The sequence below is a fragment of the Amaranthus tricolor genome, chromosome 3 (assembly GCF_026212465.1).
Source record: "Amaranthus tricolor cultivar Red isolate AtriRed21 chromosome 3, ASM2621246v1, whole genome shotgun sequence".
Lineage (NCBI taxonomy): Eukaryota > Viridiplantae > Streptophyta > Magnoliopsida > Caryophyllales > Amaranthaceae > Amaranthus > Amaranthus tricolor.
Window position 1 is genome coordinate 9,867,994 of NC_080049.1, and position 72,089 is coordinate 9,940,082.

Here is a 72,089-nt window from a genome sequence, read left to right on the forward strand (position 1 = left end):
CTTCTTTGTTACATTGGTTAAATTTTGGGTTGTGTTCACTAAGTTGGTAGTCGAACTTGGGGTCTTTAGTGATTGGTTTTATCATGAAGATGGGGTACATGACTTTAACTTCCGCAGCAAAGAAGTCGTTATGTATTATGATCTCGGTGACGGTTCTTTATTATCAACCTTGATTGGCTTTTGTGTACTGTGATTGTTTGTTTAGTGATCAGGTACTTGATGTTCAGAGAAACAATATATGTAGTTAGATTTTATTCAGAATGCACATACATGAAGATAGAGGTAAAGAAGGTAGGATGTTCTGACAGTTCTATTGAATTCTTTACTATGCTAGATTCATTAGCATAGGCACTTCCGGACGATGTTGGGGGAGCTTCTAGATGGAGGTGCATACGACCTCGAGGTGGAGCTTGCCTCGTGGATTCATGATGCAGGTGAAGCATTATGAGTGACTTGTGATGCTAGTTGAGCGTTATGAGTAGTTATACTTTGAGACAAGTATGTTATGGGTCTTGGTTGGAGTCTTATCGGGATGAATCTTGGTTGGAGACTTGTCGGTGTTAATGAGTCTTTGTTGGAGACTTTTTGGGAGTCTTGGTTGGACACTCGTTTGGATACGTAGCTTATGCATCGGTTGTGGGCTTGAGAATAGTTTTGTTTGACTATGGTTTGATTGGGTAGTTGTTGATTGCGGGTTCTAGTTAAGGTGGAGATTTTTGGGATGTTGTGACTTTAACCGAGTCTAAGATCGATTTAAGACGAGGGAAGGATCCACAAATTGCAAACGTTCTATTGTCTCGCGAGAAATAACGGAAAACTATTGGTTTAATGGAGGAGAAGGTCGGGGGTTGCGAGGAAAGTCGCAGATCACGAGCACTAAAGCAAAAGTTTCTGTTTTGTGAATTTTTGGTGTTGTGGGAAGGGAAATATGTCGTGGGTCGCGAGCTCGCGGGAAGAAGGAAAGGCGTAGGTCGCGACTTTGCTTTTTTGTCAGTTTTTTTAGTTTTATCGTGGGCTGCAAGTTTTGCCTTAGTAGTTTTTTATGGTTACTTTGTTTTTCTTAACCTAATTTCTTTATATTTAATGGTATAGTATATAAAGCCCTCTTGTAATTAGGGTCAGAGATGAAACACAAAGTAATGTAAAACTAAGAGATAAAAAGCTTGGAGAGCCATTGTTCGGGTTTCTCATGTTCATCTTGTAATCTCCCAATTTATAGTGAAAGTTTTATTTTCGTTGCCGGTGGATGTGGCTATCACGTTGATAGCATACCACGCTAATTTCTCGGTGTGATTTTCTTTATTGTTTGTTTGAATCTTTATTGCTTCCGTTCTTTTCGATCTTTGCTTCTGCTGTCGCACAACAATTTGAATCTCTTTCAACATATCGCCGATAGTATCCTACTAAACCAACGGAGCTTCTGACTTCTGTCACACTAGTGGGTGTTGGCTAATCAATGATGGTTCTTATCTTCTCGAGATCTACGGTTATGCCATTCTTTGAAATCACGTGACCTAACAAATCAGCTCAATCAAGCCAAAGTTCACTCTTATTCAGCTTCTAGTTGATGATTCTCTATCTAAGTTGTGCCAACACTCTTCTCAAATGCTTTTCATGCTCCATCTTGGATTTCAAATATACCAAAATATCATCAATGAATACCACCACAAATTTATCAAGGTAATTATGAAATGTTTGATTTATTAAGTCCATCAAAATTGTTAGGGCATTAGTTAACCCAATAGGCATTACCTTGAACTCATAACGTTCATAAATTCTTTGGAATGTTCTTCTCTATTATACTCAACTGTTGATATCCAAATCTCAAGTCAATCTTGGAGAATACCTCGGCACCCTTCAATTGATCAAACAGATCATCAATTCTAAGAAGTGGATACATGTTCTTGATGATGATCTAATTCAACTCTCGATAATCAATACAAAGCCTAAATGACTCATCTTTCTTTATCACAAGTGCTCTCCACGGTGAAACACTTGGTCGTATAAACTCCTTGTCCTGCAATTCTTTAAGTTAAGTTTGTCATTATCTTTAAATACAACTAAATTAACTGTATTATCCCCAACTGTTATACTTCTCTGAGCACACTCAATCACCGCCTTATTTTTCCCCAACTAATTTATTACTTATGTAACATCAAACTCACTTAAGGCAAATGTTATTAGGTCTACCTGAGCCTTCTTACCCTGGATCACTAATGAGCAATTTCTAAACTTTGTATCACATGATATTATTGACCCATCAAGTAAGTTTAAAATGTGTTTTATATGACATACATTTACAAACCATTTTAATGAACTAACAAATAATTTAAATATATATGATTTATCCACCCAAGAATCAAATAGGACTCAAGTTGGTTTTTCATGTACTAAGAAAATTCCTGAAAATTTTTTACCTTTAGGGACTAATGTGTTGGGCTTTCTAGCTGCTGTGTTAGCAAAACTGTGTTTCCCCTGAATGTTGTCATGCTTGACCTCTAGACGATCTAGGTTGTGTGTTTCGGCCTTGAAGTCCAAATGGTCTTCTTGGTTAACCCCTTGTCCCTTTTATAGATCATTTCTTTCTCTAGTGTGAATTCATACATATCTTGGAAAATGTTATATTTTCACATTAAATTTTGATATTTGAAGTAAAGACCATTAAAGGAATGAGTCTTCTTTATCTAATTAGTGACTACCAAGCTAGGAGCAAATCGGGTCAACTCGAGAAATTTGTTATCAAACTATTGTAGGGTTAAAGGGTAGAATCTATCCCTGAGCCTTGCCAAGAATACATCACAGCCCAATTAAGAGGAGGCTAGATTCTCCACCACCAGGATCGGTTTTTGCCGTCTATCTAAGGGCTTTCCACCATAACTTTAAAGGAATCCAACAACCTCAAGCTGCTTCTTAGTATAGTTGATCCAATCTTCAAATTTAAAAGGATCAGCTTCGCCATCATAGGCTGTAGCTAGGTTTATGTGCAGCTAATATCTTGTATGACTTTTGAGTTTCTCTGTTAGAAGGTCAAGTTAAGCCTAAGAACTCATATTTTCTCCAATTCTTTCTGGGTTTCTTTCTTAAGAAATAATTAAGGATTGTCTCATAACCATGCTCATGCATAACACTCTCTGTAGTGTCTCAATAGCCTCTACTCGTAGAGCATGATTTAATTACGACGTTTATTACAAGTGATAACTTAATCAGCTAATAACTTGTTGTTCGACCACACAATTCTTAATCATAACTTTACCTTATTACACTTAAGTAATTCTCATTCTTAGGCAACATAGCCTCAAACAATTTTTTTTTTCACATGTAACACCCTGATAATTTTCGGTTTAGTTTTCTTGTTTTAAAGATAATAAAAGTGGTAGATTATTTTCTTTTAAAATAATTTTACTTGATTAAAATTATTATATTATTCTTACAAAGTTTTATCCTTAATTAAAAAATGAAAAATCTATTTAGAATAATCTAACCTTTAATTGATTTTTCTACAATAATCCAAACTTTTGAATAATCATAAATAATTCGAAATTTTAATCACTTGCCCAAGAATATTGTTGCCCTAATAATAACCGGGTTTTAAAGGTTAATTGCTACACAAAATTAGATAAATGAAATAAAAAATCAAAAGTATTTAAAATTAAAAATTAAAATCAAAGTTATTAGGTTTCTTTGTATTCATGAAGGAATCCAAGTTTTTTTCATAATTTTCCTTGTAAGTTTCTTCATTAATCTCTTTAGTTTAGTTATTAATTGGTGATATTGTTTTAGTTTTACAAAATGTTTTATTTTATTGAAAGGGGTCCAAATATTTTTTTTAAGTGTTTTAGATGTGTAATTTGTAAAGTTATTTGTATAATTGTATTTGGAATTGTATGTTTGAAGAATAGTTTATTTAATTTTCATTTTAGCGGGAATGATATGTGATTTTGATTCGAGTCATTGTATGTAATTTTGAAGAATAGTTTTAGATGTGGAATTGTATTTGGAATTGATGTGTAATTTTGATTTAATTTGTGAGTTCGAAGGTGTTTGGATGTGTATGTATAGAGGTGTTGATGTGCTCGTTTTAGAGCACGTTTACCAGCCCAATTAGTGTCAAGTTTAACACCTCTAATTTTTGAAAATTATAAAATATTATTTATTAAAAGACATAAATATTATTTACGCCTTTTAATAAATAATTTTTAAATTATCAAAAATTAGGAGTGTTACAACTAGTATCAGAGCTAAAAATTTGTGCAGTCAAAATGATCTACAAAGATAAAAATAAATAAATAAATAAATAAATATGATATTGCGTGCGTATAGGACGGGGACTGGATGAAAATGTTATTTGTTTATTCATGAAATTTATGTGTGTTATTTCAAATGTAGATAAGTTGTAAAATATCTCCTCTTTATTCAGTTCCAAGCCAACTTAAGTTCAAGATAAATCAAGACACATCGATCGAGGACCACAGAAACTTCTAAGAGATTATTTGAGGTTTTACAAAAATCATAGGGATGAAATCTTTGCACAACCTTCTTACCAAGCCTTTGTTCTTTTAGAGAGTATGTCAAAAATCGAGTTCTGGGATGAGGCCATAAATTATTTTTATATTGAAATTGATGATAATTTCAGAAAGTTGAATTGGAAGAAAACGACTGATTGGTGGAAGAACATTCCTTGGAGTTACACTTTTGATACCACGGTAGAAGAACTTATTATGTTTTCAAAAATGAATCAAGTTGATTCAGAGGATAATTATTCGTTCCAAGGTAAAGAAGAGAGTGTAAATGGTCCGAAATGGGTGTCTAAGACTCTGTCGCTTTCCCTCTACTATACCCTAGTAGGTCCTGTGCTACCCAACCATTAAAGGTTGAGGATAGAGGATCTTGGACCTCTAATACACCTGGAGAACTAGCTAGGTTGGGATATAAGACTCATGGCTGCGGTGGATGGCTATATTATTAGAATAATCTTAACGTTCATTTCTTAAGGAAACTATGGGTTTTTTTTCTTTCTTTGAATGTGTGTTGTTTGTGAATGCTAATAAAAATGAAGGTCTTGAACTACAATAAAGGTGATTAAATTAATGTATGAATTGTGTTTATTCTAAACCTTAGATTTTTATTTTGTCAAGAATGACTCGCATTGAGACAAATGAGAATCAAACTCCGGATAATCAATCAGTTGGAACTCCATTTGAGATTAGAACCTTAATTGGAGGAAATAACCAGGAAAACAATGTTACTTTGCTCTTAGCTAGACTTTTAGAGGGACACCAGAGATTTCTTGAGGAGGGTCAGAAAAGTAAAACTTCTGATGATGATGACTTTAACTAGGTGTACAAGAGGATGACAGATTTCAAACTAGAGTTCTATGATGGTCTTGGATATCCATCTAAATTCAAAGATTGGGTCTCTAGCATGGAAAAGTTATTCGACATGGCAGCTTGTCCAGATAACTAGAAGGTGAAATTTGCTACCTACTATCTCAAGGGTGAAGCGGATCTTTGGTGGAAGACAGTTAAGAATGTTCGAGATCAACCTAATTTTGATTGGAAGAACCTACAAGTTTTGATGAGGAAATAATTTTATCCTGATAGAGTCCTCCGACAAAAGGAGAGAGAATTTCTAGATCTTCGACAAGGTGATAATATGACTGTTTGAGAGTATGTCACCAAATTTAATGAGCTCGCTCGATTTACACCAAGGCAAGTTGAGATAGACGCCATGAGAAAGGAGAGGTTCGAGGAAGGCTTGATCTTTAAGATTCAAGACAAAGTGATTGGGAACTTTTACTTTTGATGAATGTTATGATTTGGCGACACAAATTGAGAGAGTGCAAAAGAGAAGAGATGAGATGGTGGGAAATAAAAGGCGATTTGATCAACGAGATCAATAGCAGCAGCAACAAAACAAAACTAGTTTCAAGAGAATGAATTTTGGTGGTATTCAATACAATCAAGGTGGAAGTGAAATGAAACACAAAACTTCCCACGATTTTTGGTGTAAGAAATGCGGCAAGAAAGGGCATACATTCACTACTCCAAGCTGGAAAAGGGATTTATTATCTTTGTAGTAAATCTGATCATATCGATAAGGATTGCCCACAAAGGAAGACTGGTAGTGGAGGGAAGACGAATCAAATGAGTTGCTCTCAGTTTTTTTCTCAAGAGGGAAGCAACAAGATTGGAGGAATTGTGAACAATCAAGCTCCACCACAAGGCAAAGGACGAGTTTATTTGATGAATAAGGCTCAAGCTGAAGAAAATGGTAATGTGATTACTGGCTATTTCAATGTTTTGTCAATGCCTGCTTTTACTTTGTTCGATAATGGTGCGACTTATTCTTTAGTGTCCCGAGAGTTTTCAAAGAAATTGAAATTATATTTAACCATTAGTGATTGTGGGGGTAACAATAACTCTTCCAGAAGGAGAAACAATTAGGCGCAACTCGTACTTTCGTGACTATCCTATTATTATTATTGGTATGAAAATTTTCGCAGATCTAAATGTGATGGACCTTGGAGAATTTGACATCATTTTGGGGATGGATTAGCTAAAGAGGTATATGACTAGTTTCGATTGTGCACAACAGAAAGTGACAGTTAGAAACACAAGAAAGTAAAGAGTTTCTTATAGAGTAATTGAACTAAAGTCGGGCATTCGAATCATCTCAGCAATGAAAGCAGCTAAACATCTTAAAAGGGGTGGGGAAGGATACTTTTGCAATGTGATAGATATGAAGGCTTTAAAGCTAGAGTTGATGCAGATTCCTGTAGTCAATGAATTTCCAGATGTTTTTCCATATGAGCTACCTGGGACGCCTCCCGAAAGAGAGTTGGACTTCTCAATCGATTTAGTACCAGACAATGCTCCAATATCTAAAGCCCCATATCGTATGGCTCCAGCAGAATTAAAAGAGTTAAAGGGACCACTGGAAGAATTTTTATAAAAGGGGTAAATACGCCCAAGTATGTCACCATGGGGCGCTCGTGTACTTTTTATCAAGAAGGATGGGAGTGTGAGACTTTGTATTGATTAAAGAGAGTTGAACAAGATCACAATCAAAAATCGTTATCCGTTTCCAAGGATAGATGATCTTTTTGATCAATTAAGGGGAGTAGGTGTTTTCTCAAAAATCGACATAAGGTCAGGATATCACCAATTGAGGATTAAGAAAGAAGACATACCTAAGACAGCATTCCGCCAGATATGGTCACTATGAGTTCGTTGTGATGCCTTTTAGACTCACTAATGCCCCTGCAGCTTTTATGGACCTAATGAATAAGGACTTTAAGCTGTATCTAGATCGATTTGTGGTAGTTTTTATAAATGATATCATTGTTTACTTTAAGACGAAGGAGGAGCATACGGTGTATTTGAGAGAAGTGTGGAGTTTGTTAAGACATAATAAGTTGTATGTTAAGCTCAATAAATGTGAGTTTTGGTTGGATATAACTTCCTTTCTAGGCCATGTGGTGTCAAAAGAAGGTGTTGCAGTGGATCCCCAAAAAATCAAACCTATAGTGGAGTTCTTGAGACCAGCAACCCCTACGGAGGTGAGAAGTTTTCTTGGGTTGGTTGGGTACTACAGCAGGTTTGTGGCTAATTTTTCAAAAATAGACATGCGTTTGACCAATCTTATAAAGAAAACAACAAAGTTCCAATGGACAGAGGCGTGTAAAACAACTTTTCAGGAATTGAAGAAGAGGTTAACCAGTGCACCTTTGTTGGCCGTGTCGACGGAGAATGAAAATTTCATGGTGTATATAGATGCTTCCAAATAGGGGTTAGGGTGTGTTCTAATGCAAAATGACAGAGTGATTTCTTATGCATCTAGACAATTGAAGATTCATGAGAAAAATTATCCTACACATGACTTAGAGTTAGCAGCTATAGTGTTTGCTCTCAAAATTTGGAGGCATTATTTGTTTGGAGTGAAATTTCAGCCATTCACTGATCATAAGAATCTCAAGCATCTATATAATCAGAAAGACTTGAATATGCGCCAATGTTGGTGGATAGAATTCCTTAATGATTATGATATGGACTTAGACTATCATTCGGGAAAAGCCAATGTTGTACCAGATGTCTTAGGTCGCAAAACATTTCATGGCGAATGAGATATGGAGGAGATAAAGAGAAATAAACTAGGGATATTAAATGTCTTGAGTGTATAACCCTATTTAGTTTCTGAGATCATTGTGGCTGAACGTCAAGACGTAAATTTGGAAATCTTCAGAGAGATGTTAGTGAAGGGAGAGACAGAGGCATTCAAGGTGCATGACGATGGTAGTTTTAGATTTCAAGATCGCTTGTGTGTGCCCGCAAATGATAAGTTGAAGGAGAAAATTTTGAATGAGGCTCATAACTCTTGGCATTCGGTACACCCCGGTGAGACTAAGATGTATCAAGATCTAAAGTTATCTTTTTGGTGGAATAGGATGAAGAAGGAGGTAGCTCTTTATGTGGCCAAGTGTTTTACTTGTCAAAGGGTGAAGAATTTGCACCAACGACCTGCAGGATTGACACAACCTTTGGATGTTCTCGAGTGGAAATGGGAGTTAATATCTATGGACTTTGTGATGGGTCTTTTTACTACACAAAAGGGAATGAATGCAATATGGGTAGTGGTTGATCGCTTGGCTAAATCAGCTTATTTTCTACATCTAAAGAATACTTGGAAGTTAGGACCAGTTAGCCGATCTGTATATCAACGAGATTATTGGATTGCACGGAGTTCCTAAATCTATAGTTTCTGATAGGGACCCAAGATTCGAGGCACGATTTGGGAAGGGACTTCAAGAGGCTTTGGGTTTAAAATTAAAGTTTGCCACTGCATTTCATCCACAAAAAGATGGAAAAACAAACCGTACAATGAAGACATGTTGAGGGCGTGTGCCTTAGATTTTAAGAAGAGTTGGGATGAACATTTATCCTTGGTAGAGTTTTCGTATAATAATAGTTTCCACTCTAGTATTGGTATAGCTTTATGAGGCACTATACGGGAGGAAATGTCGTACTCCATTAACGTGGTGTAAGGTTGGTGAGAGATTGATTACAGGTTCTGAACGGATTCAGAAAATTGTTAACAAAATTCGATTAATTCAAGTTAGGATGAAAGCGACTCAAGATAGGTAAAAGATTTATGCTGATTGGAAGAAGCGACATAAGGAATATGAAGTTGGGGAGCATGTTTTTATTAAAGTTTCGCCAGCTAGGGGTGTGAAGAGATTTGGCTAAAATGGAAAGCTATGTTCAAATTTCATAGGGCCGTACGAGGTTTTGGAACGAATAAGATAAGTGGCTTATAAGATTGCCTTACCTTCAGACTTGGAACGGGTTCACAATGTGTTTTATGTCTCTATGTTGCAACCTTATATTCATGGCCCTTCCCATGTGATTCAGCATGAACCTTTACAACTACGAGATGATTTGACCTACGAGGAGAAACCGATAGAGATACTTGATAGGTGCAATAAGGTCTTAAGGAATAAGACATTGCCTTTGGTGAAGGTTTTGTGGGCCAACCATACTACGTCAGAGGCAACTTGGGAGTTAAGAGTCCGATACGAGAGTACGTTATCCTTACCTTTTGAGTCTTGAGGTGAGTTTTGGAGACAAAACTCCTATTAAGGTGGAGTAAGTGTAATATCTCGTTATTTAATGGTCTTTTACTATATGTGTATGCTAGATGATAATATTTTATGCCCTCTAACCAATTGATATTTAATAATCGTAGACCAAAATTACATGTTGAATATGGCTATGACCATATAAATAATATTAGTATAATGCGTCATATTATAATGGCTAACATGGGTAATAGCTCATTAGTTTTATTAGGATAATAATAATAATAATAATAATAATAATAATAATAATAATAATAATAAAACAAATGGGTAATGGCTAACATGCGTCATAGAAATAATAGAGTAATAAGTACTACTCTACTGCTGTGAATATGATGAATCTATACTAATAGAGTAGTCATTTTCAACCTATCCGTTCTAATTTCTATCTCCTTTTATCTTCTCTATCTATTCTTTCATTTTAGTCCAATTCACGTTTACCTGCAATTTGCTAATGATGAATCTAATTTCCCAATTAAACATAGAAGGAAAATTTCCCCCAAAAAATATTACATCTATCAATTTACATAGCAACGGTATAAATGGATTTTCAATCTATATAGAGCAATTATGTGGGGATTAAACAATTGAAGCAATCAAGCAAATAATCTGATAATTTACTTCTCCTCTTTCCTATTTTTTGATTTTTTGAATATATTTTTTTCTTTTTTCTTCGTTGATATGTTTTATTTTCTAAAATTTATTCAATTAAGATTAAGGTGAAGATAAATAAAAGTGGAATTAAATATAGCAAGGGAAGATCTAAAAGTTCAAAGCTTTGTGGGAAGATCGAAGATCTCATATGTTCAAAGCTTGGTAATTGTTTTGTCTCTTTTCAGTTAAATAGACTAAATACTCAGTTATTCTCGCCAAAAGCAGTTTCTAATTGCTTAATTGTGTACTAGATATCCTATTTTCTTTCATGTTACAGAATATTAATATTTTTTTCAAGAGGATTACAAATATGAAATTGGATATTGATAATCTATCAGGTACTATTGTTTCTTTTTAAATATCTTAAATTCTTGCTCTATTTTTATATGCTCTATTTTTAGGATATTTTGTGCAGTAAAATGTCTTGCTTCACATAACTTGGTTTTTAGAGGATCTAATGACAAGCTTTACCAAGATAGCAATGGTAATTTTTTTGGGTGTGGTTGAAATGATGGCTGAATTTGATGTTGTAATGCAAGATCATGTTAGACGTATTCAAAATCGTGAAATTCATCATCAATACCTAGGGCCAAAAATTCAAAATGAGTTTATTTTCCTCTTGGCTAATAATGTTAAAAATACTACTGTTAAGATCATTAAAGAGGCCAAATGTTTTTCTATCATTCTTGATTGTACCCTAGATATTAGTCATCAAGAACAAATGACTTTAATTGTGTGTTGTGTGAATATGTTAAATCTTATGATTGAGGAGTACTTTTTAGAATTTTTGAATGTTGATGATACTTTTGGTTTGGGGCTTTTTAATGTAATGCAAGATGTCTTGAAATCTCTAGATCTTGATATGGATGATATAAGGGGTCAAGGTTATGATAATGGCTCAAATATGAAAGGAAAACATCGAGGAGTTCAAAGTCGCTTTCTTGAAATAAATCCGAGAGCCTTATATATACCTTGTGCTTGTCATAGTTTGAATCTTGTTGTGAGTGATATGGCCCATTCTTGTGAAAAAGCTATCTCATTTTTTGGCATTATTCAATGCATCTATTCTTTATTTTCGGGTTCCACAAAAAGATGGAAATTTTTACTTAACAATATTCCTGGTTTGACCTTGAAGTCTTTGTGCAACACTCGGTGGGAAGATAGGATAAAAAGTGTTAAAGCAATTAGATTTCAAACTCCCCAAATAAGAAATTCTTTATTGAAATTATTTGAATCATGTGAGGATGCAAAAACAAAGAGTGAAGCTAAGAGTTTGGCTAATGCACTTAATAATTTTGAGTTTATTCATGGTATGGTGATTTTGTATGATATTTTATTTGTTGTGAATATCATAAGTAAAAAATTGCAATCCGAATCCATTTGCATAAACACTTGTATACAACAAGTAAGAGGCATATTGTTATCTTTTGAAAAGTATAGAGAAGAAGGTTTTGCTAATAGTTTAGAGATTGCTAAAAGTATTGCACTTGAAATGGGTGTAGAGCCCAATCATCCTACAAAACGTCATATTGTTAGAAAGAGACATTTTGATGAAATTGGCGATGATGCTGAAGTTCAATCGGCAGAAGAAAATATTTAGAATTAATTATTTTTTGGTTGTTGTGGACATAGCAATTTCTTCTTTAAAAACAAGATTTGACCAATTAAAGGCATTTGAAAATGTTTATGGATTTTTATTTGATTCTAATAGGTTGAAAGCAATGAATGATAAAAAAATTGAGAGATTCCTGTGTTAAGTTTCACTCCACATTCTCTCATGATGATTCGTCCGATGTTGATTTTAATGATTTTTATTCTGAATTAAAAGTGTTACAAGTGACTTTGCTAAATGAGTCAATGTCTACTATTAATATTCTTAAATTTGTAAAGTCTGCAGAATGTTACCCAAATGTCTTAATTGGTTATAGGATATTTTTAACTTTGCCCGTAACTATGGCATCAGCAGAAAGAAGTTTTTCAAAGTTAAAGCTTATTAAAACTTATTTAAGGTCATTAATGTCGCAAGAAAGGTTGAATGGTTTGGCAATATTATCCATTGAAACAAAATTATTAGTCAAAATTGATGCAGATGTTATTATTGATGATTTTGTTTCTCAAAATGTTCGTAGAAATCACATTTAGTGATTATTTTTGGTTGTCTTTGTAGGTGATAATAAGAAATTGTTTTACAAGGAGGAGATTTCTTTTTTATATATGCGGTCAATGAAGATTGAAGAAATTATTCTATTTTGATTTGAAGACGATATGTCTTATTTTATTTCTTTTCGAAAGTATTGTTCATTTTATCAAGTAATATATATACTTTTTTTTACTAATCAATATTTAAGAGTGTTATTTTATTGTGATTGTATACATTTATTTGTGAATACAAATTATAATTATAAAATAGTGTTTTTGCCCTTGACTGTGTAGGGTAGATCAACCCTTGGTGCACCTAAACGTAATATGTGTTTATATTGCTAAAGGAAATTACTTCCCTATGGTGTCTGATGGATCGGCCTTTTGGGAGGAGTCCATGAAAGGGAATGTGTTACTTTTGTGACATTATATACATGTATGTTATGGATAAAAAAATTTTTAAAGTGTGACAATTCAAGTTTTTTATACTATATCAGTATACTTTTATTTATATTAAATATAAAAGTATTTTACGATTTTGTAGATTTCGAATATAATTTTAAAGTCAAACGTTTTCTAAGTATAAATTGTTTGACACGTTAGAGTAACCATTCACTAAGTTGTGGCTCATATTTAGTAATTTGTTTTCCACAGGTAATGGTGAGCCATATTATGTGTCTAATGCATGAGAGGTGGGCGATGTAGATCAAACGAAAATTAATAAGACATTTTTTTTAATTTATATAATAATAAGACATTTTTATATTAGTTTAAATGATTTCTTTTGTTAAAGTTTTGACGCATTACACTCACCGAGTGTGGCGAACACCTCATATTTACTTTTCGCTGCTACTTAATAACAGTTACGTCTTTTAATAAATAATATTTTATAATTATTAAAAATTAGGGGTATTACACATGTCTCGTGGTTTTGTATTGATTTCATATACTTTACGCGTAATTTCACCTTGCTCCTTTCTTTGAAGTGTTTTGAGGATTATTTCAGGTGATTCCGGAGATTTCCAGGTCATGAGTTCGAGGCTTAGAAACTTACATCGGAGTTTAGACGTGTTCATCGAAGTTTTGACATACAATTCATGTCACTAATCCTAGGCAAAGTTCAGAGGCCTTTAGTAGCTGTAACAAACTTCAAAAGGGAGAAACAAGGCCCATTCAGCCGAATCATCCCTCTATTCAGTCGAATGGAGATGCAGCTATCAACATTTCGATGGCCTACTCACTGGAAATGGCGAATGAAGAACATTCGGTCAAACATCATCCATCGGCCAAATGAATGTGCCATTCGGGCGAATGGCCCCCAGTCACCATATTGTTCCAAAACTCTTTGTATATGCCGAATGAGCAAACATTCGGGCAAAGACAATCTAGTCGGGCGAATCAGGTCTCCATTCGGACGAATGGCCCTATTTCTGCGCGTGTTGTTTTCTTCTCAATCAAGAATTAGTGGCTAGTTTTAGGATTTCAAGGCACCTTTGTTTTTGAGGGTATATATATCCAATAACCCACATTATCTATTCCTCTTAACCCTAATACATTCCTAGTGTAGATTTACTCTTGCTTAAAAACTTTGTTTTAGTTCATCAAACCCTAGCTTTAGTAGTTTATGCCATAAAACTTTGTAGTTTAAAGATCTCTACTTTCTAGTATTGGATTTCAATCTTAGTTCATGAATCTTCACCATATCTCTTTGTAGTCTCAACATTGATTTGTAAGTATTAAACTTCCATTTACTCTTGAGTTCATTTATTGATTTTATTGTCTTGTTTGCATTTATTGCTTCCTTTCCTAGTCTTTATATATATCTCTTGTTCTTGTTGCTTTCATTTAATATTGACCATGTTATTGATTGTTAGTTCATTAACTACCTTTGTCTTGTGTTCATCCACCATGTGTAAGTAGTTCTTTTTGGGGGTTTGATTAGTGAAACCCTAAGAATGGCTACATTGTTTATTATTTGGGATTAGAGAAAAGATTACAATACCTAGTTCTTGAAACCCTATACGAATATTGCCACTTCTTTGGAGACATAGGGCGATTATAGGTCGTTCGTAGTGATTTGTGAATCACCAACTTCCTTTTGTTTTGAAATCACTTTCCTAGGGTGAAACTAATCTTAACCCCGTTTTAATCCCTTTGGTTTATATCATTATTCAATCTTGCTAGTTATTACTGTTTTTATAATTAGTTGTAAAACTCCTTCAACTACAAATAACTTTGTTATATTGAGATATAGAGACTTTTGTTATGTTTTTTCCTCGTGGTTCGATCCCCTACCCCACTATACTTGTGTGGTGCGTAGGTTGTTATAAATATTGTTTGATTAGGGTCTAGTATAAACGAAGTGCAAAACCCTATATCAAGTGTTCATTCGGGTCACCGAGTCGGTTTCAGGCAGGCGTTATTCGGTTTGATCGGATTTTGAATTGGTTAATTATATATTTATAAAATTTTATTTATAAAAATACATTTTACTCTACTAGACTAACTATAAGATAATATTCCGTCCTGTTCATTTTACTTGTCCTATTTGCTTTTTCACACTTTTTGAGGCAACATTTTGACTGTTAATATCTGTAACTATGCTTCATTAAAAATAATAAAAAAGTTGATATTAATAATTCTTGCATTGGGACGAATAAAAGAAGACTCTACCTGACTATATTTTAACTTATAAATTAAAAATAAATACAAATCAAAGGAGATTGATGAATCGTAAGGACAAGTAAAATGAATAGAAGGGAGTATAATAGATTATGAATCAATCATTCTTCAAAGATCAATAATCAAAACTTGAATTATCAAATTCAATAAAAAAATCAATGTGATACTTTACGAGAAATTAATAACTACAAATTTCTTTATCATTTTATAATTTTATATCACATTGATAAATGATGAGTTGTAATCTCTTTTATAGAGTTATAAAAGCATACTCATTGTTTGCATATATTATCCATCTTTTATATAAGTCATTATTTATATTTGGCTTAAATTATAATAGTAAAATTTATAATTTAAAAAATTTAATATAAAATTTCAATATTAAAATCTGTAAGAAGTCAAAAAATTTTAGAATTACAAATTTAACAAAAAATTTACAAAAGTTTGACTAAAACCGATTTGGATTAAGTCGGTTTTAGCCGAATTGAGTTGATTTCTTGTATAATTGCAGTCAGATATGACTCGGTTTGGTCATTGTTAGGTTCTAGTAATCTTGGTTATTAGTAGTATGAGTTATAAAAATCGGTCGCAGTTTAGATTTAGTTTTTCAATCTTTAGTTATCAATCGGTTTGGATACAATTTGTTGGTGTACTGTCGATTCAGTAAACCTAAAAAAATTTGGATTTTCGAGTCAAGTAACTTTTGGTTCCGATTCAGATTTATGGGTCGGGTCACATTTGAACAACTTAAAGTGTACTGTCGATTCAGATTTTCGAGTCAAGTAAACCTAAAAAATGACAACATATGCTACGGTTTTCTGGATGCCCGCAGCATATAAGCTATTTTCACAACAAATATTGCGGTTTTTTGCTTGCCCGCAGTAAATAGTCATTCCCAAAAAATTAAAAACCCGCGTTTTAACGTTCATTTGCTTAAACCCTCATATAAACTATTGTATTCCTAAAACCCACGGCTACCTACTGTCTTCTTCTTCAAGTTCCTCCATTTCTTCAAGTTCTCAAAAATCTCTGCAAAAACCTACGAAAATCTCAACAAAAATCTTTCAAGTTCTTCAAAATCCCACGACTGCTACTATGTTCTTCTCTTCAATTTCGTTCATCATCTTCCAAACCCCACGATTCCTACTGTACGTGTTCTTCAATAACCACCCATTGCACGAATTTCCTTCTCCATCTTTGTTTAAGTTCTTCAACCCGCCATTGTTGCTTTTCCTTCAAAAATCCACGAAATTAGGGCTAAGCTTGTTCTTCTTCAAGGTATAAATTTTTCAATCTTTGTTTAAGTTCTTCAAGAATAGCTTCATTGTGTTTTAATAAGGATTTAGTCTTTTTTTATACTAATTTTGATTTTGTTTTTCATTGTAGGTTACATAATCTTATTGTAGAAACAAAATTATCATATCTCATTACCAAGGTATGTATTTTATATTTGAATGTGAATAATTTACTTATGTATGTACTTGAATATTTGAATGTGAATAATTTTAATTAATTAGGATTTTTAGTGTAGATTGAATGTGAATAATTTACTTATGTATATATGTAGTTGTATATTTGAATGTGAATAATTTACTTATGGATGTAGTTGTATATTATTAGTTTCTTATTATTTTGATTTAAGTGTATTTGATTAAAGAAAATGGTTTTTTTTTTTTGGTTATATATGTTTTGTAATTAAAATATAAAGAATTTGATTACTTTAAATAATAGAAAGGTTTTATAGGGTTAAATAGGGTTAATTTGGGTTAATTATATATGTTAAAAGTTGTGCATTAATTTTGTTTTGAATTAATTAATCACACTAATTAGGATGACAAAAGATCATTCTTGGATGTATGGAAGCATTGAATCGTCAGAATTTATTGATGGCGTATTAGAATTTTGTAGTATTGCAGTTGAACATCAAGTTAGGACGGGGGGAGTTGGTTTTTATTGCCCATGTGTCACTTGTGGCAATGTATCAAAGGTAGATAGTGTTCATATCGTTAGGGAGCACATACTTCGACGTGGGTTTAGGCCTCAATATCATGTTTGGGTTTGGCATCGTGACGAGAGAGTTTACAAAGAGAAAAGTGTTGTCGAGGACGTCAATAATGTGGCTGATGTCAACGAGGATGTAGTAGATCATGTTGATGGGTATGAGACAGATGAAGAGAATGTCGATGAGGATGTGGATCGTGTTGATGAGATGATGGAGGGAGTCGAGGATGAGTTAGGAAAACGTCCTCGTGTTTTTGACTTGTTGACAGAGGCTTCTCAAAAGCCTTTGTACCTTGGATGTACAAAGTTCACCAAACTAACAGCAGTGTTGACAATTTTCAACATTAAGTTAAAGTTCAATTGGAGTGACGCTAGTTTCACAATGTTATTAGAAGTGTTAGGTGAGATGCTTCCTGAGGGAAATGAACTTCCAAAGTCGACGTATTATGCCAAAAAGCTCATGTGTCCTTTCGGCTTAGAGTACCAGAAGATTCATGCGTGTTTGAATGATTGTGTATTGTATCAGAATGAAAACGAGAACTTACAAGAGTGTCCTAGGTGTGGCTTATCGCGCTACAAGCGTAAAGGGGCTCGGGAAGCTAAAGGGCCCCCGGCTAAGGTATTGTGGTATTTTCCAATAATATCTAGATTCAAGCGCTTGTTTTCTATAAAGAAAGATGTGTTAAATTTGAGGTGGCATGCAGATAGTGTGAAAAAAGGTCACTTGCTCACACATCCATCAGATTCTCCGGAGTGGAAGAGTATTGATAGCTTGCATAAGAATTTTAGGGATGAGGTTCGTAATTTAAGGCTCGGACTGTGTACGGATGGAATGAACCCATTTGGCAATCTTAGTTCTCAACATAGTACTTGGCCAGCACTGTTAGTGATCTATAATTTGCCACCTTGTTGTGTATGAAGCATAAGTACATTATGCTTTCGCTTCTTATCTCGGGTCTTTTCAAACAACTTGGCAATGACATAGACGTATATCTTGCACCTCTCGTTGAGGATTTGAGAAAGATGTGGGATGAAGGCGTTTCCGTGTTTGATGCATATGTTAATGAGGCACCTTGCGTGCAATGCTTTTATGCACCGTTAATGATTTTCCAGCATATAGCAACTTATTGGGGTATAAGAACAAAGGTGATAGGGGATTAATGCAGTTGCATAATAAGACGTTTATTGATTGGTTTCATAATCGAGTAATAAGTGAAGAACTCAAGGGTGTATCTGAAAATGTTAAGTGGTTAGCTTTTGGTCCTCGTGATGATGTCAACAAATATGAGGGTTACGATGTCAATGGCTTCACATTTTGGACTGAGGGTTAAGATAAGAAGTCATCTTATCTACAGAATATGGCATCATCTACATTTTACGCGAGTGCCAAGGATCAAGCGCCGGTTGATGCTAAATTGGTATACTACGAGCGGGTACATGAAATATGGGAGCTTGACTACTCTACTTTCACTATTGCTCTTTTCAAATGTAAGTAGGTAGATAATAATCGATGATACATAAAAAATGACGAACCTTGTGGATTTACTCTTGTAGACTTAGCTCGTTTGCGTAATAGTGAGGAGCCATTCATACTAGCCACACACGCCAAGCAAGTATTCAACATTGTAGACCCGTCTGATAAAAAATGGTCTATTGTTGTACCGGGAAAAAGAAGTATCCTTGGTATAGGTGATGTTGAAGATGAGGAAGAATATAAAGCTTTTGAAGACTCCCCGCCCTTTATCAATCCAAAATCAGTGGATCAAGATGATGTAGATGGTTCTAGAATTTAACGAAGGCAATGAATCTTCTCCTTTAAGTTCCCCTCTAAGTCCTCCTTTAAGTTCCCCTCCAAGTGAAGATGTTAATATGGAAGTAGGTGGTTCAAGTAGTTGTGATGAACCATTGGATGATGAATGGGTGTATGATGTTGAACTTCTTCCTCATGACCCGGGATTGAGGAAAAACATAATGGATTATCCCCCTAATGAAAGAAATCTGGTTAGGAGAGCATATATTCTTAAAAAACCTTGCCAACCAAAAACACATGATTTCCCTCAAAGACATATCTCTGGTAGGTTACGCCGTTTTAGTTTGAATTGGTTCAAAAAATGGGATTGGCTTGAATATAGTGTTGAAATGGATGCCGCATTTTGTTTTGTTTGTTATTTGTTCAAGAGGGATGTTGAAATTAACAAGGGGGGTGATGCATTTGTTGTTGGAGGGTTTAGAGCGTGGAATAAACCTGAGAGGCTTGAGAAGCATGTTGGAGGAATTAAAAGTGCTCATAATATTGCTTATGAGAAATATGTGAATCTAAGAGATGCAAAGAAGACATCAATTGAATTTGTATTTGATAATGCGAGTGAGGTTCAAATGAATGAATATCATATTCGTTTGAATGCATCCTTAACTTGTTTGAGATTTCTTTTGGGCCAAGGTTTGGCATTCTGGGGACATGATGAAAGTGAGGAGTCATATAGTAGCGGTAACTTTCTTGAGCTTTTGAAGTGGTTGGGGGGGAAGGTTGAGGAAATAAGAAAATATACTTTCCAAAATGCACCCAAAAATTTTCAATTAACATCTCCCAAAATTCAAAAAGACATTATCACTTTTTGTGCAAAAGAGACTACTAAGCGCATAATAGAAGAGGTTGGTGATGGTTACTTTTCTATTTTGGCCAATGAATCAAGTGATGTGTCTCAAAAAGAACAACTAGCTCTTGTTTTGCGGTTTGTTAATAGGGAAAATGAATCAGTAGTGGAACGCTTTTTAGGCATTCTACATGTGGGTGATACTACCGCTTTGTCTCTTAAAAATGCCATTATGTCCTTGCTTATGGAACATTCATTGAGTCCTTCCATGATAAGAGGTCAAGGGTATGATGGGGCAAGTAACATGAGGGTTGAAATCAATGGCCTCAAGACTTGGATTATGAATGATACTCCAAGATCCTATTACATTCATTGTTTTGCTCATCAACTTCAACTAACTCTAGTTGCGGTTGCTAAAAAGAATGTTAAGTGTACTTGGCTTTTTAACGTACTTGCAAACTTGTTAAATGTGGTGGGAGCTTCTTGTAAGAGAAGAGACCTTATTCGAAAAAACGAAGCTCAAGTAGTGGCTCAAGCTTTGGAAGTGGGGGAAATTGAAAGTGGATCGGGTTTGAATTAAGAACGTGGTTTGAGTAGGCTGGGAGATACACGTTGGGGATCTCATTACAAGTGTCTAATAAGTATCATCAACTTGTTTCCTTCAATTGTTAAAGTGCTTGAAGAGATTGGAGAAAATGGCTCTCCGGATGATAAGCTCAAAGCTCAAGTTGTTTTAGGATCTTTGGAGTCCTTTGATTTTATTTTTATGGCTCATTTCATGTTGACTATTTTTGGCTACACTAATGATTTATGTGTTGCTTTACAAAGAAAGAAACAAGATATTGTGAATGCCATTAGCGTTGTTAAAAGTACAACAAATGTGTTGCAAAAGATGAGGGATCAAGGATGGGATAGTCTCTTAGACAAAGTCATTTTATTTTGTACTAAACACGAGATTTATGTTCCATCTATGGATGCTCAATATGTACCTCAAGGAAGATCAAGACGTTTTGCTAAACAAGCAACAAATCTACATCATTTTCAGGTTGCAATCTTTTTGGAAGTAATAGATTTGCATCTTCAAGAGATTGATAACCGTTTTAATGAGAAGAACATGGAGTTACTTACATGCATGGCTTCCCTGAGTCCTAAAGGTAACTTTTCATCTTTTGATAAAGAGAGGATACTTAAACTTGCTTCTTTATATCCCGAAGAGTTTTCATGCTATGATTTAACGGCTCTTGATCTTCAACTTGATGTCTTCTTGGATTCTATGCAAAATGATGAAAGATTTCATGATTTGCAAGATATCAATTCTCTTTCCATGATGCTTGTTAAAACAAGGAAACATGAGACTTTTCCTCTTATACATTTGCTAATCAAGTTGATGTTGATTCTTCCTGTTGCTACGGCAAGTGTAGAAAGAGTGTTTTCCGTAATGACGTTTGTCAAAAATAAGTTGAGAAATAGCATGGGTGATCAACTAGTGAATGATAGTTTGGTTACTTACATTGAGAAGTAAGTGTTTCTACAAGTTTCTGATGAAAAGATTATTGATCGCTTTAAAATTATGAAAACTCGAAGGATGAATTTGTAATTTTCATTTGAACGCTTGTATTTTTTTTTTATATTTTGGATTGTAAAACTTTTAACATCGGATTTGATATTGTAAATTGTAAATATTGTTTCTATTATGTTTTCTATTTTTCTTTAAAAACAAAATTATTCGGACGACGATCAGATTATCCGAACGACGTGACGTTCGGATTTTGACCCCCCAATTTGACATTCCTGGGTCCGCCACTGAACACACTAATGTTGCTGCCTATACAATAGGACCGCAGTAGCCCATAGCCGCTAGTAGGAATTCTGAGGATTTTTTTAAAAAAGTGAAGGTTGCTGGACCTAGAATTTGAACCCCAGTACCTATGGTTATAAAGAACACTTGCTACCCATTAAAGCACACCAATTCCTTGTTAGTTATTATACTTTTCTATACATATACTATTAAATACTAAGGGGGCCAAACCAAAATTACAAAGTAACATATATTTAAGCTGGATTTTTAAAAATATTTTGCTATTTTTAACACATTAAAATTTAAGCTCATTTGAGTTTCTTTCTTTAATCAAGCTTATTTTTTAAAGTTTGAAAAAAACATCATTTTGGGAATATGGTTGGATATATTAAAATTTAATTTTAATAATAAATTAGTTATGCAACTTACTTATAATTGAAATTGTAAATATTAGTACATTCAACAACATAACAATTTTTTTATAGACAAAATGTGTATATATATACTAAAATAAAAAATTTAATTTTAAAAAATAGAATCAGATATCTGGATATCCGATTTTGCAAATACCCCAATTTGAATTTGAATTATCCAATTTTCAAAAATTGAATATTTTATGGGATAATTTATCCAGTTTTTCAAACTAGATATTCCAGATTGAATAATTCGAATCAGATATTTTTGAACAACCCTATATATGTATTTTATCTTCTTAAATGCGTCATATAACAAATTCGATTAAATATTCACACGTAAATTAGATTAGTCAGGTGTTTAAAATTAGGAGTATTTATTAATTAAACCCCTATGACCTTTCTTTTACTAGAAAAACGTTTGGAAACCATTTATTAGTAAGGAAGTCATGTTTATGAGATTCAATACATCAAAAATCGTCTAAAAAATCACATTTCCTCTAATTTCTTAACCCTAATTCCCCGATTACTCAAATTTCCCAACCCCTAATTCCTTAATTTCTCAAAGTTTGACATTAAATTTCAAGCATGCAAGTTAAGGTATTGATCAACTTCAACCCATAATTTTCATGGTTTTATAAGAATTTCGTTTGGTTTAGCAAGCAACAAAAAGGTGAGCAACTTAATTTTCAAGAATTTAATTTGTTGGTAGTATGAATTTCCGGCTAATTTCGATTCTTTTGCTAGAATTTTTTGTTAATGAAATATTTATTGGTCAAATTTCGATTTGTTGCTGGCTCATTTCTAGTAGAAGAATTTGAAGAAGGAATCTTAATTTGATAGTAGAAAGAGAATTGGAAAAACTTGGGTTTGCATTTTGAGAAAAAGAATGTGATTTGGAGGGAAAATGGAAAAATTAGTGTTTATTTTTGGGGGAAAAATGGAAAACTAATAAAGAAAAGAGCTGAGTTAACTAAAGGGTACAACTAGCCATTATTAGACAATAGCATTAACCTTCCCGAATGTTTTTTTTAGTAAAAAAGATCATAGAGGTTTAATTGCGTAAACCTCAAAATTACCGCGTGGATTTTAAAAAAACTTTTGTTACTACATGGATAACCTAATACCTCAGGTTACTTTGTGAAATTTTTCTTTTTACTTTTTAAATAAAATAGTACTTCCTTTGTCTTGAAATACTTGTTACATTATGATTATAACTAATATCAATTATTCAAACTTAATTTATATATTGTGGCTAATCTGTAGAAAAAAATTATAGTTAAGTGAGATCTTGTTTGAATCGTCTAATCACATATTTTCATAATATTAACTTTTTATAGTTTTTAGATGTAAAAGAGTTCAATATATTAATGATCAAAATAACACATAACAAAATGTCAAATATAACAAGTACTCCATAATATAACAAGAATATAGAAGTATTTCTTAAGGAAGGGCATGTATAACATTGCACTCCTCTAGCTAGTAGGAGCTATTAAGGAAAAACCATAAGAAACTACTTAATCTATAGATCTATTTGCAAAAAATACCTTATGTATTTTTTTTTTTGCAAAAAACTACCTTGTGTGATATATTTTTCTACCAATGACTACCACTTAACAGAAAACGTTAATTGACCGTTAAGTTTGGGGGTTTGACCAATTTGAGAAGTTAAGTTGCCTATGTGACAATGTCTCATTAGTCCTCGTATTTTTAAATAATGAAAGATTAAAACACATAAATTAACAAAATAAAAATAAAAGATATTTGACGTCATTTTTACCAATCATAACGATTTTTTTAAAAAAACGGACGTCGCGATTATCCTTAAGGGGTTAATTCTTTCGAAAATCCAATCGAAACAAGTACTTCTTCGCATATTTTCTGATACATAAACCGAAAAAGATATTTAACGTCATTTTTACCCATCATAATAATATTTTTTCAAAAAACGGATGTCGTGATTATCCTTATGGGATAACTCTTTCGAAAATTCCATAAGAGTGTTCTGACTGGATTTCAGAAAGAGTTAGACCATATTACGACGTCGTTTTTTGGAAAATTCGTTATGATGGTAAAAATAACGTTAAATATCTTTTTCGGTTTACGAGTACGGAAATAGACGAATAAGTATTTGTTTCGACTGGATTTTCGGAAGAGTTTCCCCATAAGGATAAACGCGACATTCGGTTTTTGAAAAAAAATCGTTGTAATGGGTAAAAATGACGACAAATATATTTTTCGGTTTACGTATCGGAAAATAGGCGAATAAGTATTTGTTTCGACCGGATTTTCGAAAGAGTTATCCCATAAGAGTAATCGCGATGTCCGTTTTTAAAAAGAAATCGTTATGATGGGTAAAAATAACATCAAATATCTTGTATTTTTTTTGTTAATCAATGTGTTTTAATTTTAAATTATTTAAAAATACGGTCCTAATGAGATACTGTCACATAGACAACTTAACCTTTCAAATTGGTCAACCTCTCAAACTTAACGATCAATTAACGTTTTTCGTTAAATGTTAATCATTTATAGAGAAATATATCACATTAAATTGTTTTTTGAAAAAAATATAGGAAAAAATGTAAAAAAAGTACCTAATAAAAATACTTTTTTCAAAAAATTACCTAATATTTTTTTTTTCAAAATAGTACCTAATAAAAAAATTTCTTTTCAAAAGAGTACCAACTAACGGTTTGGGTAACGTTGACGGTTTATAATAGCGTTGACCAGCACATTTAGTTTATCATTTGCCTTTTTTTGCGAAATTTCAGCCACTTCATTTGCCTATTCAGAAACTTTCTCTCTCCTTCCATTCCCCATCTTCTTCCTGCTTGAAACCACCATTGGAGACGGTTGAAGCTTCGCCCAACTAGCCATTTTTTTGCAATTTAAAAGTTCTTCTTCCTTTAGTATTTCCTTACTCATCTTCACTCACTTTCCTCTGTGAAAATCTTAAAGTAAGTAATCTTTGCCCTAATTTTTTTATTCGAAAATTTGGAATAATCTTCTTGAATTTTACTCTTGTGCTTTAGGTTGTGTGACCTCATAAAACCTATTTGGGATAATTTTGTTGAATTTTGTTGAATTTTACACTTTTTGTTGAATTTTGTTCAAACCTATATTGTTGTTGAATTTCACTTTTTTTTGTTCGAAAATTTGGGATAATTTTGTTGGATTTGTGATTGGATTTTGATTTGTTTTTTAATTACTTTGTTTTAGGTTTTGTGACCTCATGAAACCTATTAAGATTAGGATTTACTTTGGGGTTTTTTTTGTGACAAAATGTAATACTACTGTGTATGATTGGAAGGGTTTTAGGATTAAGACATTAAAAGAAGAAGTTTGTTACATTGAAATTGCACATTTGATTAAGAATGATTGTGGTTTGGATGATATGGGAAGGATTTGGTATTAAAAAAAAAGGGGTATACTTTATTTGATGGGAGAAGTGAAATTAAAGATGATAAAGATATCCCTTCCTTTTTAGAATCCCTTGAAATTGATGGATGGTACCACTTGTATATTGTACATGGAGGGGATAATATGGGAAAAAAAATCCAAAGTCGACCAACTTTCCTCAAAACTCACCAAAAAAGCATCTACCTTATTCAAAGCACCTTCCTCTTCATCACTTACATCTAAAACACCTTCCTCTTCATCTCCAAAGCAAATTCCAATTAATGATGTACAAAGTAAGTCAAGTGATTTAGATGATAGTGATGATTCATCTTATGAGTTAGTTGATGAAGATGATGAGTGTGATGATAATTTATTCACTGAAAATGTGGATTTTGATTTAGATGTTGATGTGTGTAGTAAAGATGTACAAGATGAACTTGATACAGAGTTTAGGGAGGAAAGAGCAAGAGATGTTTATGTGTGCAATGAGGATGAAGAAAATGAATCCGAAGATGAACTTGAAGAATTGGATGAAAATAATGAAGCAAGAAGGAAATATCCTGTTTTCAACCCTAATATAGATTTTAAGGGCAATGTTACGTATCCTTGGGACTTAAGTTTCCTGATAACAAGGTATTTAGGAAGGCTCTTAGACATCATGCTATAGAAAATGGGTACAATTACTACTACTTACATAATAGTAGTAAGAGGATTATGGTTTATTGCTTTAACAAATGCTCATGTGTAAAGAAGAAAACAAAGTTTGTGAAATGTACTTGTAGTAGTGAAAACAAATGCAATTTTAAGGTGTATGCAGTGAAAATAAGAAATGAAGAGACATTCCAAATTAGGAGTTTGAATGTTGTGCACAATTGCGGCCATCAACATCAAAATAACAAGGTCTCAGCATTGTATTTGGCAGAGAGGTATTTAGAGGATTGGAGAGAAAATCCAAATTGGGACTTAAAGGCATTCATTAAGAGGGTGAATAGGGAGCTTCAGCGTGAGGTTGCGTATCAAAAGTGCTACAATACAAAGAGAATTGCAATGAGAATGATCTTTGGGGATGCTAATGAAGAATATGCCAAGGTGTGGGACTATGCTGAAGCTATTAGAAAATATTCATCAAGTAGCACTGCTGTGGTGACATACATTGTAGTTGAAAACCCACCTCCTAGATTTCAAAGGATGTACATTTGCTTACAACCGGTAAAGGAGGGTTTCATGGCTGGATGGAGACCTATCTTAGGTTTGGATGGTGCACATCTTAGAGGACCATACCCTGGAATTTTGTTGACAGCAGTGGGAAGGGATGGCAATAACAATATTTTCCCTGTGGCTTAGGCAGTAGTTGGGTGCAAGAAAGAGGTGATGCAGTCACCTTTATGAGTGATAGACAAAAGGTATTTCCTTTGACCTTTTATTTTGTTAAACAATGATTAGGTAGTGTTTTACATTTTTAATTCTATGAGTTTGATATATTTTGCTAGGGTTTGTTAGAGGCTTTTCATAATGTGGTTCCACAAGCAGAGATAAGGTATTGTTGTAGACACATATGGGCTAACTTCAAAAAGAATTTCACTGGGGAACTGTTTAGATTGTTGTTTTGGAATGCAGCTAAAGCTTCAACCAAGGTAATCATTAATTCCTACAACTTTAGGCTAACATTCCTACTGCTATATTTTGACTATGCTAATGTGCTTTGACAGCATTATTTCGATAACCAAATGAATGAGATCAACGCAATTTCAGTTGATGCATACGCTTACTTGGCTGCCATTCCAGCATGTCATTGGTCTAGACATGCCTTCCCAACAAGATGTAAGTCCAAAATGCTTTTAAATAATTGTTGTGAGTCTTTCAATAATGTTTTGAGGGAGGCAAGGGGAAAGCGAATCATTTCCCTAATGGAATGGATTAGAAGGTATGTTATGCAAAGGTGTGCAGCGAAGAGGGAAAGGTTGAATCAAATCAAGGGTTTAGTAATGCCCTTTATGATGAAAGTCATTGAAAATCAAGCTCAAAAGGTTCATAGCATGAGAGTCATTGCAGTTAATGTGATGAAGTTCAAAGTTGATAATGGTAATGACAGTTATGTAGTAAACTTAGAAGATAAAAATTGCCTTTGTAACAGATGGAGACTTACAGGAATTCCATGTAGGCATGCATTGGCATGTATAGTGAAAAGGAAATTGGATTTTGCCCCTTATGTGCATGAAGCATACTATGTGAGTACTTATGCAAAAACCTATGCTCCAACATTCTATGGAATGCCTGGTCACAGGCATTGGCCAACTTCTCAATTGGATAAGCCTCTTCCTTCACCTCTTAGAAATATGCCAGGAAGACCCACAAAAAACAAGCGAAAGCCCGAGTTTGATGAGGGTAGAGATGGAAAGAAGAAGAACAAGAATTTTGTTGAAAGGGACTTCAAGCAAAACAAGTGTGGGAACTATGGAGGACTTGGCCATTACAAGAAGACTTGCAAGAACCCATCCAAATCAAATGAGGCATCCACTAGTGCAGCACCAGTTAAAGGAGGAAGATCAAAAAAGCATCCTAGTATAACTTCACCAACTACATCATTACCCCTACAGCAACTCAAACCACAATCACAGCCAATTGTGGTCAACGAAGGATTAAACATGTTGCAAGGAGGAAGAAGCCGGACAAGTCTACACCAACACAAGGCAGTCAACAACAATCAAGCTATGTTAATGATGTAGTAGACCAAAGTAGTCAAGTTTGAAACATTTGTCATATTTTGTGTTTGTAATGAACTTCTAGGTTTATATTGGATGATGTATGAACTTTTTTATAGATGATGTTCTAAGAGTTATATATGATGTTGTGTTTGTATTGGATAATTATGTTGTGTTCTTGGTGCTCTTTTGAAAAGAAAATTTTTTTTAGGTACTTTTTTGAAAAAAAAAATTTATTAGGTATTCTTTTGAAAAGAAAAATTTTAATATGTATTCTTTTGAAAAGAAAAATTTTATTAGGTACTTTTTTGAAAAGAAAAATTTTATTAGATACTTTTTTGAAAAGAAAAATTTTATTAGGTACTCTTTTGAAAAGAAAAAATTTATTAGGTACTCTTTTTAAAGATGGGTAAAAAAGAAAACGGAAAACTTAACCCCAGCCGTTAGTTGGTACTCTTTTGAAAAGAAAATTTTTTATTAGGTACTGTTTTGAAAAAAAAAATTTATTAGATACTTTTTTGAAAAAAAAAATTTATTAAGTATTTTTTTTACATTTTTTGTAAAAATATATAAGATAATTTTTTGCAAATAGACCTATAAATTAGGTAAATAGAATTATTTTGATTTTGTAGTCCAACGATTAAAAAGTGTATAGAAAGGGGAGAAACAATCGCGTACAACTGAAGCAGAATAAAATATAAAATAATACTCTAGTTGAAAAGTCAAATGCCTTGCAAAATACTCCCAGAAATCTAGAAGAATTACTAATACTTCCTCAACAGCTGAGAAGCCAAAACAAAGATCAAGCATTTCCAAAATCTTATTCAAATTCGTCAATGGCGAACAGTAATTTACCTCGGAGAATTATCAAGGTTTCTCTTCTTCTCTCCTTTCATCTAGATTATCTCTGTTTTCTTGCTTTCTCTTTATTTGATCATTTCATTTTGAGAAAATTTCCTAGGGCTTCGGTTTCCTAATCATTTTTTTTTGTAATTTTTTTTTGCGCAGGAAACTCAGCGTCTTCTCAGTGAACCAGGTTTTCCTTTTCCTAAAGTGGAGGAATTGATTTTTTTTTTCTTTGAATTCTGTGTTTTTTGCTTAATTGTTCAATAATCCTTTACAATTAATTGTTCTTTTTGATGTATGGATTGGTGGAATATGATTGCAGCTCCGGGAATCAGTGCCTCGCCATCAGAAGATAATATGCGTTACTTCAATGTTATGATCCTTGGGCCTTCACAGTCTCCTTACGAAGGTAATTCTATTATCAATGCTCTATTATCCTTTAATTTTCTTCTCTAAGGGGGTGTCTAGTTTAACAGAAAACATTTTCTTGTCTTATGGAAAATGAGAATAATCACTGATTTTTCTCTGTTTGTTTTGGTGAACTGATAGTAGATATTGAGGTGTTGGATGGAAGGTTCGGAAAATTGATTTTCGTCCATGTAATAGGAAAATGTTTTCAAAGTGTAATTTTTTCATTTTTAATTCCCTTGTCAAACCAAATAATAGGAGATTTGGATAACAATTTATAGTTATTTGGACGGTAGTATTACTGTCATGAGACAAACGTTTCTTTAAAGCTTTTTGTTTGATTTAATACACTCTAAATCTTTGGTGCGATTTGGTAAGAACACTCATTTCGAGATGACTGGATTTGATTTGTGTTAGGCATTTATCATTGCTGTTGATACTGTCTTTAGAGGTCTTTGATCAAAGACATAAAGTTCATGTTGTTATGGCTATTTTGATTCTTATAGCCTTTACTTAAGGTTTACTTCTCTGTTCTTTGAATTACTATATTTGGATTCATTGCTTATTGAACTACGGTTAAAGGTAGACCTGGGAAAATTTGATCCGACCCGAAAATGAACCCGGGACCCGACCCGACAAAACCCGAACCCGACCGACCCGAAAGCGACTTAATCCAAAACATGACCGACCTGATAATTACCCGACCGAAAATGACTCGACCGGAAATCGACCCGTTTTGACAGATTTAATATCAATTTTTAGAGTAATTTCAATGTTAGAATTCATTTCAAATAAAATTTAAGTTTTCAAAGTATCTCAACATATTGAGTATATCACTTGAACCCTAAAACTCATCAATAGATCTCAAAAAACGTATTTAACGTCTTTTTAGCCATCGTAATTATTTTTCTTTAAAAACAGGACGTTATAATCATCTTAATTGAATACATGTATCTTGTTAAATCAGTCAAATGAGTTTTTAATTCTTCTACATTTCAATAAGCAAATCAATATAATTTATACGAACGTTTCGCACGTTTGAATGAGCTTTTCAAAAAACGAATGTCGCTACCCTAAATTATAAAACGCGTATCTTATAAGACGAAATAAGTACTTAGCTAGTTGTATATCTTTCCAACATGAAAATTGTGAAGATAATTTTAACGTCATTTTTAACTAACGTTACAATTATAATAAACAAAATAACTTTTATAAAGCGCGTATCTTACAAGTCTTTCAAAATAAGTATTAATTCCCCTATTTTTCTTGCACTTAAATGAACCTGACATACCAACTATTTTTTGAAAATCGTACATGTAATTTATCTAATGATTTTTTTTAGACATTTTAATGATTTTTTTATGTTGAATTAGTCGATTGGATATTCTAATGTTTTATGGTAACCCGTTGGGTCAATCCGAACCTACCCGAAACCCAGGGTGATTCGACCTGAAACTGAACTGATCCGAAACTGACCCGACCCGAAAATGACCCGACCGAAATTGATCCGACCCAAAACCCGACCGACCGACCGTTATCCCAGGTCTAGTTAAAGGTAAATGGGAAAAAGACAAAATAAACGAGTGAGATGAAGAGAGAATTTGTTGATGACATGAAGAAAGAGTGTGTAGATGAGATGAAAAGATAGAATTATAGTCCCGTTGCAAATTTTATAAATGTAGTAAAATAAGTGGTCTAGTTAGCTCCTAGTTTTTCTTGCTACAGTATCTAAAGATATTAACCTAATACGCATAATTTTACAAAAAACACGAGATAGTTATGTCAGCTGAACATTTTTAGGCACTAGAAACTAGAGGCTTTACATTTTTTCCCTTATGGCGTAAAATGACTGGATGTCTACAATGTTGAATCAATTTGGTAGCTATGAGTGTCCTGTTGTACACGTTCGTTCTCTTTAACTTTCTTCCAAAGTAACCAAGAAGGGAGTATCTTAGCAAGTGGAAAGGATTGTTTTTACAAGGGGGAATATAAAAGTGTTTATATTTTAACTTGTGATGCATTAGAAAATAAGGGACCACTTTGTGGAACATGTGAGGAAAGGGAAATTTTGAGAAAATGGACGATATATTTGGTAAAACAATTGTCAAAGGTAAAAGAATTTCGGGGGTAAATCTCTTGAACAATAAGAGATGGAGTGTGATTCCCTAATCAAAAAGTGCTTTTAGAATCTTCAATATTTTTTGATAGGTTGAAAATCTCTTGAATAATACATTTGTGTTGCTTTTATCATCATATGTCCAATTGAGAAGGTTATCTGATTTTTTTCAAGTGTTTTTAATCCATTAAGTCAATTTTTTCTTATTTTATGTTGTAGGGGGTGTCTTTAAGTTGGAATTATTTTTGCCCGAGGAATATCCAATGGCTGCTCCTAAGGTATGTCATCCTCACCGGTACAATCTTTTTATATCCTGATTTACCATTACTGGTTCTGGTTTCTTGCTTAATTGCACCATTATTACAATTTAAACCTCTGGCTAATTTAAAGTCTAATTTAAAGTCGGGGATGATACAATTAAATTGTTGAATCAGTGTCACACGCTTAGGTGGTTTTACCCACGAATCACGATTCGGTTCGCTCTGCCCGAATTGGAGTTCGTTCGCCGGTTGAATCGCCGATAGGAGTGAACCGGTTTCCGACTACCGTAACCGAGAAAAGAGGGTAGCATGAAGAAGAAATCAAGATAAAAAAGGATAAAAATCTTACTTGATGAATCAGATTATAAGATTGAAGAAGACAGACCATTTGAAGATAAAAAATTCCACCATTAAAGCCTCTTTTAAGCTTCTAGCCATTCCTTTTTTCTGGTTGGAAGAAGATATTGAAGGCACCCACTCTTTGGAAAATGTAACTATTTACTGTAATTACTAGGGTCTAGGTCCTTTGGAGAAATGTACTTTATAGAAAGGTTGGAAGAAGTATAAGGAAAAGTTTTGTTCTACTTTATAGAAGAAGTGTAAAAATTCTTAATGTACCAAAATAAAACCCACGAAATCAGAAATTGAAATCCAAAACAGAAGATGAAGATGTACCAAAACAGACCGACAAAATAACATTTAGTAATCAGATCTACAAAGATGAACCAAAATGAAATCAGAAGCCAAATATGGAACCACAAAACCATGAAATCAGATCCGAAAAGTTAACCAAAATGAAATCAGAAGCCAAATATGGAACCACAAAACCACAAAGATCACATCAAGCGTTTTTTTCATGATTTAAAACGAAGAATATGGCCAATTTGTTCATGAGGTAAAATGAACAAAACAAACAACAGGTTATGAGGGAGAGTGGAGAGAGAGATAGAGGGAGAGGAGCCGTTTCTTAATGAGGTGAAATGAACAAAAAATGGTCGATTACTTAGGGTTTATGAGGAGGAGTATATCAAAATAAATGGTTGAGATGTAAAGTTGATGAATTCATTAATGGTCAAGATTTTTTATGGGTTCTAGAACATTTAATGCAGGGAAAAATTAAGGGTTTGTGCCATTAATGCACTACTTCATTAAGTAAATTTGATCTGAATTCCTTCAAAAGGTAGGAAAAAAAAGTGTGTAATTATAAGTAGGTAGGTGGTAGTGGGTAAATTAAGTAATTAAAGGGATGAGGTATGATTGAAGGGGATATGTGGGGTAGGAATAAAGTAAGGGTAAAATAGAAAATTATGTAGATTATTTTTGCCAAAAATAGTAATGTTGCAAGTAGACCTGGGAAAACGGTCGGTTGGTCGGGTTTTGGGTCGGATCAATTTCGGTCGGGTCATTTTCGGGTCGGGTCAGTTTCGGATCGGGTCAGTTTCAGGTCGGATCACTCCGGGTTTCGGGTCGGTTCGGATTGATCCAACGGGTTACCATAAAACATCAGAATATCCAATCGACTAATTCAACATAAAAAAAAAAAAATCATTAAAATGTCTAAAATGCATCATACTACAAAAAAAAATATCCAAATGAATCAATTTAAAAGTATAAATAAGAACATGTTAAATAGCAAATTGTTCAAACACTTCATCTTCATTTAGATTTTCTTCTTCGCCTTCATCTTCTTTTTCATCTTCATCTTCTTTTTCATCTTCATCTTCATCTTCATCTTCTAAATCTTTGTTAGCTTCTTCATTACACATTGGTGGAAGATCAACCTCTAATCCATTTTCAAGTGGATCTATCAACATAAAACAAATTCACAAAATAAACTATAGTTTTAGTTTAACGAATTGAAGATTATATTATTTGCATTCAAAACTCAAATAATTGATAAATTTACCTTCTTTTACTTTATAACCAAATAGCCAACTACGACTAGTAATTAAAGCCTCAGCAGTATCCGGTTGAAGAGAAGCTCTATACTTAGTAAGCACTCTACCTCCTAAGATAAAAGCTGACTCGGATGCAACAGTAGTAATTGGAATGGCTAATAAATCCCTTGCCATACGCGCAACCTGTGCATGTCGAGTTTCATTTGTTTTCCACCATTGCAATACATCTAGTTCAAGATGATGATCAAGCCTAGACTCCTCAAGATAAATATCTAATTGTGACAAATTTGCACTAGTCCCTCCAGCAAAAGATGAAAATCCCTATTAAAGTACTAGTAATTAGAAGGTTAAAATAATAACAATACAATTATAAAAAACTTCAAAAAAAAAAAATACATACAGGAAGATCATCATCCACGACATGACTACTAGCTTCACGGTCATAGGGAGTATCATTCCTTACATACTCCGCAAATAAATCATAGAGTTTGTCTTTGACTTGGTTGGCTTTCCAGTATCCATTTTGAGGATCCAAGTGTTCAAAACAATATTTGATCAATTGAAATTTATAACGAGGATCCATCATGGCAGCAAAAGAAAGAACAACACTATAATTTTCCTAATATTTATCAAATTTATTTTTCATATTCTTTGCCATATCTTTTAAAAACTCATCTTCACTATCAGCATATTGTATCAACAAACATTCGATTCTCCACACACTTTTAAAGTACAAGTTGGCAGTTGGATAGTTTCTCCCCGAAAACTGTTTTGTTATATCATCAAAAGGTTTTTAAAGTGCAACAATTTTTTTAACCTTTGACCAATCATCATGTGTAGGAATATTAGGAAGGTCTTTGTCAATTCTTTTCAGGTTTTCATAACAAGGACAATAAATCAATGCCCTTTCAAGCATCCTATAGGTAGAATTCCATCTTATAGGACAATCCAACCACAACCTTTTAGAAATACTAATACCAATACCAATTGCACACTCCCTCAACTTTGCTTTTCGTACTTCAGAACCATTTATATACTTAACCTAGGTCTTTATTGTTTTTATTTCATCTCCAATGACCTTCAAACCATCTTGAACAATTAAGTTCAAAATATGAGCACCACAACGAACATGAAAATAATCACCATAAGCAAGCAATGGATTATACACACTTAGACTATGAGCAAGCAATTTTTGCATATTATCATTGTACGTAGCATTGTCTAATGTGATAGAGAACGCCTTTTGTTGAAGCTTCCATTCTTTTATAATTGCAATTAACCTCTCATGTATCATGTTGGCATTATGAGGAGGGGGGACATGACAAAAGGCAATAATCTTATTGTGTAACTTCCAATCATCATCAATATAATGTGCAGTTAATGAAAGATAACCCTCATCCACAATCGAATGCCACATATCAGTAGTTAAGCAAAATTTTGAAGACACCCCAATGCTCATTTGTTTCTTCAACTTAAGTTTTTCATTTTTATGGACTTCTAAGCAATACTTCTTAGCGGTTTTTCGACAAATAAATTTACAATCTTCATTTAAGAAGCTATGTTTAGCTCGATTTCCAGCATCTTCAGCAAATGTAAAGGAATAACTATGTCTTATAATTGCCCTAGCCACTAATTGCTTATACATGGAAGGGTCAAAATGTTTTAGATCACCCTTGTCTTTCTTACCCTTTTTTTGTTTGTTAATTTCAAAAGTAGCTCGTGCAAAGCAAGACTCACTATGACGCTTAAAATTTGTGGTTCCATTAGTAGAATGAGCAAGAATAGGACCTTGTTTGCAATATTTACAAAGAGCTCTTGGAATATTGTCCTCAAACATGTGACCATCAAAACAATCATAATCCTTCCAAACAGGAGAAGTCCATTTTCTTTTTTTACATTCGGACAGTGGCGCATTCATGTTGTTTGTAGCTGCTTGCTCTTCTACTCATAAAGACAAAGAAACAAGTTTGTATCAAGCTGATTACTCAATGACCGACTTAGCAAAATTAAACATTAGACTAATTTATAAAAAAACATTCAGTTAAACTAATTTATAAAAAAAAAAAACAAATTTATTCATAACTTACTCACACTTGGACATGAATTCGCACTACATGAAGAAGAGATTGAAAATCCCGGTGAAATAATTGGAGTTGAAGATGGAGTTGAGGATGAAGATGGTGAGAGTTGAGTATATCCTTGAATTATTGGAAGATTTGGCATTGAAAATGGAGATTTTGGAGGTCTTCGTTTTTGTTTTGACATGCTTATCAACAAACAAACAACATACAACGATGAAAATCTTTAATCACCAAAATCTTACAAAATTAAACATAGATGTCAAGGTTGAAAAAATCCCATTCAATAACTTAGGTATAATGGATTATATACTCTATACAAAGACCACTGTATTTTTGTAATGCTAGTACAAGTATAAAGAATGCTGTTGGATGATCTCTATATAATCTATACAAATTACAAATACAAAGCCTACTTCACTAACAAGCTTCCATAAACTACTAAACAAAAAATAAGCAGTTTTTGAAATAGCATTATTCCAGATCTTCTTCCACCTCCACCCTGTAGGTAGATATGGATTCTTCCATGTAGCACCTATAAAATAATATGAATGTAATTTTGTTGAGGAATTCAGAAAAAAATACTATACTTTATGATGATGATGTGGTTCTTGAGGCTCAAAAATTCGATTTTGGCAACTTGTATCACAAGGGTATGGACAATCTATCCTCTGAAAATGTATCAAACTTTAAACTTTAAAACAAAAATCCCTAAAGAATCACTAATACCTACCTCCCAAGTCCCAACCCAACTGAGACAGAAGACTAATTCAAAAACTTCAAATTGTAATTGATTCAAAAACTTTCGAAATATTTGAATTCAACCCTCAATTGGCATCACAAATCAGAATCAACAAGAATCAACAACAAAAACAAAGAATCAAAGGAAAGGGACTAAGGGAGTGAAGAGAAAGGAGATTCAAATCAGCAAGTAACTTACATTCGACAATGGCGGCAGCAAAATCGAGCGTGAGAACTTGAGGAAGATGAATGGCGGCAGCAAAATCGAGCGTGAGAACTTGAGGAAGAGGAATGGTGGCAGCAGCAGCACGCTAGTAGAGAAGTAGGGTTTGTTTGGTTTTTTTAACAGAGAAGAAGATGAAATGAGACAGAGAATGAGAGAAGTAAAGATGAAAACGAATTGACCAACTTAGGTTTTTTTAACAGGCACCAACCCATCGGGTCAGACCCGACCCGGACCCGACCGACCCGTTTTTTTACGGGTTCTTCGGGTTCGGTCATTTTTCGGGTTCGGGTCAAAATTTCCGGGTTTCAACCCAATTTTTTCGGGCGGGTTTCGGATCAATTTTCGGGTCGGATCAATTTTTCCCAGGTCTAGTTGCAAGTAATATAAAACATCCAAAAAAGGTAAGTGTTGCAAGTAAAATGGAACGGAGAAAGTATATAATACTTCCCCTCATATTTATTATTATCGTCTCATTATTATTGTATATATTCAATTGTAAATATTTCAAAATGTGTTTAGTCAAAAATTAAATAAAATTTTGATTTTAATTTAAACTAGCGAATCATCCACCTAAAAATCGAACCAAACATCCATAGCGAACGAACAACATATATGTAAACTAGCGAATCGCGAATCCGAATCCGTACAACAAGTCAAACCGAATCATGAATCGTATGACATTGTGCTGAATTAATAGCTGGCACAGTGTCACATGATTCGCCCATTACACCCACGAATCCCGATTGGATTTGATCGACCACATTCCCGGTTTTTTCGTGATTTAGATTAGTTGAATCACCGATCTAGAAAATCAAAAAGAAATGAAGAGGAAAAAAGGGATTGGGAGGAGAGGAAGATAGAATCTCATTTGTAAGTGCCCACGCCGTTAAAAAGCTTGAGTTCTAATTAGATTTGAAGATGAACCCAGAAAGTGCTGAAGGAAACAAAGAGGCGGCAGGAAATGTTTAGGGTTTCAAAATGGGAGTGGGCGCCTTGACTTTATATTTTGTTTAAAGGAATCAAATGAAGGATATGGGCCAAATGGACTGTGAGAATTAAATCAGTAAATGGACAAAATGTTTATTTTCTTTAGTTCTTTTCTTTTAATGAGATTAATAGAAAACTTAAATGACCAAACAACCCTTATTTTTTACTTTTTCTAGAACATTTTTATTAGCTCAATTTATTACTAAAACATTTTATTTGTACTTACCTTAGGTTTTTTCTCTTTTTCTGACTTTTCAAGTTACTCCCCTTTTTACTAGAAGTGGAGTATTTTATTATATTCATAATCTCCTCTCTTTTTTACTTTTCAAGCTATATTTAATTTTATATATCAATATATTTTAAATTGACACAATTTGTTAACATTAAATTATGTTTTATTTTATTGAGGTAATATGTTAACTAAAATGAGTCATGACCTTAAAAATCAACTTACTTATTACAATGCAGCAAACCAAAAATCTAAAATTTAGCAAATCGCGAACCGGAATCCGTACATCGAATCAAAGCAAACTGCAAATCATGTGACCTTGAGCTGGCTACCTTCCTTTTGTTTTTTTTTTTTGGTAGTTTTATGGTATCATTAATGTTGTTTAGACTGATTGAACTAACCAGTAAGATGAAGCAATCCTGCTTATATTCCACCTCAATTTTCAAATCTTGTTTATCTTGTTTGTTGCAAGGCACCTTGAGTGCATTTTCTTGTATAAAAGGTAACTTTCAGGCATTGTGATTCTTTTTCTGGCCAGTTTCTTTACCTCTTTCTATGTGTGACATTTACACAATCTCTCGTTCTATCCTTATTGGCTCCCTCATTCTCTCTCTTTCCCATCCCAAGAGTCGTTTTGTCTTGGATTTAACACCTTTTTTTTTTTTTTTTTTTTTTGCTTCTATGTTTTTATTGGTGAGTAGGGGGTGGGTGGGGGGGTTTGTACCTTCACATTTATAACACATGAAGCCTATTGTGAGTCTTGCTTAGCCTTGAACAAGTAATGATTTTTGTGTGGGTGGGGGGGAGTTCTTTTTCGTACCTTCACTTTTACATGACATCTATGGTGTCATGTGGTTTCTTATGTAAAAATGTTCATGACCTTTTATTTCTGTTATGTTTTTATATGATGTATCCTGATTCTTTTTGCTTGTGATCGTCTTATATTTAGAATAACATCAAAACGTCAATGTCTTTGCAATGTGACTGTTGAAAATTGAATTTGTTGATTTAATACATTTTTTAAAGATATCACGAGGGGTATCCTTGTTAAAAAAAGGAGGGATTAGAACAAAAAATAGCCTTGAACAAGTAATGAGTTGAGTTGTCACTCATTGAGCTATTGTGATGTTATGTGGGTTCTTTGGTGAAAATGACCATGACCTTTTTATTTCATATATGTTTTTATATTTAGTATCCTCAGTTCTTTTGCTTGCAATTTCCTTATAATTAGGATACCATCAAAATGTCAATGTCTTTGCAATGTGGCCGTTGAAAATTAAATTTGTTGATATAATAGAATTTTTTTAAGATATCATAGGGGTATCCTTGTTTAACCAATGAGTGATTGAACAAAAAATGACATGCTTCTGATACAATAATGAGTCTCCTATTATCAATTTATAGATTATACTATAGTCCTCTAAAAAATATATTATTGCAAAGAATTCAAAATTAAATAAGTCTAAAACACTTGGGATTGCAATGCTTGCTCTTGGAAACAATAACTATGTGAAAGTCCTTAGAAACTTAATTATCCTCTCCTAATTAGTTTACACCATCAACCAGTCAATTGTCTTTGGCTATTTTGATTTGCAGTTCACTTGTCCCTAATAAATTTTCATTTTACTATGGTGAATCAAACTTTTCTATTCGCAAAGAGAAGAAACCATAAATTTTACAAAGAATAGCTCAACGACTTTACTTTATTAAGTATCAAAGCAGAAGACACATGAGGGAGTAATGGGCCTTGGATCAAAAGAGATAGTTGCATGCACGAGGCATTCCTAGGGCTCGATTCACATCATACATGTCAGAAAAACTTTATTCAATTCGCTACTCCTGTAATTACTTGTTCTTATTTGAGGATTAAAAACACTAATCGATTGCTATTTGTTGGATATGATCCAATTTTGAGGGTCTATAGGAAATACAACTTCTCAACATGTAATACGAAATACCCATCATAGTGCTATGAGCTACTTGACACATTTGAAGTAGTGAATGCTGGTTGTATTCGATTCTTAATAGTTTATGTTGAAGTTTAGAAGTTTGAAATAAAGTCTCATGCCATTTTTCATTATTTCCTCGACTATGGTGAATATATTTGAAAAGATGGAGAGAAAATTTCATTAGAACTATAAGAGAAAAAAAGGGTTTAAAAAGGTTTCATTGGTTGATATGGAGCGATGTCGAGTTGAGTTGGAACAGGTCTTCCCTATTCCCGTTAAACTTTTTCTACATTAGATAGAGAAAAATATGTAAATACGATACGATATATATTTTATTGCGAGGAAAATGGAGTTTTTTGACCTTTATTTTGATCTACGCCTAACATAGGAGGTTACAAAGGAACTATGTTAACATTAACACTTTATGCTTACATAGTTAAAAGAGACAAAGTGGGTTAAAGGTAGAGCCAAAACGATAGTATGAGAAAAACATGAATATATTGTGGTCTTTGAGGCAAAATAGAAACCAAAATACAATTTATCTTAATATGAATGAACATAAAGCTAAGGATGTGATACAAGCATGCATGAAGAATGATAGGATCATAAGAATATAGAATGGGTATTGCAAAATATCTTGAACATAATAAGTGCCTATGCACCACAATTGGGGATTGAGGAATCAATTAAAATGAAAATTTGGCAGGCACTAGTTGATGTAGTTCAAAACTTACCATCGACCGAGAAGTTGTAAGTTGTATTTGTATATTGGGGGATATGAATTGGCATGTAGGGTTAAGTCTCAATGGTTATAAAATCGTCCATGGAGGTTTTGGCTATAGAAGTAGGAATCTAGGACAACTCATTTTGAATCTTGCACGTTCATACGAGTTGTTAATTGCCAACACATGATTTAAGAAGAGAGAGTCATTTGGTGACTTTTAGAACCCAGCCTAATTACTTCTTGACAAAGTACACATAAAGGTAGTTGCTTAATTTGGAAGATCATTCTAGGTTAGTGCGTGGTCACTGAACACAAATTTCTTATTCTATATGTTCGCTTACGACTTACAAGAAAAAAAGAACACTAATCTTATTCTGGATGGAGAATAAAAGTTGATAGTGTTCCAAGTTTTCGTCGAAAAGTTGTTTGGAAGATGACTTCGGATGTGGTTACCTAGGTAAAGATAAAAATTCACAATACTTGAATAATTAAGGATACAAAATAGTGGAATGAAGAGGTCAAAGCAGTGGATTAAGAAAAGATAGAATATTACCTTGTATGAGAAAAATGTAGAATTGTGGAAAATTCATTTGTATGTTAAAAAAATCATAATCAAGGAAAAAATAGCCATAAACAAGGCAAATTTATAGTCGTTTGAAAAGTTCATTAACAAACAAGTTTTAAAAGGAGAAAAAACTATATGTAAAATGACGAAGAGTAGACAAGCAAAAACAAAAGACTTAAGTATAGCAAATAAAGATGATAACATCGTAGGAGAGAATATTTTGATGTGTTATTTAATATAGACCTTTCATGGAGACTTGACCACCGCTCTCGAGAAAGGAAATCGAGAATTTATGCGTTAAATCAAGAAATTAATGAATGTGTGGGCTTTAAAGAAAATGAAGCTAAACATAGCAAAAGGATTAGATATTACCTATTGAGGTATAGAGATGCATGGGATCAATTGGAGTCGTTTGACTAATTGTTCTGTTCAATAAAATTTAAAGGATAAACAAGATACCCAACAGTACTCTAGTATCTATTTACAATAGCAAAAGGAAAAGTCCGAGATTGATCTGGCTTCCAAGGTATATACTGTAAAGCTATGGGAAAGAATGGTAAAATTACATATAAGGAGATGCCAACATATCAAAGAATCAAGTTGGGTTTATGTCCACAAGATTTACAATGGAAGAAATTTGGGTTTATGTCCATAAGTAAATACTATATTTAATAATTCTATTATATTTTGTTTTTTTACCTTATGGCTTTATTTAATACCTACTGATTTCAAAATTTTCTTTTAGCTTATTCTTTACATTTTTTTACCAATTACATTTAACTTTTGTAAGTATTATTATAAGTAATCGATCCTAAATTGTACCTCGATCTGGATTATATTAGTTCACGATCCAAGAAAACTCGACTTGGAATCTTATCGACCCGACCTTGGATTTTGAAAATTTGTGAATTTTGTTTCCAACTTCATTTCGCGGATCGATCATGGTGACATCGTGCACGATATGTATCTAGAAGTAAATATAAATGTTAGGACCAATGTTAGATTATTATATTTTTTAATATCTTCAAATTTAAAAGTCAAACAGTTGAAAATTTTTAATTTACATAAATTTTAACTGTAACACTAATGAATTTGCTATATGATAGTAGTATTAGTATCGAAATTCTCTTGCAAAAAAGGTATTAGTATCTAATTTCTTTAGGAAAAAGCATGGAATAATGAGTGGGGTATACTCTATGATAGTCATACTACTTTCTCCGGAGAAAGTGAAAAGTCCTATTCATTTCCCCCCAACTATATTTTTAAACATTTATTAAGAAACCCTTTCCCTTCTTCAATAACATGCTTGCTATTCTCTTAAAAATTGTCAAAAGAATTCAAATTTTATCCAAACGTTTCCCAATAAACCTTTCCTTTTCTCCTTCAGTATCATGCTTTCTTTTCTCTTGAAAAATGTAAACTTATATTCACACTTTTCTTAAGAAAATGATAGTCAAATTCATGCTATTTCAAGTTTTTAAGTTGTAGACGATTAATGAAAGTAAAACTATTAAAATATTCATGTTTTTGGATGGATGAGTATAGCATAAAACATAGATTAGCTTCAACTACTCAAATCTTTGAGCTTCAATGGAAAATGTGGCCATGTAAGTTTTCATTCTTTTGTTTTGTTTTTAATTTATTTTTTGTTGATTTTGTGTGGTATTTTGCACCATGTTTAGGCCAATGAATTCGAGAATCCAATCTAGGTGATTGAATGCAAGAATTTAGCGGACCCTTAATGAATATTGCATGAAATAATAGGATATGATCTGGTTAAACTTGGACAAGACTCAATTGACTTCACTCATATAAAAGCCTTTGTCCTCCTACTCTCTATCAAAGCTTTACTCACTTTGTTCTTATTTGAATGGGGTAAGGAAACACTCAGAAACTAGCCAACTTGGTGAGCTTGTTTAATACTTCACTACAGATAGTGACATCTTGTGACGAGAAATGTCACTATTTGTAGCAATTATTAAAAACTAGATGAAGTTTATGGTTATGGATAATAATCCAAATTAAGATGGTGGAATCATTAACGCTTGCTGGTTTACATGTGATCAAGAGCATAGCATGTTGATGAAGTGGTCAATTGTGCAGCGAGTTTTGAGTTGAGACGATGATGATCACGATCTACTACAAGTCTTGGCATGAAGACTCTCAATTTGACAATAGTCATAGGAGGACACAGATTAGTTGATAATAGAAACATAATTGTATTGGTAAGTTCTTGTTTTGAGTATGTTAAATTAATCCTAGGGTTGTTAGGAGTTAGTTAGGATTTAGTAAGAGCCATATCTGTTGTTTGTTATGTGTTCACACGTGGTCTTTAATGATTAAAAGCGTCATATGCATATATTACTTCTAGACACAAAGGATTAAGGGGACAAGATGTTGCTCTCCTATATAAGGAGGTCCTAGGCTCATTTGTATTTAGCTTTTGATGATTAATAATAAGTCTTCTAAAAGATTAGAATTCTAGAGAGAGGTGTTCTCGCTTTTTCTAACCTATGATTCTTTTTTTGTGAGTGATGCAAAGAGAGATCATTGCAAGATTCCACTAAGATCAAAGTGAGTGAAGCCTTCATTGAGAGCTGGAGGACGAGGGCTTTTTGATGAGTTAAGTCAATTGAGTATTGTCCAGGATTCGCCATAGCCTGATCATAGCCTTCCATTTTTATGCTATATTCATTAAGGGTCCACTAAAGTCTTGCATTCAATCACTTAAATTGGATTCTTGGATTCATTGGTCTAATCTTTGGGTCTTAACATGGTGCATATTTTGAGTTAAGGTAGTTTGTGGAACACAAATTGGTAACATCTAACAGACTAATAAGCAATAACTTGTCGGAAAATCGGAACGTAACTGCCAAGGTCCTAGATCGTGTTTCCCATCCGTTTCTAGTTGATCAGTTCGGCACAGAATTTGGAGGCACATTTTGTGTTTCACGCTCCACTGATTAGGATATGTGGAGGAGCAAAAGATTTTTGAATCACAATTGAATTTAACCAAGGTTGGCCCTAAGCCCTTTTATTTTTTTTCATAGATTAGATCAGTTCATCGTCCTAGGAACATGCTTTGCCGACAACATTGCTTTCGTAGATAGGCTTGCTGAGGCGGTAAACGCTAAGTTAGAACAATCGAGACAAGTGTTGGAGTAACAAGGGTTTAAATTGAGTCGGAGTAAGACAAAGTACATGAACTATCACTTAGCCCAAAAGAGATCAGTAGAAACTATAAAGTTGGAATAGAAAGAAATCACTCAAAAGTGGATGCTTCAAATACCGTCAATCTATACTCCTAAATAATAGAGATATCCAATAAGATGTGACCTATATATTCTAGTGTGTGTTGTATCATGGAGAGCAGCTACTGAAATATTATATGACCAAGGTATGCCCTAGAGCTGAAGGCTTAGTTTTAAGAAGCTTGAGGGGTATTGAGTCGCAAAATGTCCTTTTTTTGAGGCATAAGGCACAAGGCGAAGGCACGGGTTTTTTGATTACGAGGTGCACGTTTTCACTAAAAAGCCTCAAAAATTGTTTTAAAACATATTTAGTACTTAAAACAACATGAAATTCATATTATAATAACCTATAAGAATAACACTAATTTAGCACACAAATTCATACGATAACCTGATTAGTCGATAACATAGTTAACTTGCCAGATCTACACGGTCTGGAGATGCAAATGAATTTATTGATGAACTCGCTGTTCAAATGTATTGATGTCAGGACAAGTGATCATTATAATTATAGAACAAAGCCACAACCTTGATCAAACAACACAAGTGATCATTGTTCAAGAATTTTTTTTAATATAAGATGGATGGGTGGGTCAAAACTTGACAGATTATATTAAAAACATCAACAATGTTTTAGCTAACTTATGATTTTCATAACTATGGCCACTATGGGTCAATTAAATTCATTTAAATTTATACGGGGACTTCTATATTTTTATGTTTTTTAAGAAAATATATTTTATATGAAATCAACTTCTTTAAAAAAATTTATCCGAAATCAACTATTAATAATTCCACTATAAATTTACAATCTTAATTTGCCTTCAGTATGAATTTTTTCTAATTATAAGATTAGAAATGTGGTGGATACATAAATCATTGAAATTTTTTATGTCGAAATGATCTTTGTCATTGTGCTGTGTATGTAAATCATTGAAATTTTAAAAATATAACAGAGAAAGAATAAACAAATAAAACAAAGAAGATAAATCATTCAAGCCACAAAATCAACAAGGCCACATACAATGTAGAAGGATGGTCGAAACTTCAAGTAATGCTATCAACAAAAAAGTCAGTCCATCCAGATTCAACAGAGAAAGAATAAAAAAATTGGAGCAGGGGAGAAGATAGAGCAGCAGAGAAACAATTCAGCAACAATCTTTATTCTTTACTACAGCTGAGAAAGAACTAAAAAAATACAGAAGAAACAAATTAATAGTGAAGACAAGAGAAGAAAGGAGAAGAAAATTAAACTTTATCTGGTGGCCCGTGGTTGGGAAGGCTGTCGACGGCGCCTGATTGGCAGCTGGCGGCGAGCAGATGCTCGGCGAGAGCAGCAGAGATGGAGGATTGATTTTTGGAGATGGGAAAGGGGGATCAAATAAGATGGAAAGGTTTTGGAGCTCGCCTTTGTGCACCTAGCACCTAGGGGCGCTTTTTAAACACATTTTCAATGGGCAAGGTTTATCAGATTACCATTTGAACAACTTTATATATCAGGTAGTTTCGGTTTTGGTAAGGATCATAGTAGGAAGATAGGAGTAGCAGAAATGTGAATGATTCAAAGGAGGAGCTAACATTATTTGAGGGATATCAAAACGAAGATATAAAAATGGGTTAGGATTCACAAATATAGAGAAGTCAAAATTAAATCGTTTAAGATTGCACGTGTAGAGCCGGTAAGAAATATAGAATGTTGAAACTCTGGAGACCGAAAATGAGGGAGAGGAAGATCGAAAATGACGTGGAGGGATGGAGTGGAAAGGATATGAATGATATAGACTTTTATGTTGAGATGGTAGAAAATCAAAATGAATAGAGAAGAAAAATTTATGTGAATAGCCTACAATCTTTTGGGATTATGACTTTGACATCGTTGTTATAATATAATCTTCCTATCTGCCCTTTTTGCATGACAAAAGAAAAGTCTCTAGGAAAGTGCAAGTTTGTGAAACACTTTTCACCCTATGCATTAATCTTCTCGAGCAACTTTTTTTGGTGCAATGTAAATTATGAAGTAGATTACATAATGAAATAGGCAAAATTTTCCTAAAAGTTCTTTTGAATAAAATAATGAAGGTAAAGTTTTTATAATGAGGTTATGGTGTAGACAAATAGATGGTGCTAATGATGAAATTGTACTCTGAAGTAGGTACTAAAATACTCCCAAAGCCTTGCATATGATGTGTTCTACTCTTATTTACGGAGTGAGAGTACCTGTGACCTATAAAAGAATCTATATACGAATCCCTATACTAGTGCTCAAAAATAACTTGGGAATCCCTCATTCCCAAGTTATTTTTGAGCACTAGTATGACCCTCTTTTCACACAGCAGAAAGAAATCTATGAAGAAAGATTGAATTTCAAAATACCACTATATGTGCCGTTTCTGACATTTGGAAGTTGGTAGCTCTTTGTTTCCTCACTGTATCCCTTGCTTCTGCAATCATTTCTGTTTCCATGCTGTTTCAAGGTTTTATTTTATTTTTATTTTATATTTATTTTGTCGTCCACTTATTAAGAGTTGCCCAATTATTTTGGGATTGGAGGACACTATTTCTTAATGTTTCCCCACCCTTCTTTTTTCATGCACTTGGCTATTCTCCCTGCAGCACCCAAGTACTGCAGAATGATGGTTGAGAGGTAAAATTCTCGTGCAATACAAAGGTCATATTTGAACTGGAGGTTTGAGTGATTCTTAGGAGATCAATGACTGTGTACACTACAGGCCAATAATTCTGTGTTGAATTGAACTATGCTGTCCTTGCTTTTTTTCCTATACATCTGCTTTGTTTCCTATACATTCTGTGGTGTTTGGTGTATCTCATTTAATTCCTGTATCAGGTACGATTTCTCACCAAAATATACCATCCCAATATTGACAAGGTAAGGCGGCCTCTTTTATGTAGCTTTTATATATTTTTTTCTTTCTGAGATTTTCCTTACGAAAATTGATTCTTTCCGGCAGCTTGGGAGAATATGTCTTGATATTCTCAAAGACAAGTGGAGCCCTGCTCTCCAGATACGGACAGTACTCTTGAGGTAATCTTGTTTATAATTTTCTGAAGATACTGTAATAGTATCTCAAGCTCCCATATTCATCAAATTATACTGGTTTGGACATTATTTTCGCTTTCTACTGCCGTCAGATTTTCTTAAAGTGGAATGGGACTGCAATTTGTACTTTGTACTGCCACAATTGTCTGCATGTGGCGTTCTAAGTACTTGGGAAATTATTTTCTATGAATTTTTCACTCTAATGTGAGTTCTAAATTTATAACGCAAACGTGCATATGATGTAATATACATGCCGAACACGGTAGTAGCTGTATGCTTATGAAAGCTATGCGATTCAGATTTTAGGGAGGAAATGATAATAATTGAGGACTAATTTAACAAAAATAACTAACAATGTAAATTAAAAAAAAAAAAAAACATAGGCTGGTGGTAAACATCTCCATTAGCATGCATGAATCAGTTCATATTTCCTACCAAAGTCAATCCAATAAGAATTAGGTGAGACAAGTGTAATTCCTTAAACATACAGAGTTCTGTGTCACTAGATTGATTTGCTATTATTAAGCAGCAATAACTTCCCAACTATTTCCTCTTCACTCGGTGAGATATTATTACTCGCTCCTTAGGCTGTCAACCTACTAGCTAAGTAGTTAGACCCTAAATGACTTATTAGTCTCATTGGCATTGTGGCAACTGTCGAGGATAAGAATTTAACCAATTGATAGAACTAACTTAACTTATTAAGCTCTGATTCTGTCATGACTAGGAAATTTATTCACATCGTTTTACATATTTTTTGGTTCAGTTAAACTCTATTAAAGTTACTATTCTGATTGTAATTGAAGGAAGAATAATTAATAATAATTAACAAAATACGAATAACTGATAATAAAAACAGAATGATAAATTAAATAATTTGAGATGCTAATAAAGAAAACAAGAACATGATTTAAAAGTATAAAATAATTAATAGGAGAAATTTGTTGAAGTGAACTAGAGAATTTATCAAAGATGTAAACAATAATTAGACAATAAAGTACTACTACTAATACTACTACTACTTAACCTCTAGGTGGTACTCTCGAAAGGGAGGCTTAAAATTAATGAAAATATAACATTCTTATTTATATAGTAAAAGCAAATAAAAGAGTGTATAAAAGAAATAAAAGAAATTTTTTCCTTTTATAGTCTCGATTATAAGAGGTTTCTCGGGAGTTAATATGTTCTCTTACTTGCCAAAAAAAAGAAAAACAAATTGTAAAAGATGACAAAATACCTAAATATTACAAAATAAAAGAATGGAAAAGCCAAAGTGAAGAGGAGTCCTGTGTGTCCCAGCCGTGCTGGACGCCAGCGCATGAGGTTGTGTAGAAAAGCTAAGATCTCTAAATTTCATCTCTGACTTGAGTCTTTGCAAAATCATTTGTAGAAGGGAAAGTATAGCCTTTTGAAGTTGACTCTGCGTTTTAGAGATTTCCAATCAACTTTCCAGCTGCCCAATAGCTTCTCTAATTCTGCTATTCAAGTACTCCCTAACATCATTACAAATCATGCGTAAAGATGCCTAATCAATACCACATGCTCCAAATGTACCAACATTACGTTAACCAGACATTTTTGCTCGAGGGTATAAAACTGATATAAACTATACCAAAATAAGACTAAAGAATCTCCAAACTTGCTCAATTAAGAAAAGAAATGACTCCTAAAAGTGGTAGTAAGAAGCACTTAATAATCTTTGCGAACCCAGTTTTATGTAAAACTGGAGATGGTGTTTTCTATCAAGGGTCAATTGGATAACAACCTCTTTGGTTTTACAAGGGGAAGGTTGTATACATCCGAAACCTCCAAATCTCTCTAGGCGGTATCCAACTAATGTCATTGGGGTAATATAATGTCATCATCCGTCTTGCTTTACTCGTCATTATTTACCTTTTAGTACTCTCAAAATTGTTGTGAAGGCTCAAATTGAAATGAAAAAATATGCCACCAAATTGAAGTGTTACTAGTTAAGTTTTCTTCCTTTTATCATAAAGCTTTTTAGGGGAAATGTAGCAATTAAAAAACTCCGAGGTATTTTCCAATTTACATAAGCTGAGTTGTAAGTATGTGATGCTGTTACCATCATCTCGCACCTTTGTCACTGTTAATGTTTTCCTGTCACTTAGTATTATTATTCTGGTTATTTATTGTGGCAGTATGTCTGTTCTCTTTTATGACAGTATACAAGCACTGCTGAGTGCTCCAAATCCTGATGATCCTCTGTCTGAGAACATTGCTAAGCATTGGAAAACTAACGAGGCGGAAGCTGTTGAAACTGGTGAGTGATCAACTTATGTTAATTAAGAGTTTTTCTTCTCCAGAGAAGGGGAAATGGGGGTATACTGAATTTATTTTCTTCCGTAAATACTTCTAGCATTTTATCGTTGAGTTCTTGATGTTGCTATTTTTGGTTTTTTCGTAGCAAAAGAATGGACTAATCTATATGCCTGTGAGGCTTGATACTGATGCTATACCATTACCCTCTTCGAATAACTGTGTAATGTTTGTGTTCTGACTACATTCAAAACCAAGCTGCTGGTTGTGAAATGAATCAAGGGACAACTTAAGAGAAAATATGAAAAAATGGAGTATAAAATATCACAAAGTTTCTGTTGTTCACTTATATATATCCTTATGCTTGGAATTGTATTATTGTATTTATATGGGTTGCTTAAATTCCAAATGCCATCGAATTTCTGGAGTTCTCATTCTAATAGAAGGAATTCTTAATTTTCAGCATTTCCTAATTCGTATTCTTTGTTTTTTATGACGATTACGAATTTGATTGTAATGCAGCTAATCAGATTTGTACCAAAAGAAATTGCTCTTGAATCTTTGAGGCCACAATAATATTCCTTTTAAACATGTTCAAATGAACAAGGATTGTTTCAACTGCTGTAATATTAATCGCTAATTCTCGGACGCTCTCTTTGAAAAATGCATTCCTTAGGCCAGTTCAAAATTTTATTAGAAATTTTCTAAAACATAGGAAATATATATATATATATATATATATATATATATATATATATATATATATATATATATATATATATATATATATATATATATATATGCGCTACTAATTTCGTCTTCTTCAGTAGACATTTATGTTCATCATTCTTCACACATTTGTTGACCCTGGACCCCATCCCTATGTATGGGTATAAGAATTTTCCTAAAATGAAGTTGAAATATTTCAAATTTGTGAAATTGCTATGTATTAAAATAATCACTTAAAAATTATAATCTTAGAGTGATTACAATTTTTAAGGAAATTTTTTTTTATATTTTTAACGTGATTATTTATAAATTGAAAGTAATTAATTATACCATTTTTAAAGTGATTAATTAAAAAAAAAGCTACATATAAAGGTTCTAAGAGTAAAATGTTATCATACAAGACTTCGCTGAAACCACTAATACTTGAAAATAAATTCTCAAAATATATTATTTATAAAGTTTAAACAATTGAAACTGATTTTTAAAATAAAATAGAATCACTAGTGATAGTAGTGGATTTTGGATAATTTTGTGAATCTTCAATATATTTTCTAACAATTACAAAACCACGATTCTTGTTAGCATTTATTATTTTTGAAAACAACTATTGATAATAATGATTCTAGTTGTTTTAGCTTGGACTTTCAAATTTTTGTTCAAATTTTTAGAAAAACATAATAGCAAAATTAAGTGCTATTTTTATCAATTAATATTTAATTCATCGTAAAAAATATCAACAGTTTAAGAAATAAAACCAAAGCCATTTTCAAATGGGTGTGGATGATATTACTAATAATTAGTTTATTAGTTTTGGTAATTTAAAATTTTAGAACAATTATAAAAACATTTTAGAAAAAATTCATACGAAAAGACAAACATTATATACTACGCGTAGATAATTATGCAAAAACATGTCATTCATATAATTAATTCTACGACACCGTATTGATGTGTGCACTTTCTTATCTTTGAAGGTCTATTCATTTCATATGCTCCCTCCAAAATGAAACATATTAATCCTCAATGGAGTCAAGACTCATCAATATCTAATAGAAACTTGAATATTGTCTCAATTAAAAAGCAAATAAAAAATATTCAAAATTTAATTCTCATTTAATCATTCATTTCTTTTTTATCGGTCTACCCTCTATTTTTCAAAACTCAAGACTGAATATATTAGCCCTTATTATCTCAACGATCAATTGTGAGAGGCGCATTATTTAAAAAATACCAATGGTTTGCACAAAAATACATAAGCAATAGTCATGTTCACATTATTACTTTACAAAAAATATATACTAAATCTATAATCTATAAACTACTAATGAAGAAATAGGAGTGACATATGTAAACATGATTAAAACATGAATAAATCTGTAAATCAATATTATTTTTCAATATTATTTTCAATATTATTTTCAAATTACAGGAGAATTATATCCTGATATAGCAAAATTATTTTTCAAAATTATTTATCAGTTGTAGCACAATTGTAAATATATTTTTAAAAAAATAATTACATGAAGGGTAATATTTTTTCTCAAGATCTTTGAGATGAGATCAAATTTGTAATATTTTTTGACTCTTTATAAAAATTTCATAAAAGCATTCAATTATTCAAAAACATTAAGCTTTATTATATATAAATAAATTTTTTAAAAAAATACAAGATCTCATTTGATTATATTTTAGCTAAAAGAGGTCGAAAAGTGACATATTATTCGTTGAACAACCAATCGACACGGATAAAGTGATATACTCTCTAAAATACTAACAAATAACTTTCTTAATAATATTTAAAGTAAATAATCTTTAAAACAAATATTATACAAATATAAAATTAACTCTGAAACCTTTTTTTTCAATATCCGTACAAAACAAAGTCATTCCATAAAGTGTAATTGATATCAATTATATCCTCTGTTAAGTGTGTATGAACTAAATAAGATCTGATAGAATTTCAAGATGTGATGATAGTAAACATAGCTTATTCAATTTGTTTTTTTTTTCCTCATGTGGTGCGTTAAAGTTATTTCTCTTTTTGTATCTTTATAATTATAACCATATTAAATAAAATCCCGTGTAATTCACAGAGTTATTAATATTAAGATATAAAAATATTATAATTTTAAAAATTATTATTGTTGCATATTAAAATTTTCACGTTAAAAATGTTATAAATGATAAAATTATTATTATCATTATCATTATTATTATTTAAAAAATAATTATATAATACTAATTCGACGATAGACATGTTTTTCTCCTTTCTCTTGTATATATACTAACTTTCCTTTGAATTATTATTGAAATGTAATAAATAAAGCAATCAACTATTTTGATTATTCCATATGGCATATCCAAATCTTTGTAAAGAAATTTTTTTTGATATTTATAGATATTTCCAATGTAGCAAACCCTTCTAAGGATGCCAAATGTGATAAATCTTGTTTTTACCTTTTATTTGGGCATAATATTGATTAAGTATTTTTTGGTTTCCGTACAATTTCATTTCTTTTGGTTGGTTTTATGCCATTTTGTAGGGTAGTATGTTTGGTGCTTGTTTTTGTAGATTGATCACCTATTTCTGAGCCTTAAAGCATGCTAGAGAGACGCTGCATAATATCTCGGAGGCTTGGAAGCACGAATCAAAGCCGAGAAAGAAACGGGGCCAAGAGGTGAAAAGGAATCCAACCCAAGCAAAAATATTAAAATTTAGGTTCATTAGTTTCGCATTGAGTGGTCAAATGTTGAATTTGGATTCGAACACGCCACCACAAGAATGCATGCACAGCACCATACCAACTGAGCTCCCTGATCATCATGATAAACTGATAAACTTACAGACATCCTTTACTTATCCTTTCCTTCCCAGGCCTAATTTCAGACAATTAACCTTCAAGTCTCAAGATATTAATTTCGAGAGAAGGCAGCAGAAAACAGAAGCAACAACCTTTTCTTTAGCTCTTCACTTCTCTCTTCCCACTTTACTCTTAAAAACCCTAACTTTCTTTTCTTATTTTTTCTTACGTTAAATTTAATTTCTTCCGTCAACATTTTATTTTTATGGTTTAGTTTGGTTAGAGTTTGTTATTTTCATATTTTATTGATATTTATTTAAAGTCTCAAGCCATTTTTATAGAGCATTGGTGATGAATTTTTATGGGTATTTGTTATTTGTTCTTGAATCCTTCTCAAATTTTATAGGTAATTTCTAATCTCCTTTATCTTTAGTTTACCATTGTTTATTTATAAATTTTGGTTAGTTTATGGTTTTCTCTTACTTGTTCTTCTTTACTCATGTTGTCTTTGTTTCTATTTATGCTATTAATGTTTAAATAATTGGTTGTTATATGTTAATAATGGATTTGATGGTTATGATTAAGAGTAGTGAGTAGTTTTCTAGGTTTAGGGTTAACTCAACCCTTGTGATGGCTTGATTATAATGAGACTCTAGTTGATTTTGGGTTGATTAAAGGCTTAGATGGGGGTTATTCTACCCATCGGCTAAATATTGTTATGATTGCTTCCAGTATACCAACGAGGGTTGGATTTTGAGTAATCTAATTTTTGATCAATGGATGGAATCGGGTGTAAGGGATCAATGAGGATTGAACCTTGCATCCACTCTCTCATCTAAGGGCTTTATCCTTCACCTACGAGAGTGAGGATGGTGAAGAGCTTGGAGGCAATCCCAAGCCCGATCAAGGATCAGATTGTTTCACTTAGTGTGATTCGCTACTCTTTAATTACCCTTAAGAAACTAGTGTATCCCAAGCCCGACCCCTTTTTTATCATTGATTGTTAACACTTGTTTCTTTTTCATATCTTTTGTTATTGTTTATAACAACCCCTTTTATATCCGACTAATATGCAAAGAAAATTGCATACCCTTGCTCCTTGTGTTCACCTCTTTGTGCTACAACACCATGCACTTGCGGTAACTCACTCATTGAGATAAATTTAATATAGTTTTCACCATCAATAACTCATAAATTATCAATTAAGAATGCCAATTAATCATTAATAAGTCATTAACACCAAACAAAATCAAGCCTCAACAGTAATCTAGATAAAAAAAACAACTCTAAGGTAACAATTCTTTGAAAAGGTAAGAGCCTTAACTCCCACCATTGCTATTCATAAAATAGTTATTTTATGGTGAAGTGTCTCAATTTAATCATTAAAAAGCAGAAAAGTAGAAATTAGGGTCTAGAGATATATTTATTGGGTAGACTAAGGCCTAATTAAGCATTTTTGTGGAATACTTTTAGTTTCGTGTAGAATTGATAGAATCCTTTGATTCCAGTTGAATTTGAAGGACATGTTTTCTTTGTTAAGTTGTATTAGAAATACTATTCTATTAGTTTTTTATGCTTTTAATCATTAGTATAATATCCACAAGAATAAAGCTTGATATAATGTGAACTCCGTCAGAGGTCCAAGAGTCTGAGTCCGAGCAAAGTTTGAGTGTGCATAATCCGACTCCAAGTGGAGGTGGAATGAAAAATATAATCCGAGTTTTATCCGGAGCAAAATTAAAGGGTGAATAATCTGAGCCGAATTCGAGGCATTGTCATCCCTAACTTTAACCCTAAATTTGAAAAGTTATTGCAAATGATTAAAACTAAATGCTCTTAATTGTCTTAAAAAATACCAAGTCCAATATATTCATCGTTTAACTTGATATTATGACCTATGTGCTCACAAAAGTTTATAAAACTAACAGTTTTCTAATGGCTTGAAGAATCAATTAATGTAAAATCAAGTAGCAAAAAATATAGAATTTTCTAAAAAAAAAAGGGGGGTGAAGGAGAAAATAACACTTTGTTTTCACTCATTACCAATTTACAAATACGACCCTGAGACATTATTTATGGAGTACATGAATTATTGCTATTATTCTTTCTGCATTGAGTACCAACATTTACTCTCAAAGCATACATTGAAAAATTTATATAAAAAAGATCTCAAGTTATAAATGATGTCTACTATTATTCAAAGCGAAAGGTCACTGTGCAACTAATTGAAAATCTACACACTTCTTACTAACTTAGGCATCGAAGGTAGTCCTCAGAATTAATCTTCTTGTTCAGCTTACGTGTGTCATTCTTTGCAAAAGTATCGAAAGAAAAGGGTTTTAAAGCGATTACAAGCCTCATCAGCAATCCCTTCTTCAACCATTTTAAGCCCATTACAAAATATTTTTAGTAAAACTAATTGCGTTAAGCCTTTGACCGGAACAAAAGCCAAAAATTGTCAAACTAATAGAACTATAAAGTATCAAAGTAAAATTTTACCACATTAAAATGTCATAGCAAATTTTTTTTTTTTTTTCATTTTATTATTATAGGTCATTATTTAAAATGATAAAAAATAATACCTTTAAATAAAAAGATAACACCAAATCTTTAATAGAACCGTCCTAAAATAAGGATGTTATTTCATATGTGATCACTTTTAAAGTCTTCTAGGCCTAATCAGAAGGAACAACCACGATCCACTAGGAATTTTCTAAAATCTTCACTATGTTTTAAGCAATAATAATTTCATAAAACAATCTCTTAACTCTCTTTAGGCCCTTGAGTCCCTCTACCAACTCAATCTCTCTCACTAGCTTCAACTATGAAGCCCAAGCTTCGACTATGAAGCAAACGTTCATCAGTAGACTTTCTCAAGTCTAGTTTACAGGTTTCACTCAAAACCCTATTTCAATTACCTTTTTACAATCTCAAAACTTAAGGATAAAATCAATAAAATGCATAAGAGAACTTACTTAGCTAATTTATAGTAATTTCAAATGTAAGTCTCTTAGTTTAATACATTTCCAAACTTTGCTTTTTATATGAAAGTTAACACAGATTTAAGAAAATAAAACTACCCACTTTTCCTTGATCGTAAAATAAAGCAGGAATGTGTATTCATGTTGCTAAAATAAGGTTGCGGTTTTACTTAGAAGTTATTATTTGAAATAATCAAATACTTTACTAAAAACTATCCGCAGAGTGAAAATAGGGGAATTTAACTCCACTAAAGAAGGTGTGATATTTTTACCAAAAATAATTTAATTTAAATTATTTGCCAATTAACTATTATCTTAATATGCAACTTACTCACATTTCATCCATACAATCAACTAGAAATTAAAAAATACTCCATCATCAGAACTTCTGTGTTAAAATTAAACTCCACATTTAATTTGTGAGACATCGCACTGTCTCCAGGACATCAACTAGGAACAACAAAGCTTCAATCAATATTTCATCGTTTCTGTAAGCATAGTCCTTCACAATGTTCTTGACCAAGTCCGTTAGTACTATTATCAACATCCTACTCCGGACCTTGTAGTATTTAGATCCTACTCTGGATCTTTAAACTGTATGATCTCTTGAATATAAAACCACTTATATCAGTAAAGTTTAGTCATTATCAAAACATAAAGGGTCAACAAATTCTCCCTTTTTGATAATGACAAACTTAATAACAAACTTAAGTTCAAAGTTGAGATAAAATGGAGATCGAAATTTAACAATAATTTCATTAAAATTTACTAATTGTATTGTATGATTAACATTTACTAAGTGTATTGTATCACAAGTAACTGTATTATATATAAATTGAGAAGATAAAAGAACATAAGCAGAGAGCAATCAAGACCACTTTACAAGGTTATAACAGTAAGAAGAATTTAGAACCATAGACATATTTCAAGCTTACCTATTAAGTTTGCTACCAGTTATTCCCCTTTTGACATCTTTCAAAAAGGATGGGATCATCAAACCATGACACTAAGTAAAATATGTTGAGTCAAAGAATTGCAAGCAGTAGTCATAAAAAGCAGTACAAAGCAAATGCATACCATAATAAGCAAGGTTAAATTTACTGACCAAAATAAGAAGTGCAGTAATTGTTCAATACTGAAAAAAGGTACCCAGCAAATGATAAAACAAATGAGAAATTGTTTGTTATGCACAAAATACTAAAAATTTTCAATTGATTAGGAGCAAGAGCTATAATCTTCATCTATGTACTCCTCTTGGACCTCCACTATGTCAAGTTTGGCACCAAGACGTGCTTACATTTAACCTATGTGGTCATTAAGGGAAGCAACGAAGACACGAACTTCATCTTGAATTGCAATTTGCTGATTATGGTCTTGAAGCCTAAAACGATTTGATCAAGTGTAGCACTAGAAACTAATGGAGGTGTTGAGAAGGCAGCAAAACCCATTCCACATATGGAGGGTTCATGCTTTATCTGAGGGGAGACTTGATCCAATTATGCGTGGTGAATGAAGGATTCAACGCATGAAATCGGATTGACTCAAAACGAGGGATATTCCAAGACTGATGCACAGAACGCTTTGACATGAACTGGACTGCCAGGCTTCAAATCAACGCAATCCTAGGCTTCCTCCTTCGACCTACGATGGAGTTTTCAGTGTTCTTGGATAGGGAGGAGTGGTGTCTTGATGAACACACAAGAACACGCACAACCTTGAAGGGTAGACTGACCCTTGGTAACCCAATTACAAAGCAATTGAAATGAAAAATCACTTAATGAAATTTCAGAAATTATCATTCATAACTTGGCTTTTACAATGATCAAATCATCTATTTATAAGCCTAAGATACATGAGTAAAGCAAGGAATAATACACATAAGGCAACTACCAATAACTGTCATAATGCTCACGTGAAATACATGTGCTCATTTAAAACAAAACAGAACAAAACAAAACAGAAGCTGATCTAAACGCTGTCAGAATAGTTGCTGACTACGCGACCTTTAGCCCTGTTTCTTGTGCCCTTCCCATGACTATTAGGAGCACCCTTGGACCATAAAAGAAAGGCCCGTGTATGGAGATTCCATTTCTGCCCTTCACATCATCCCACGAACTCAGGTTTTGTCTGGGCGGCTCTGTCAAGGTAGCTTGGTCAGCAAGGTCGATCGGGTTCTGCTGAATGGCTGATACAGAAGCTAGTATAAAGGCTGCTGACTACACGACCTTGCACATGGATTTCAGAGAGTTGTGTGAGTTATTAATAGGATTCTTGGCCCTTAATGGCTAGGTCCATGTGCCAAGATTCCATTTCTACTGTAGCCCGGGTCCTGGATGCACAGGTTTGGTCTCCACGTGTCGTGCAAGGTGGGCTGTTCGCTGGTTGTGCTGCTGTGTTGTTCTGATATCAGAATCTGTTCTGTATGGTCTGTATGGGCTGTGTTCTGATCTGTATGGTCTCTTATTGTGTTGGTTTCTGTGGGTGCTCTTGCTTGTGTGCTTATTATTTATTACATGGTTTCCATCTTCATAGGTATCTTCAAGTGCTGAATCATGGGCTGAATTGTGCTTAGAAGGTGCACATGACTTGGAAGATGCATATGTACATGGTTCAATTACAATATGCTACACGTCCATCCTTCCATTTATTGTAAAGCTACCAAGATCTGAACCAATATGGTTCAATCCCTCCTTAGAAAAAGAATTGTCCTCAATTCTTGACTCTTTCCCGCAATGCTTACCATAACCCAGCATACCCAACATGTACAAAAAGAACTACACATACCCACAATGTGACACAATCATTCTGCCTGCTTAACATAGCAAATGGTGCTGCTAATCTGATGCTAATGATGCTGATCTTGCACACAATAGCTACTGAACTGTTGCTGATCAGAACTACTGTTATTCCGTTCTGTATTGAGTTGTGTTACTGCTGATGCCCATTATTCAACCAAAGTTTTATTACTCGTCATTTATTTACACTAACATGCTTGAATTAAATTAGGAATCAGGTTCCCCATGACCATCACACATGTAAGGAAGAATGCTCTTGCCCTTACTTGCATAATGAACCACACCCATATATTAAACAAGCTTACCAAGAAGATTAACTTGCTTGTATTACCAAGACTACATTCTGCTTGTTGCATTCTCCCCTTCTTAGAAAAAATTCTTCCTCGAATTTTCGTACGATGAACCTCAACAAATCTACTAACATGAACAAACTCCACAAAGTGTGTTTGTTTAACCACACGATCAATGTGAACAAACTTTTCCTCCGTAGCTTGCACAACATGTAAACTAGTCCTCAAACTTGAAGGATAATTCACCACTTTCAAGGGTTGCATCAAAGAACCAACATCCTCAACATTAGTTGTCTCGACAATTTCTTCAATATCATCAACAACCTCTACACAAGATGCCTCAACATCTCCTTTAAGATCATTAATCACCTCTACACAAGATGCTTCAACAATTTCTTCACTATTCTCCACAATGGACGGTTCTTGATTGTTATTAAAAGAAGAAAACAATGGTGTGCTTTGTGTATCAACATGCTTTGAAATGATTTCAAATCTAATCCTAACGGGATCAACATCAGGATTATACTCATGAACAATTACCATTTTAGAATCCCCATGTTGCTCTTGCAATTTTTGTTGAAATCTCAGCTTTTCTTGATGAAGATCAAGCTTCCTATTCAAGCTTTGCTTTTGACTCCTAACATTCACCAATTTTTCAAGACAAAGACACAATTGAGCCCAATCCCTTTGACGTAAACAGTCCACTTGCAATCTCTCAAGCCTTTCCTCCTTCATATTCAATGTTGTTAGTTAAAGATTTTCAAGTGCACATTCTAGTTTATCCAATGAATTATATATGTTCATGTTTACTTTCGTTGATTTCATATTCTAAGGCTCAAGAATCTCTCAAAATTGAAATATGAGAGTAAGGATAAGAATGAAAAAGAAATAAAAACAAAGAAATGAAGTTTGGAATTTTTGTGCACAAAACAGAAAGCAAACAGAACCAAACAGCCCAAATTCAGAAATCTGTATGAAAGGTTTGCTACTGAAGACCCGACCAAACCAACTCCAAGTATGATGAAACTTGGTGACAACACACCTCAAGATGTCTACAAACACCCCAAATTGGAAATACTCAAATACGTGGTATAGTTTGATCACAATTCAAAAATTCCTCCAAACATCCAATCTGAACTGTTTTTGTAACCTTTGGTCTAAAACACTTGCGCATCTTTTTTTCCACAACTCCAATGACTACACAAAAGACTGAAGAAACACTAGACTCAAAAATACCCAAAGTGAAAAAAAGAAACAATGAAAAAGACTCAAAAATGAAGGAGACACAACGAAAATACAGAAGACAAATACAAATGAGACTCCTGTACTTTGCAAAATAATAATGAAAATGGGTCAATCAAGAAACCTATGAAACGTAAGAAATAGTGCACAAATGATATGAGTTAATGAATTTAGGATAGGTATTGATAATTTCGTGAAAGATGAGAGCAAAATAAAAGAATCTTGATAGGTTTTCGAAGACAACTTACCAAGGTACCCGGATTTCATCAGTTTTGGGCAGTCTGTAAAGAAAAATTCATATCTCCTTAACAATCTTGATAGGTTTTCAAAGACAACTTACCAAGGTACCCGGATTTCATCAGTTTTGGGCAGTCTGTAAAGAAAAATTTATATCTCCTTAACCACAACACCAAATCCAATGATTCCAAAGCCAAAAGTTTCCCAACTCAATCCGAAATACCGTGTAAAAACAGTTTTCAAAAATCCCACAAAACATCCTCCAAAACGATCACGTTAGACCCCAAAAACTGACAGAATCTGAAATTTTTTCACACCTTTAATATCTTCGTATTTTGGCTATTCTTTTCATCAAAACCAATTGAATTATGCACCCCACAAGGACTTTGAGGCTCTGATACCAATTGATCCAATTATGCGTGGTGAATGAAGGATTCAACGCATGAAATCGGATTGACTCAAAATGAGGGATATTCCAAGACTGATGCACAGAACGCTTTGACATGAACTGGACTGCCAGGCTTCAAATCAACGCAATCCTAGGCTTCTTCCTTCGACCTACGATGGAGTTTTCAGTGTTCTTGGATAGAGAGGAGTGGTCTCTTGATGAACACACAAGAACACGCACAACCTTAAAGGGTAGACTGACCCTTGGTAACCCAATTGCAAAGCTCTGTCAAGGAGTGGTGTATAGAGATTCCATTTCTGCCCTTCACATCATCCCACGAACTCAGGTTTTGTCTGGGCGGCTCTGTCAAGGTAGCTTGGTCAGCAAGGTCGATCGGGTTCTGCTGAATTGGCTGATACAGAAGCTAGTATAAAGGCTACTGACTACACGACCTTGCACATGGATTTCAGAGAGTTGTGTAAGTTATTAATAGGGTTCTTGGCCCTTAATGGCTAGGTCCATGTGCCAAGATTCCATTTCTACTGTAGCCCGGGTCTTGGATGCACAGGTTTGGTCTCCACGTGTCGTGCAAGGTGGGTTGTTCGCTGGTTGTGCTGTTGTGTTGTTCTGATGTCAAAATCTGTTCTGTATGGTCTGTATGGGCTGTGTTCTGATCTGTATGGTCTCTTATTGTGTTGGTTTCTGTGGGATGCTCTTGTTTGTGATGCTTTTTATTTATTACATGGTTTCCATCTTCATAGGTATCTTCAAGTGCTGAATCATGGGCTGAATTGTGCTTAGAAGGTGCACATGACTTGGAAGATGCATATGTACATGGTTCAATTACAATATGCTACACGTCCATCCTTCCACTTATTGCAAAGCTACCAAGATCTGAACTAATATGGTTCAAGACTAGAGGTATATTGGCAGGTGGTGGTGTGGAGACAATAGAAGATGGTGGAGGAGATGGAGGAATCAGGGGTTGTGGGAAAGGAATGGTGGCAGATTTGAGGGAGGGAATGGGAACATCAACAGAGGTAGCAGGAGAGTTGTGAGAGCTAGATGTGGAGAAAGATTAGCAGATAACCCAATAACTTTTTTTTATAGTTGTAGTGCCCTTTGAAGCAATCCTCGAGCTTTTCCTTGGGGCACCTGAAACAGCCCAAACCAACGTAAACAGTATAATAATATTGTCCACAACACAGCAGAAGACTTATAGTGGTCTGGACTGAATCTGACCTGTGATTCGATGATCACAGCAACTAATATCAGAGTTATTTAAAACTTTTTACATAAATAAGTAAATAATATTTACAAAATATTATGAAATTATTACAATTTAATTTACGAATAAGTAATTTACAAAATGTATTTCAAAAGAAGCCTTCGCCTATACATGTAGGCATCCTCTCCACCGCAGAGCTAACCTGAAAATGGATCCATCCCCGTAAGGGATAGGCCCCATTGAAAACTGTCAACAATTGAATTGTTGAATAATCCAACAAACTATTATTTTTTTTATATACAAGTCGTTAACAGACATCTTTAATTAAATTCTTTTTGCTCAATTGGTAACTCTTTATAAAAGATTAATTTATCAAACCCAAACTCTTTTAAAAGACCGTTTGGTATCAACATAAATACGACTAAGAACCTTTGGTTCATAGTGAATCAAAACACGGCTATAACTTTACAAGTTAATAGTGAAATCAAAATACGAATATTATTTTACAAGTCAATTGCGAAACAACGACAACTGAAACATATGATTTCATTTGCGAAACAAACAAAACTTTATATACTAAACGTATTTATTCAAATCTCATATTAAAACAATGATATAACAACACTAAAAAACGTGGCAATATATGGACCGTCAGGAAGTAGGCATGATCTAAATCTTGAGAATACGGGTGATCGTCATCACCGAAAATACGGTTCTTGCAAGAATGAAATGGGATCGGGGGCTTGAGACCGATCCGAATAACCATTACCTATTATCAAGCTATAGGATTTCACAATAATCCGGATACAAATATTCGTTGTCAATTTCCAAAAATGGATATTTTTCAATGTCGAATATTTTATTATAAAACAAAACAAGAATTCACTTGATTTTCTTTGAAATCAACAATCATTACCTAAAATATAAATTAATTCATCATCAACCATCAACATATAAGAACTTGAGTTATGGAGTTTAACTAATTTTACACTAATCTTAAATTCCAATATTCAACTTATATCCTATCCAAATAATATCAACTAATCAAATACCCAATTGATACTTATGTTCCCAAATTTGATACTTGAACCAACACCCATAAGAATCAAATAAGAACCAAAACTCAACAATACCAATCAATAAAGAAAGAATAATAACCCTAAATTGATCCCAAATACCCAATAAATAACCTTAAACATTTGATTAAAAGAATACCTAATTTATTTCATAGCTTCTAATCCCACTTTATAAATCCCGTATTAGTACCATTTCAGGACACCTGTTAGTATTTTGGTCATAACTCTCTCATACGAACTCATTTTGGGGGGATTCAAGTGCCCACGCGACCGTAACTTAAAGCTCTACAAATCTCATGCGGAAATGAGAACCCAAAAATGACTACCTATCTTAAACACAGCCCAACAGATTTGGACATAAACTTGCTCAAATAAACTGAACTTTACTCTCAACTTTGAACATGAATCAACAACCATTTAAGAACTTAAAACTAGTTTAAAACATTCAATTTATACTTAAATAGATTAGTTTGTGAGTTACCATTGAGCAAGATTAATTCCACACAAAATTTCAGAAAATCAAAACCAAGATCCACTTTAGCTAGTAAGTTCTTCAATGGTTTGATGAACATCAAACTAGTCTCCTCTTGATGCTACTTTAATTAACCATAAAAAGCCTAACATAAAACAATCAAATATTAATTTAAGGCCCTAATAGCCATGAAATTAATATACAAGTATGAAATCAAGAACACATAAAGAAATCTTACTTCTAACCCAAAAGAGATGAAGGTGGTGATAGTACTAGATGTGTTCTCCTTCTTCTACAATAGTTACAATCATCAAAACACTTCAATTAGTTCCCATACTTCACACTAGTTTTGTAGAGATCTCAATTGAATTTTTAAGAACCCTAAATTAAAAATGGGGGTTTCTAATATAAACACATACTACCTAAATCATGAGGGTTTATAAACTTAGGATGGAAAAATAAACTAAAAGTTTTTAGATTGATTTTATGCTTTGGAAGAGGATGAGATTTTTCAAAAATTTTACTCTAAGTTGATAATGAAGAAGAAAGGTGAATGGAGTTTATAGGTTTGTACTGGTTTATAAATAAGAAGGGGTTAGCTTTGATGAATCATGAGTTAGTTGACAAAATTACGGGTGACTCAATACTCATACTCATTAAAGTATGAGGTGGATAATATACCCATATTTTCGTATAATTTATTTTGTCCCAAAAATAATAAAACTGATATCTAAAATTCGTAGTAAAATTTTACTTTTAAAATGACAAACTCATTTTACTTATTAAAATAGTAATTTTTAACAAAGACGTTTTTATAACTGTTTCAGCACCACACATTTTTTTCAAGGGTACTTGTACTAGATCAAATGAGGATTCTTCAGATTTAGCTTCCTCTTCTTTCCTTTCTTTGGAAGAATCATCCACTCTGGATTCCCCCTCACTTGATTGCTCACCTTGCTCCCCCTCAGAATGTACATCTCCTTGATTTTTCGACCCAATTGTGGGAACATGCTCCTGTTCCTACTCATCCTTTTAAGAATCATTTTCATCCAAATCAACATCATCCTTTTCACTAGCAAAAGTAGCTTCAAGAGTGCCACGGGAAGTCAGTCTCAAATGAAAATTTTGCAAACACTTGACGTCTATTTTATTGTTAGCACTCATTGGAAATTGAGAGCATTAAGTGGAACACCAAACTTTCTACAGATCCATGTCAACAGTCCTCCATACGCAATCGTCATTTTCTTTAATCGACTAAATGAGAAATTATAATGAAGAAAAATCAATCTTCATGTGATTAGCCAAACAATATATTAAAGTTGCATCTCTTAGACTCACTTCACTTCGTTCTGAGTTACGCGATAAAATGAAGCGATGGGGAATGTTGTACAGTAATTTGTTTAATGGGGAAAGAATATTGTAAGTTATTCTTCCTTTCTTTTCTTTGATTCCCAAAAAGTTTAACACGGTTCTTTCATTTATACCTGAAAACAGTATCTTAGAACCTATATAATAAACATCAAAACCAATCGAGGGAACACTAAACCACTCCCCAAGCATCACATGATTGAACTCAATCTTGATCCCTTTTACCATACTCGAACAGACACCATTTTCAATAGAAAAGTATGAAACAAATTCTCTCATTAAATGTGAAAACAAATATTACAACAATAATCAGTAATAAGTATTTCCCAATTTTAATATTGTAAAATGGCTTTTAATTGAGGAAAGGAATGAGAAGTATACCAATAGAATCAAGACCAAACCCTACTGACATTTCTTTGGCGAGTTCCTCTGGACTGTCTGGATCCACGTTTTTGTTCCTTTTGTTAGGTCGTGATGAATTTCCTCCCTTTTTGGTTGAATGAGGACGTTTGATGCCTGATTGCATGTGAGATGAAGAGGGTGGAATGTCGATTTTAGATGGAGAAGAAGAGTATATGGGGACGGTGCAGGTAGGTGCAGTGGTGGATGAACAACATTTAATGGTATTACTTCATCCGGGGTGGGGTTTTTGTGGTGAATCTCTTGAGGGTTTTTTCATCTTGGGTGCAGAGTGAGTTTTCATGGTGAAGGAACTTAGGTAGATGGAAAGGTTGAAGTTGAGAAGACTTTAGGAATGGTGAGTTAGAGGAAAGAGTGAGAGGATCGAAGAAGAAGAAGATGATGATAGTAAATTTTGGGTCCACCTAAGAAATTTTAATAGTTGTGTACTTCCATATTTGGAAGTTTGAAAATTAAGGGGATGTGTATGGTTAGTGGGGTTGGTTCAAAGAATGTTTTGAGAGCAAATGACAATCCACTTCCTAATTTGAAAGTTTTTTAATGAGCCCACTACCCTTATCTTTTTTAACTAACAAAACTACTTTCCATAAAATACGGAGCATGTGTATAAATATACAACTATTTGTGCTTATAATTTTAGAATTTTTAGTTTTGTTGGGAATTTGATAAAGAATAATATAATATATAATTTTTTTTAATGAAAGGACAATAACAAATAAACAGGAATGACTATTGCTTTGGTCTCATAAATTTAAAAATGCAATTATAAAAGTGTTAATTGTACATACTTTAACCAACTACATACCTGATCCTTACTGTGATTAATTTCTTAATCAGGATTTTTTGTGGATGAATCAAACCTTCCACTTTTTATTATGCTTTGAGGGGATTCTTGTCACAAACGTTAGTGGAGCTTGATCATTCCAAATTTCACCCTTATCTTATCATGTTGTTTCCTTGAAAGAGGTTTAGTCATGATATCAACTATTTGTTCATAGTGTTGACATGTTTGACTGATATAAATTTATTCTCCACATTATCCTTAAGAAAATGATGCCTTATATAGATGTGTTTTACTCTAGAATAATGCACGAGATATTTAGATATGCATATGGCACTAGTGTTATCAAAATAAATAAGAACACAATCAAACTTTATACCAAAATCTCTCTTAGTTGTTACTTGATCCATAGCATTTGGGAACAGCACGCTGCTGCTGCTACATATTCTACTTCAGCAGTAGATAGTGCAACTATGTTTTACTTCTTGGAACTCCAAGAAACTAAACAATAGCTAAGAAAATGTACCATACTTGAGGTGTTTTTTCTATTTGCAAGATCTCCAACATAGTCCACATCACTGTATCTTTTTAAGTCATATATATCACTTTTTAGATAGAAGGGGGACAAGTCATATGAGTCATATGTTCCTTTAAATATCTCAAAATTCTCTTTACTGCAGTATGATGTGAATCTTTAGGATTGGATTGAAATCTAGCAGATAAACCAACACTAAATGCAATATCGGGTCCACTGGCAGTTAGATATAATAAGGATCCAATCATTCCCCTGTACATGGTCTTATCAACACTAATTCTATTTAAATCTTCATCTGATCTAACATTTATACCCATGGGAGTGAGATTTTTTTTTCGAATTTTCTAAACCATATTTTTTAAGAAGATCTTTTATATATTTTTGTCAATGAATAAAAGTTTCATTTGCTATTTGTTTTATTTGTAAACCAAGGAAGAAATGTAATCCCATCATACTCATTTCAAACTCGACACCCACAAAATTAGCAAATTTTTTACAAAAAGATTCATTGGTGGGTTCAAAAATAATATCATCGATATGACTTGCACAACTAAAATGTCTGAACTTCTATTTTTGGAAAACAAAGTCTAGGAGCTTGTTTGAGCACGTAAAGAGCTTTGTCAAGCTTATAGACATGATCAGAAAATGAAGGGTTTTCAAAACTACGAGGTTGTTCCATATAGACTTGTTCATCTAAAAAACCATTTAAATAGACACATTTAACATCCATTTGGTACAACTTAAAATTCATAAACGCGGCAAAAGAAATTAGAAATCTAAATGCTTCTAACCTGGCTACAGGAGTAAATGTCTCTTTGTAGTCGATCCTTTCTTATTGATTGTACCCTTTAACCACAAGTTTAGCTTTGTTTTTGACTATTGTTCCATGTTCATCCAATTTGTTTCTAAATACCCAATTTAGCCCAATAACCTTTTTGTGTTTAGGATTCTGTTCAAGGTGCCATACCTTATTCCTTTCAAATTCATTTAACTCTTCTTGCATGGCAACAATTCATTCGGAATCTTTTAAGGCTTCTTCGTGATTTTTAGATTTTAAAGTTGAGAGAAAAGCAAAGTGTGCACAAAAATTTCTCATCTGGGTATAAATTCTCTTATAGAAACAATTGTGCGGGTAAGGTTAGTAACTTTATTTTCAATTTGTTCAGATTCAGCTTGATCATTTAGAGCAGTTGTGGGAGTTGAGTAAGGAACAACTTGTTGGTCCTCATTAATCGGTTGTTCTTCTTCATGAATTGGTGTATTTCTATTTATTCTTGATTCTGTAATTATTCATTTGCGCTTTATCCTGCTCTTTTGGTTCATCTTCATCATCTTTTAGATTTGTAAGACCTATTTTAAAATTTCCTGGTTCCTACTCACTTGTCAAAAAGTTAGTTTCATTAAAATATAATGTGAATAGACTTTTCTACACCCATAGTACTTTTATTGTATACTCTATAAGCTTTACAGTAAGATCAATAGCTCAAAAATACTGCTTCATCACTTCATTCACCAAATTTTCCTAAGTTCCTTTTTCTATTAACATGAACAAAGCACCTACATCCAATCACTCTAAACTAGGAAATTAAATATTTGGTTTGACCCGTTTAAACAATTCACAAGGTGTTTTTTAAGTGATTGGTCTAATTAATAGTACTCAATTTAAAATATAGGATGCAGTATTAACAGTCTCAGACCAAAAATTTCTAGGAAGACCACTAGCAATAAATATGGCACTAGCCATTTCTTCTAATATTCTATTTTTTTTCCTTTCAACCACACTATTTTGTTGTGGTGTTCTAGATGTAGAAAAGTTATGGCTAATACCATGTTCATCACAATAATCCATAAAGCTTGAATTTTCAAATTCTTTCCCATGATCTAACCTAATGTGTATAAGTTAATTAATATTGGATTTTTGAATTCTATTAGCAAAGGAAACGGATTCATTGAAAGCCTTATATTTGCTTACTATAAAAATTGTCCAAGTAAAATCTACTGTAATCATAAACAATAACAAATACATACCTTTTGCCACTAAGACTTTGGATTTTCATAGGTCTGCAAAGATCCATATGGATTAATTTGAGTGTTTTAAAGTAGTTACCGATCTCTTAGGTTTAAAAGAAGATCTTACATATTTTCCTTTGGCACACAGATCACAAATTTCTTCCTTTTGACATTTAATAGACGGAAGACCTCTTACTAAGTCTTTTGATCTTTAAGTATTTATTAATGAAAAGCTTGCATTACCAAGACGTTTGTGCCAAAGAAGAGGATCTTCTTCTATAACGCTGAGACATATTAGATTTGATATGGGAATAGTACTGGTGTCCATTGTGTAAGTATTGTCTTTACGAATTCCTTCCAGAACAACATCTCCAATATCATTCCTAGAAATTATAAATTTTTCAGAAGTAAAGTTTACAAAGTTACCTTGGTCACAAAATTGTGATATACTTAGTAAATTGTGCTTTAAATTCTCGACAAAAATACATTATCAATAGCATGAGAACTTAACTTTCCTACTTTTTCTTTGGCAATGATTCTGCCTTTCATGTTGTCACCAAAAGTCACAGTTCCCCCTTCATAGATTTCTAGTGAGAGAAATTTAAATGTATCTCCTATCATATGCTTGGAAAACCCACTGTCAAGATACCATGAGTTGCCCCCTCTCAATAGAACCTGCAAAACATACTATTTGTTAGAATAAGGAACCCACCCTTCCTTGGCTTCCTTGTCAATCTCACTTAAATTAGATTTCTTTACCCAGATTTATTCAACGTAATTTTTGTTAGCGTCAACATACTATTCCTTTTTGGCACACTTATGTTTTAAGTGTCCAGTGTTTCTACGAAAGGTACACACTTTACTATTGGGTAAATCTACATAAACATTTTAGCTATCTTTGTTCTTTTTTAAACCAAGGCCTTCAGTATTTTTAGCTTAAGCATTTAGACTCCACTTAGGAACTGATTTGATTTTCTCTTTTCCTTTTAAATAAAGTTCATTTTTCAGTTTTTCATATTGAGCCTTATTGGATTCTAAATCGATTTTTGATTTGTGCAAATCCGTATTGAAATCTTGAATAGAATTATCACTTGGTTTGTTATTTAGGCCAAACAGTTGATACTGAGTTAACTCAATATCAAGCATGATATTTTCTTTCTTTACCTTTTCTAAGGTTTCTTTTAAAATGATTTTCTGATCCATTAGGTTAAAAAATCTATTTTGAACATTAGATCTAAATGAATTAAGAAAAGAAATATGATATTTACTTAATTTAAGGTCTTTTTCGACTTAGAAACACTTGATAGTTTTTTCTTCCAATTTTTCTTGTGTCTCCAACAACAATTTTGTTAATTCATTTTTATCCATACTTTTATAATTTTCAAGAAATGAACTAGAAGACATTAGCTCCTTCCCTTTAGACTTTCCCATCTTTTTGTTGTCGTATGAGGCCAAGAGACATAGATTAGCAGTTTCTTCTACAAGGGTTCTGTTTCTTCTTCACTTTCGAATTCTCCCCATACGATTATCATAGCTTTGCGAAAATTAGTTTTGTTGGGAGTTCCTTTTGTGAATTGTCTTCTTGATTTTCTTGCCTTTCCTTTACCTTTCTCGGTTTTCCACATAAGGCATTCTTTGATGAAAAGATCAGTACTTTCACATTTATGACATTTAGAGTTAGACTTGGAATTTGAAGATTTCTCATTCCAAGAATTTCTCTGATTTCCTTTTCTATTATTCTTGAAAATTTTTTTGAGCAGCCTTCTCTTCATCACAATCTGTATCTTCCTGCTCATTTACTTTTAGAGCCAGTCTTTTGCTTTTGGAACTGTCTGTTGTTCCCAAATGAAGTTCATGAGACATAAGGAAACCAACCTGTTCCTTCAGATTGAATTTGGTGAAATCCTTTGATTCCGCGTTGGATGTCACTTTAGCTCTCCAACATTCATCTTAAGGGATACCAAGAGAGACAAGTTCATTAGTATTATTGGTGAACCTAGTAAACATCTCCTGGATGCTTTCTTTAGGTTCCATGGCAAATCGTTCATACTTAGACATCAGTAAGTCTATCTTTGAACATTTCACTTCACTAGTACCGTCATAGGTAACTTCTAATAATTTCCAAATCTATTTGGTAGATTTGCAACCCATTATCCTATTATGTTCATTTGGTCCAAGACCACAGTGAAGAATTATAATGGCAACAGCATTCATTTCCATATTTTTAAAAAAATCTTCCTTTTCATATTCAATTCTAGGTTTTGGAATAATTTAGTGGTTACCTCAAAGTCTCTAATTTGATTACCCTCCATACCTAACAGTTCTCAACCTTGATGAAAATTTTCATCCTATTTTTCAAATAAGTGTAGAATTTACCATCGAACGTTGGCGGCCATTGGGTAGAGTACCACTAGTGGAAAATACCTTATTTGCTATGTAACATATGATGCGGTTTATTAAAAGGCGCAACATAAAGGAGATTAAAAAAACAAGAGAAAAAAAATAAATATATGTGTTGCGGTTTTACTAGAACCACGACGTATAACACATTATAATGTGTTACATGCTGCGGTTTTATTAAAACTGCAGCACATAAGGTTTTTTTTAATAACAAAAACGCGCCTTATTACATCAGTATTATAGTCTACTATTCTCATCTTCTTTTTCATGTTTATACAACTTCTTTAAACCCACTAAAATTCTCCAAAACCTCGAAATTCTTCAAGCTTAGACTGCCTCCATTGTTCTTCTTCAAGCTTAGACTGCCTTTGGTACTGTTCTTCATTATTCTTGTTCCTCAAAACCCTTAAAATTCTCCATTGTTCTTGTTCTTCAATACTACATACCCACGACAATACCCATTGTTCTTCCTACTTTATTCATCCTATTGTCCTTCTTCTTCATCATTTGCCTTCCAAACCCACGAAAATATTAAGGTAATTTCTATTTCATGGTGTTTTTGGTGTTTTTCGGTCTTATTTTTACATGTCTTTTGAAACAATGGTTATCATTACCAATTTTGTTTTTCTTATTTCATTTTAGGTCACATTGTAACTATTCTTTAGCTAGATACACAAGGTTTTTTTATACCAATTTTTATT

General features: G+C 33.1%; 4 protein-coding genes across 7 annotated transcripts; 3 read left to right on the top strand and 1 right to left on the bottom strand.

Moving 5' to 3' along the window:
- Nucleotides 1–9,976: 9,976 nt before the first annotated feature.
- Nucleotides 9,977–14,135, top strand: LOC130809500 (uncharacterized). 3 transcript variants are annotated; one of them, XR_009040822.1, is made up of 3 exons: nt 9,977–10,450; nt 10,566–10,626; nt 12,456–14,135. XR_009040822.1 is itself a non-coding variant. In XM_057675299.1 (2 exons), the coding sequence occupies exon 2, from the start codon at nt 10,746–10,748 to the stop codon at nt 11,886–11,888; it is 1,143 nt and encodes a 380-aa protein (XP_057531282.1). In that variant the 5' UTR covers nt 9,977–10,450; nt 10,566–10,745; the 3' UTR covers nt 11,889–14,135. The 3 variants fall into 3 exon arrangements, 1 of the variants encoding a protein (XP_057531282.1); XR_009040821.1 differs by having other exon boundaries at nt 9,977–12,863; nt 13,434–14,135; XM_057675299.1 differs by having other exon boundaries at nt 10,566–14,135.
- A 10,556-nt stretch (nt 14,136–24,691) lies between these two features.
- Nucleotides 24,692–28,178, top strand: LOC130809501 (uncharacterized). Of its 2 annotated transcripts, none has more exons than XM_057675300.1 (4): nt 24,692–24,878; nt 25,141–26,723; nt 26,811–26,954; nt 27,030–28,178. In XM_057675300.1, exons 2-4 carry the CDS (start codon nt 26,706–26,708, stop codon nt 28,044–28,046), a joined length of 1,179 nt encoding a protein of 392 aa, XP_057531283.1. In that variant the 5' UTR covers nt 24,692–24,878; nt 25,141–26,705; the 3' UTR covers nt 28,047–28,178. The 2 variants fall into 2 exon arrangements, with proteins under 2 accessions (XP_057531283.1, XP_057531284.1); XM_057675301.1 differs by having other exon boundaries at nt 25,738–26,723.
- A 529-nt stretch (nt 28,179–28,707) lies between these two features.
- Nucleotides 28,708–50,283, top strand: LOC130809503 (ubiquitin-conjugating enzyme E2 36-like). Its single transcript, XM_057675303.1, has 8 exons — nt 28,708–28,894; nt 29,031–29,058; nt 29,191–29,277; nt 31,612–31,670; nt 47,146–47,187; nt 47,270–47,343; nt 49,542–49,639; nt 49,784–50,283. Exons 1-8 carry the CDS (start codon nt 28,859–28,861, stop codon nt 49,819–49,821), a joined length of 462 nt encoding a protein of 153 aa, XP_057531286.1. The 5' UTR covers nt 28,708–28,858; the 3' UTR covers nt 49,822–50,283.
- Nucleotides 33,199–34,164, bottom strand: LOC130809502 (zinc finger BED domain-containing protein DAYSLEEPER-like). The gene is made up of 3 exons (XM_057675302.1): nt 33,951–34,164; nt 33,559–33,871; nt 33,199–33,456 (listed from the first exon to the last, which is right to left on the bottom strand). Exons 1-3 carry the CDS (start codon nt 34,134–34,136, stop codon nt 33,278–33,280), a joined length of 678 nt encoding a protein of 225 aa, XP_057531285.1. The 5' UTR covers nt 34,137–34,164; the 3' UTR covers nt 33,199–33,277.
- Nucleotides 50,284–72,089: the final 21,806 nt, after the last annotated feature.

Bases quoted from the DNA above. Each gene is read 5' to 3' on its own strand.
- LOC130809500 (XM_057675299.1), top strand. From the start codon at position 10,746: ATGACAAGCTTTACCAAGATAGCAATGGTAATTTTTTTGGGTGTGGTT.
- LOC130809501 (XM_057675300.1), top strand. The intron at 26,955-27,029 runs GTAATCATTAAT...GTGCTTTGACAG, and splicing joins CAGCTAAAGCTTCAACCAAG to CATTATTTCGATAACCAAAT.
- LOC130809503 (XM_057675303.1), top strand. From the start codon at position 28,859: ATGGCGAACAGTAATTTACCTCGGAGAATTATCAAG. The intron at 29,278-31,611 runs GTAATTCTATTA...TTTATGTTGTAG, and splicing joins TTCACAGTCTCCTTACGAAG to GGGGTGTCTTTAAGTTGGAA. The intron at 47,188-47,269 runs GTAAGGCGGCCT...TCTTTCCGGCAG, and splicing joins ACCATCCCAATATTGACAAG to CTTGGGAGAATATGTCTTGA.
- LOC130809502 (XM_057675302.1), bottom strand. From the start codon at position 34,136: ATGATGGATCCTCGTTATAAATTTCAATTGATCAAATATTGTTTTGAA. The intron at 33,872-33,950 runs GTATGTATTTTT...GTACTTTAATAG, and splicing joins TCGTGGATGATGATCTTCCT to GGATTTTCATCTTTTGCTGG. The intron at 33,457-33,558 runs GTAAATTTATCA...TTATGTTGATAG, and splicing joins TGGTTATAAAGTAAAAGAAG to ATCCACTTGAAAATGGATTA.